At 45.4% G+C, this 72,089-nt stretch overlaps 1 long non-coding RNA gene across 1 annotated transcript; it reads right to left on the bottom strand.

The window, feature by feature from the left end:
* Positions 1 to 16,171: 16,171 nt before the first annotated feature.
* LOC120902043 lies at positions 16,172 to 56,559 on the bottom strand. Its single transcript, XR_005739368.1, has 4 exons — positions 56,361 to 56,559; positions 54,186 to 55,865; positions 41,420 to 41,490; positions 16,172 to 16,365 (listed from the first exon to the last, which is right to left on the bottom strand). It is a non-coding gene; the product is annotated as an uncharacterized LOC120902043 (long non-coding RNA).
* Between the last annotated feature and the right edge of the window lie 15,530 nt (positions 56,560 to 72,089).

The following is a 72,089-nucleotide window of genomic DNA, read 5'->3' on the forward strand; positions in this document are numbered from 1 at the left end:
GTCTAAACTTTTCCGTCTCGGCTGGTCACCGCGCGATCGTGCACTTTTCCTTTGTCTTTCGCTTTGCCATTGGATTGGATGGTGCTTCGAGGGGCAGCAGACACACTTTATCCGAGTAGGCGAGGAGAGCACGGTGCATCGTTGCATGTGCTTCCGGCAAACGCGTTAACAACACACGCTGAAGCGAGCTTTTCGTCGACGATGGAAATTCCTTTCTATTGACGGCTGTTTCGCAAGGAGGATCGTTTTCTCATTTTTTGTAACGCGAGCAGCCGATGTCGTTTGGCCGTTGCTTTTGTCATACAAATCGCGATTGGATTGCTCCTTGGGCGATAATCGAACTGAGCGGTATGGTGGCGTACCATTTGGCGAGGAAGATTGTTTTGTGCATCACCATTTGTGTTGGGTTTTATAGGGGTTTACAGGTACTTTTCAATAGAAATCAATGTCAATCTGTAAACCTTTTGTTTACACTTTGACACTAGCAATGCCTAGACACTCAATTGACATTTTCGAGCATAGAATATGGAAAATTCGAACAAAGTACCTTAAACATGCGCCTTAAACTTTCCTTAAACGGCATCAGTTTAGGCGAATTTTAAAACAGGTCCTTTAAAATCGATGGTGATGCGATTTTGCCGGCAAATGGCGTTTCCGATCGTTGTTTTTGATGATGTAGTTATTTTATACTTTAAAAAAACAACGAGTTTTCACAAAATAACGCCAAACACAATTTGCATTTGTTATTAAATACAGGGTTTCCCACGATTTATTGGTGGGTTCCCATATTTTTTCGGTGCGTTCCCACGATTTTTTGGCCGTTTCCCAGACTTTTGTGGTCCAATTGTATTGATATCCAATCGGAAAATACCAATGACTTATGGGAACGACCCAAAAATCTATGGGATACAATCAAAAATTCGTGGGAACGCACAAAAAAATCTTGGGAACTGACCAATAAATCGTGGAAAACCCTGTAAAAAACCAAAACAAATGAATGTAATTGTTCAAACTCGACGCCATCGTCAATCGATAGCAGAAGTTCTAATTTACAATACAATCACAACATTTTGGCACTTTCAGCACAGTTGATCACACAAAAATCCACAATTTCAGAATACCTTAACTTCAAATAACTCTTGGAAAGTGTTTCTACTATCCGTTGGATCAAAGGAGCGAAGAAAATCATATTGACGATAGTAACCAACTTCCAAAGAAAACGGAATATGTTAACTTCAACCTAAAAACCCCTGTAAATCCAATATGAACAACGCTTCATCATGCTGACAACGCTCCAACACGCTCAGCCCGTACGCCTACCGAGCTGACATTAACCAAAGTTTACATTATCCACTGTGTACTGCCGGCCCTCCCATTCGATTTTGACCCCTCAGTCTCGAAGTGAAGAAAGTTTGCTGTGTGCGTGAGTGTATCTAACCTCTCAGCACATCCATCGCCGCTCGCTCGCTTGTCTTGTCGGTTTTGCTTTGCGTCAAAATCCATCAGAGCATCACAGCACAGCAGGATCACTCTCGGCAGCGCCGAGCGCGGGTTTGCTTTTGATAAGTTCCCGCGCCTCCAGGCTCCCGCACATTACGACCAACCAACGGTATGACACAGGCACGAAGGTTATGCTGAATATTCGCCATCGCCGGCGGGCTGCTACATTGCAGATTCTCTGGCGCCAACAAAAAGCCGTCGAATGTGATGTGCAAGACCATGTGCTTTGCAGTGCTGTATTTTTTTCCCGCATTTTTTCCCCGTTTCTTATTTACAACACCACACGCATACACGGTTTTGTGTGCAGTATCTTTTTTGGGCATGCCGTTTTACGAGCCGAAAGGAGAGAAACGATCTTTTTTCTTCCCGTCCACGTCCGATTTTGTTCGTTTTAATTTAGCACCGAGAGCGTTCTGGTTTCCCCGAAACACTTCACGTTTTGGGACGTACAAGTCGGAGCAGATTCCAGCTGCACGGTGGCTCTCAGTAGTACAGCGATGGCCGACAACGCACACCAGCCAGACATTTGAACCATTTTATTCGATTTGTTTCGCCCACGGTGGTTTGCTATCCTAAACCCATTAAGCGTTTCTCTCCCGATCGTTTCTCGTTCGGTTATGGTTCGGCCCGGGGTGGCTCATCTTGCTGTACTGCCCAACCCAACTAAAGACACACACAAAGACAGTACGATCGTTAGAGAAGGTCCTCTCATTGGCCTCCACGCTTTGCTTCCGCCCTCCCCGGGGGACGCTGCATATGTCCCTCCGCTGTCACATCCAATTGAAGGCCATTTTTCATTCGCTCAAAACCAAGAAAAGCTGCTCCATTGCCTTGCGCTTGCTTCTCACGAAAAACCAATTCACACAGCACAGACACGAACACACGCCCAAAAAGGAAAAGGTTAAATAAAATGAAACTGAAACGAGCTTCCATTCTGTTCCATTCTGACGGGCAGCAGCAGCTGAATGGATTCACCGTTTTGATTGCACCAAAAAGCAAAAAAAAAAAGGAAAGCAAAACGGAAAAGCGTACTGCTACACACCCCACCGGCGAAACGCTTTCCGAATGCTGCAGCAGTCAGCCGTTTTACTTCGATCTGTATGCCCGATGGTTGCCGCAATAAAGTGAACACCGGAAGGCAACGCACATACACACAAACACACAGAGGCGCACACAGTGGCAGCAGCACAAGATCACAAATAGCGAATGAATTAAACATTCGAGCACACTGCGGGGCAGCCATCGGCAGTATAGAGGGGAAGCTTTGCTGAAGCTTCATTCTTTCTTCCTGGCTTTCTTCTCGGTGGCTGTTGGCTTCCTTTTATTTGCCCTTCCGGAGCACACTTTAGGCACGGAGTCGCCCAATCTCGGGGCAGCCCAATTTGTAGACTGTTTATGATTCCGATGACGATCCGATACGTTCGCTTTTTTCTGTCCTTTCTTTCCTCTCGCTTTCCGCCTGACTCGTTTGATAGCTCCGTTTTATTAGTGTCTAAATCGGGGTGAGGGCAAAAAAACCATGGAAGCATTGGGCGTGATAAAAGCAAGAAAACTAGTCGAAATTTGTGTGAGCGATTTCCCGATGGAAAACTCATGCACAGCAGCAGTGCAAAGGAGCGTAAGAAAGCAGCCGTTTGCCTTAGAGTCAATAATTTAGGCTCATCTCGTTCCGGCTCCGTTTGGCGGGGGCCACAGCGCTTTGAGCCCCACAACCGACCCACAGCGCACTAATCGTCACGACGGCCCAAAGGAGGGAACCGCTTTTATCGCCCGTTTGAGCAGAACTGGCAAGGCAGGCAAGTGCCACGGTTTGAAATAATCATCGAGAAATTGAGTGAAGGCAGTGCAGTGCGCACAGCCAGCGGCCGGTAACGAGCGACACGATCGCACCGTAAAACATAACGATCGGCTCCTCATCATGCCAATCGGAGATGAGATGCCTGCTGCCCCGGCAAGTGATCCACTGCGAGTGGATGGATGTGGAATGTATGATGAGCTTTCCTTTGCTCTCTTTCAATGCTGTTCTCAAAGAGCCCGAAAAAAGAAGACAGCAAGCTACCTTTTTTTATTCTTCTTTAAAGCCAGCAAAGTTACATAAAAGCGCAACTTTAGTGGTATTACACATCTTCCAGCCAAACTACTTCCATTTCTTGCCATTCCCGCCTCAATGCGAGGCCTTTCTTTAATGTATTGAAATAAAACAGAAACAGACAGTTGCCTTTTTTTGCGGATGAAAAACATTGAAATCGGTCTGCCGCCAACCAGCCAGCCAGCCAGTTTGCGATTGCTAATTTATGGCCCCCCATTTTTGCCGAAACACAAGCCTCCCAGAACGTTTCGCCAAATGTTCACCCCGCTCTTCTGCATCGATGAGTGTGTGCCAGCATTGCTGCGCTCGGCCGGTGTATTTTTTATGGTGCGGGAAAATTCATGGCAAATGCAGAGAAAACCCCATGCTCCCATGCACGCGCACATACAATTTGGAAAGAAAATAATAATATCGAATTACACACATGCAATACACACATACACAGAAGAGAACTGCAATCTGAAATGCAGAAATAAAATACTGTCACAAAATAAAAAGCCCCCGATTGGTGCGGCGGAATTGTTTTTTAATCGTTTATTACATCAACGACGGGGCGTTTTCATGTGTGTGTGTTTTTTTTTTGGTGTTATTCCATTCCTCTGATCCACACACACACAGTAGTAAAACATTAAATAAATGTGAGAAGGGAGGGAAAACACAGCGTAACAAAAGCACCTCCGAGGAGGTATAGAGAGAGAGAGAAGGAACTGGGAGGAAAGGCGAGGGCAATATTTTCACATTCCCTGCATTAATTTGCCATTTCACTGGGAAGCGCGCGGCAAACGGCCATCCGTAACAAATTCGGTTTTTATTGCGCCGCAGCGCCAGCGCCAAAATCGAGCGACCCGGTGGTGAGTGTTCCCCGGCAATCGTTTTCCACCGCTATGTCAACAAGCTCGGGCAAACACATACGCATGCCGTAGGTGCGCACCTTAGGCTCACTTTCATGAGTACACAAACGAACACACACACACACTGGAGCAGAGCGTGTACAAATATTGTTATGTTATTCATGTTTCCTGAATGTTTGTCTCACTGCCATCACCACCAGCCCCATGCACTCATGAATGTGCTAAGGATAATCCTTATCAAGCGGCACTTCTTACGTATTACCTTCCCGTGTTCCACGCTTGGGAGTAAGTGTATATGCTGCTTCATGGGTTGTAATATTTTATCATGTTTTTCCTCCTTCCTCTACCGGTACCGGCTGGCTTCACGAGTAGTACCGGTTTCCTACCTTTGCCACTGTCCCGTCCCCACTTAGGGTGTCATAATCTCTCCGAACCATGCAGGAAATGCTTGGGAATGTGTATCTTCTTGCGAGGTGTACCTCGCGTAGAAACATGACAGACAGCGCACACGTTAGAAGGAAGGGCACGGTTTAACAACGGGAGCTGCTTAAGTGTTTGCCAGCATTCAAGCGACTGCAAGCGACTGATCCGAAATATGATGATCGTGTTGCGTTGATGCTGCTGCTGTCGCCCTGATGATTATGCCAGGCGTGGGCAGGGGTGGTGGTGGTGTTGAGAACATCCTTCAACCAAAACCCCCCCAGCCCTCCGGCCAGTCGGGGTACGGAATAAAGGCAACGAGAAGGAACGGCTCAGCTCTTACAGCTCAGGTTTTATGGGGACGACTTCTTCCAACAAAACCGAATCGTACGGCACAGTCGTACCTTCGTATTTGCTCTGATAAATGGTTTTTCCCTTTGCGGAGGGCTCATTGAGGGAGGGTCTGCACGAGGCCAAACCATCTGGCAGGGGCTGGAAGAATTTAATTTGCGTTATAGTCCAGCCAAGGTTGCAGCAGCCACACTTGGGAGCGGCAGCGGAGCCATAAAACCGTCGCCGTCTGACGACTAACGACGGCACCACAGCTAGTCGGTTTTAAATCATAGCCCAATTTTCATTGCTTTTAAGATGCTGCAACATTAATTCTGAGCACTGACCCCCCCCCCAAAAACAAATACCTTTATGGGAGGTTTTTAGTATGATGAGTACGGGGAAAGCGGTCCGAGGGCAATTCAAAATATGATCCGTTTTGCTCGGGACACGGCAAAGCTCGAGCGTTTTAGGAACGAATTCTCTTGCAGTAGGAGCGAACCCCCCGAATCTTCCCTTTTCCAGGAACGCATTAGCAGGCGGCTAGTGGAAATGTGTTGGATTTAGCACGTAATCCCCACTCAGCATCACATGGCGGCAGGCAGCTATTCCTGGCAATGGCCGAGCTTAGCACGACTTCACTCAATCCTTTTTCCGAACGATATCACACACACACGGCAGATTATGTTTGATTGAGTTTTTGCCTTGTCATAACACATAACATACACTACACCAGCACTGAGAAACGGTGCGATGTGTTCCGGAGTGCAAAGATGGTCCCTCGGATCTCGGGAGATGTTTCAAAGCAACAGCGACCACATGACGATGGGATCGGATCAAGTCGACTGACAGGCAGGAATTCTTTGGAAAGCGATGAGGAGAACTGACTGGAATAAATCCTTATCACCGATGTAGCACATTCCAATCTAAATAAAGTTCTTGCAAAAATGGGAAATCAAACCAATAATATCAACAAAAAAAACAGGATCGTGAGGCAACTTTTGAGGTTAAGACGTAGAGCACATTGCTGAGGGATTCAACACTCCAAGCAATTTACGACAACTCGATAACTTCCCAAACTGTAGATTCCAAACAGGACATTCATCGCATCATACCACAAACACACAAGCGCGCGTAATACTAACATGAGTGCATCGTTCTGTATATTGAGGTTTTTCCAATTGCTACTCCACACACGAAAAATAGAAATAAATATAGAAAGAAACGAAAAACCCGAATCACAGTTACAACATTCGCAAGAAATCGAATGAGCAAAGTTTGTGGAAAAGATAACTTTGGTGCCATTTTCCTCCTCGAACCGGCAGACACTGTGTACGTGTACGTGAGCGTGTTTCGTTCCTCCAAAAGAGCAGAAGAACTTGCTTTAACGAAATTCCTGAAGGGTGCTAAAAGAGGGGGGAAAGTGGCACAACCCGAAAAGCCAATCACCAGGATCCATTCCGTCTGTTTCCGGCATCAGCACACACCGGTATGTAGCTCGAAAGCTGACAAATGGAAAAGTTTTACCCTTTTTTTTTGAGAGTGTGTACGCCCGCACCCACACACACACACACACTCACACACACACACACACACACACACATTCACACCCACGTGCACGGTGTCCGTTTCACACCGTTGCCGTTGTGTCATCGCAGGAAAGCAGGCAAATCGGAAATACGTCCGAAGGGGGATCGCTCACGTAATCCTTGTTAATCGTATCGACGTTGTTAACGCAGCCCTCGCGCCAAACCCCGTTGGGGTCTGCCAGCGTGGGCAGCCGATCACACATTATCCGTGGGTCACCAGCAGCAGCATCAGCAGTGTAAATGGCAGTAGATGTAGTAGTAGTTAGCCCCAGATAAAGCCATTGCAGCGGGGGTCTCGACATCGTTAACATCATCACCATTAAGTACCATTAACTATCAACGATCACACGACACCGGGTACAACCTTTCGGGGTGTGCAGTGAGGGAGTTTTTTGCTGCTGTTCTCTCCTTCGTCGTGCTTGCGTTGGCTTTGGTGGACGTCATTAAGGGATGAAGGAGTAAAATGAGATAGAGGCTAATTGAAGCTCTCAAACAAATCCGTCCATTTATGGGATGGTTACAGCGTTACAAAGGTTTCATCATTTGACTTTAGGCCTAACGTTTTTAACATGGATTTTTCAAGCAAAACGGGTACAATATGGCGTGATGAATGAACTCAGATCATTGAAGCTTTAAATAATGCTCGTATGCTGTGAATTTTGCATACCTGCAGGCGCTGAGAGAGCACTTTAAAATGAAGTGTTTTTGACTGTATTAAATTCACCTCGAAGTACCGCATATTTATAATATAAAAAATCAATTAAAGTAGAAACAAATTCCAGATTGCACAAACTGTATTTCAGCTTCTGCTTGATATTAAAATCTAACTCCAAGTATTCTGTTGCTCAGTCGGTTGGAAACAATACCTTGTTCATAATTAAAATATCAACTACTCCACTCCATCGAGACAGACAATGGTGGGCTAAGGTTGCATCAAAGCAACGTTTTCTTTCCCTGTGCTGTGGTTGTGGTTTACCACCGCAACCACATTTCCCGTACAAGCGCAAAAGTCACTTCTCCAACAGGAAAAGCTAACGTTGAGGACATATTCTAATCCGGTACTGAAAGGTTTCCTGTTCTATCCCGCATCCTAGTTTTTGCTTTTGGACACAATGTATCGACTGACTGGGCGAAGATTAGGAAGCTGGAATGGGTCAGTAGTAAAAAATAAGTAAGCACAAGCTAGCGTCCCATCACGTTGCTGTTGCTAGAAACTTACCACAAAACTTCATTCACCGACGCAGCATTTCCCCGTAAGCCCAACATTATTACACCAGACGCAAGAAGACTCCCGCCGGCACTTTCACAACTACCGCACACTACCAGGAAGCTTTTCCTGCAAGCGCGTGTTTACTCTTCCGGCCCGATTTCCGTTTATGAATATTCATCGTTACCCGCACACAATCGCCCACGCCATCGTCCGGGACTGCTGCTTGCTTGGGGAAGAAAAAGGGCCGAGGGCACGCGGGACAACGGCAAAAGGATCCATCTAATCGAGCACACAGATGGAAGGAAGGTACTGCGTAGCGCGATGATGCTGGACGTTGAAAATTCGAACCACCCATCAGCAAAGAAACTTCATTCATCCATTTGCGTCACCCTCGCCTAGTTTGCACCCACTCAAGGATGAAAGGTTAAACAGATCGAGCACCACACCTCGGGCGAGCGAGCAAATCGAGGGAGTGAAAATCTTGCGGGCAGGGATTTGCCAATAGCAAATGATAATGGTAATTGATATGGCATTTCCGTTGGCGTTTGCGGTTGCGGCCAAGGTGTTGGAAGGTTGGGTTGAAACTGGGCAAAGTAAGCATCATCAGCAGCCGCAGCAGCAGCAGCAGCAGTGTTGGCAACTGCTGAACCGATGGAACGGCTCAATCCCGTACGCACTCGTTCGTTCGGTCAGGCACCAAGGAGGCGCCTGAATGTAGGCAAACGCTAAGCAAAATTGGCTACGCGGTCGGGATTTGCGTACCGAATGGGAAATTAATTCCCTTTGTGCTTATCGTGGTCCTTCTGCGCCACGAACACAAGCTGCTCTTCTCATTTGCGTGACCATCGTTTGCCTTTTGCGGGCTCGCTGCTCTGTCACGCACGCTCTATCTCTCTTTCTCAGCGAACGCAACGCGGCGTCTTGCTGGCGGATATACGTGGATTAGAGGCATTTGGGCTAAGTTGCTGCTTACGATTTAATCTCGCCTCTTTTTTTGTTTCTCCCACTCCATCGTCACAGTAGTGTGTAATCGTGGTTCGTAAAATCTCCGCCACGGTTTCCTGCTAGTTTTGCTGCAGCAATCAGTTTAATCAGCCCGAAAAGCTGCCGGCCCCGAAAGCTTCAAATCAATCTCATTTTGTGCTGTTGACTGACACGCCGTACAGAGGCAGACAAAACAAGTGACAAGCAATCAATCGGAAAATGCGGAATACTTTTTTTTTGACTATACAATCCATCGCATGGTATGGTGTGTCGCAGACATATTCGGCTCAACTCACAGTTCCCACCGCTCATGCGGGTCCATAATTTACGAACGCACATGCGGAGACGCATATGCAGCGCACAAGCATTGGGAGAAGCACGCGGAAACGCTGAAGCGCATAGTAATTTTGCTGTCGGCTTGAATTACGAAATTTACAAAATGGCAAACGCAGACAAACACACACAGTGGGTTGATGTGTGGAGCCAATAATATATGTGTGCCGCCTTCCTGCTTCCGCAGTTTCGTTCCACTGTTCGTCTCCACTAAACTCGCAACGGTCGATGCAGCATCAGCAGCAGCAGTAATATGCCAAATTGAATTATACCAACCAATGAATAGATGCCGAGTGATCGGTAATAAATGGGGATTGCCGAGCGTTGGAACGATAATATCATTACCGATGCAGCATTTGAGACTGCCTTCGCACACACCGGGTGGGTCACACACATGGGCGGCTTTAGGCCTGGGATGCGGCAGATCGTTTGCTATCTGCCTGATACTATTTAGCAATTTATTTTACAAGCTTCCCGTACCCCATCCGCACAGAGCCCTTATCTACCGGTGGAACTTTCTGTGTGCGCCTGGAGAGTATGCAACGCGCACCATTGCGGACTGTTAACTAGGTTTAATACAATTATTAACAACATATTCATTCCACTGTGAATGTGACATAATTATCGTTCTAAAGAGCGAAAGCACACACCGGTGGAAGCGGCACGGGGAATTGCTGTCAACTTTCTGCCGCACGCAGTCAGCGTTTGTAGAAATAATAATGAAACTAGCAGAAAAAAACGGGTCACATGAAACGAAATTAGCCCACTGGGAGTGTCACACTGTTGTGGGGGAGAGGGGGGGGGGAAGGGCGTGGGCGCTTATGAAAAATTAAACCCAAACTTTAGGACGAACAAAAATAAAAGTCCTACAAGGCAGTGGAAGACGCGTGTGCCCGGCCCGGGGTTTAAGTTGAATGCAGATGGGGTGGCGTTGTCGTTGTTAAAATTGTTTCACCTCGTACACACACACACCTACAAACACCTTTGGGAATGGCGCACGCAAACATTAGTATGCGCTGCACGTAAGTGTAAGCCATTCGGGGGAAAAAACGCCAAAAAAAGGATATCTTTCTCTAGCGTTCTTAACGCCCGAATGTAGGCAATGTGAGACGTTTCAAGGAAATCCTTCCATTTTTTTTTATGAAAACCGCTACAAAAAACCCACACATCTCGACTTTATCTGTGGTGAGCAAGTATGTGTGTGTGTGTCTGTCTGTTTGTGTGCACACGTACACGAGCCCGTGCAAGAAGTGGCATTAGGTGAAAGTGTTGTGTTAACACGACACACCAACACTAAATCCTCGCTAAGCTCACGCACATGCCAGGGAGGTTGTGGTGGCCGGGGCTCCACTTCTCGTACCTGAGCCGAGCGGTATCTTTTTTCTTGCTTCTCTAACATTACAGCAAGCTTGGGAGCAAACAGTCAGAGAATCTGCCGTTAATGAGGAGCGAACGAAGATGGGGAGCATCCCATGGGAAAGCCGTGACGAGGCGTCACGTTAACTAGGAGGAAAATGAGAAAAAATAGAAACAGACCAGGAACCAAGAACGGTGAACGGGATTACACGAGTAAAATGCCCGGTAATCCTGTAATTCTCCAACATCCGGTGTTTTGCACCCTGTTTTTTATCAGAGGGGGCTTCCATTTGCTCTTCCATCTTGAGAAGGAAATGCACAATGAGCAATAGCACCAAACACACACCTTTATCACGACCTCTGTTCGCAATTTAGTGTGTGCTAGTGTGCAGGGATGAGATTAATGTTTGAAACCTTGGGAAATAGGGAAAACGAACACCTACTTTTTTATCCAAAATTCGTTTCATTTCTAGTGAAAAGCGTAAATGGATTTTCGTTTTACAAGGCTCAAAACAACTTCTCCCGGAACCGGAGCTGGGCCGTCCTGCGTTGCTGACCTAAAGAGGGACACCATGCGCGGAGCACAAACGTCCCCGCGTAAACGAATATGAATCACGACGAAGATTTCACATCGGCCTTCTTGAGCTCTCGTCGGAAAAGCCCATTTTTCATCCCCATTGTGTTGCATGCAAAGCACAAGGACACGCGCACAAGACGCACCCTGCCAAGATGATGTGTTGCTTTTTGGGGCGCGTTGTAATGTGAAGTTCCTCCGGTTTTGTACTTTGCGCCGTAGCGGTAACCCTTTCACAAGGGGATTGGGAAACGAAAAGAAAATCTGCCACCGTCACTTTGCTCCTGATCGTTATTCCTGCCCATCATCGACCGCCGCCAAAGCAAACAGGCAGAAAAGTAGAGCGAGAAAAAAAAAACCTGCAAAAACCTGCCGGCGGTCGTGAATATTAGAGATTTATATCGGAACCCCACACACACACACACACACACCCGCAGCTACCGCCAATGAATGTGATTTTAATTTCAGATAAAAGCTGCCACGAACGTCGCGAGGGGGCATAAAACGAAACAGCGGATATCCGGGTTACGGGCCCGAAAGGATCTAGTCAATATGATTTTTCAACAGCAACAACAGCACAAAAAAATGCACTCAAATCGTCTTCGGCAGGATGCTATGCTTCTGTCCGCGTGGGGCACAACGCGATCTATCGTGATGATAATCTAATATTGGGGCTATTTTTTCCTCCATCTCAAGTGGCTGGCACAGAAAGAAACGTGCGATCCGTTGCTGCTTCGCGCGTCGCGTTCGTGTGGTGTCAAATTTGCATGTATTATTTTTTTTGCGGAGCCCCCACACCTCACCACACTGGACATACCAAAATGAAGAAACACAAAAAGCCTGCAATTTTCCTTCCCTCTGTATTGTTGTTTTTGCCTGTGATGCATTGCAGATACACTCTGGGGCAGTAGTTGTGATGCTATCGCGCGTTCGGCATTCATAGGACCGCCATCTCTGTTTTGTTTTTTTTTTCCTTTCTCTCGATAACCGTAAATCGATACCCGTAACCCAGTCAATTGCTTCCCTGCCCGGGGAACAATAAACCACTTCCGAGCGGTATAGTGCATACGCATAACGATCTCGGTGTTATCATCTTCTGCTGCTGGAGCTGTAGATGCCGTCGATCTCGATTGGCACCAGATCGCCGTTGGGTTTCCCTCACAAGCTCTCTCTCTCTCTCTTTCTCTCTCTCTCTCTTGCTCTCTCTCTCTCTCCCTCTCTCTCTCTCTCTCTCTCTCTCTCTCTCTCTCTCTCTCTCTCTCTCTGTCTCTCTCTCTCTCGCTCTCTCTCTGCGATACCACTTAATCGAAGCCGTGTCGAAGCTTTACGATGAGCACGAGCTTTTCGCAGTTTTTCCCACGCTACGAATGCTTTTTATGCCATCGACAGATTCAGTGCTGCTGCTAGATTTATGATTTTTTGCATGTTTGCAAATAACTGAGATTTTTGTGCGGATGAAAACGAACAGGAAAAAAGACATTCCCCCATTCGCATCGGATAGTGATTGGAGAGGTGACGATGAATATAAGGCGAACCTTTTTCTTGACTCGATGCAATGCAATCAAAACTATCTGGCACAAAGCATCATACACACACACACTTTCCGACTTGAGAAACGCCACACCGATTGCCATATGGTGATTTTGATTGCTTTGGAATATTGCATCAAGGGATAAACTTTCATACGTGTTCGCCAGCCAGCCAGCCAGCCAGCCAGCCACCAACAATAAATACATATGAGCCCGGCGTACGCTGCAGCTGTGCAGTGGTTTTTCCATCCACTTGCCACACACGTTTTTTTTCCTTATGCAGTTCCGCACAATCCACAATAAACCAACTGTACGGGAGTCACATATAACACAATAACGCAGCCGGACAAATGGCCGGGTTGTGTGTTGTGGTGGCATTTTGTATGAATACTAGAGTAGGCCTTTGCCGGAAAGTGGACCGAGGTGGGTGGCTTAATTGACTTCTGGAATGTCGGCAAGGTCCAGGCCAGCGCGGCAGCTAGAAAGCTACCAAGAAGAGGAGGAAGAGGAAGAAGAAGAAAAACAATGCATGATGCAACACACGCAAGATGCCTGGCACATAACGCCAACCCCAAACACGGATCTGGTCCTTTGCAGCGCACTGCAACCACACTGCGGTACACCTCGGCACGGTAACAACAAGAGGAGATGAGTGTGTGTGTGTGTGTGTGTGTGTGCTCGCATGAATGCTGCTCTGTTCGCTTTCTTCGTCCTTTTTGCTCCGCGCTCCCTCCCCTCACTGGGCAAAAGCGGCGTTGCACAAAGGCGAAACAATGCAGCTTACATTATGCTTGCCACATTCCACCACAAAACGATGGGCATCATGCTGGTGACTTCCGTCCCGTGCTGGAGCGGGGTCGCCCGGGTCCGGCGGAGAAGATCATTCTGTTACAACAATATTTCATTATTGCACTCGGGAGGTAGTAGTGTGTGCGTTTGTGTGGAAAAGGTAATGGAAGGTGCAAAGAAAAGGCGAAGTGCACAGTGCACCGTTTAGCTTAGCAATGAAAAGGGGTTGTGCTTTTGCTGCAGAGGTTCATTTTTAGTATCACAAGCAGCAGCAAACCGTACCAGTAGCTTTTAGTGAGCAAGAAGGAAACCTTAAAATAAAACTGTTGAACAGGAATTGTAAGATAAAATTGTAGTGCTCAATGTAATTACTAGTTGTGCAATGAGATGAAAGGGCTTTCATGATTGAAAGTATAACATAGAAGCTTCTTATTGAAGAGACCTCGTCGCTGCTACTTGCCAATAAGTTAGCAGTGCTTGTCGTTAATGCAACAATTGTTGACAGTTTGTTAGTCAAAAGAGAACGTAGGTTTGTTGAAGTCCAAAATTCGATTCAAACTGCAAAAATTTCCAAGGCAAATTATCCAAAATTGATAGCTAACAAGCAAAACATCGCATGACCTGATTTAATGATACTTGTGTAAATAAATAATGGTAAATCTAGGATAAGCGAGCCTCCAATAAGGTAGAACATGATCAACAATCCATTTATAGGTAAAAAAGCTCATTAAAGAACAAGAAAGAAAATTGAAGAAGTAAGTATTTTTATCTGATCTGTTAGAGGATTTAATTTTTATGTTATTATTTGTAGTTCTGTACCCAGGAAACTTTTCAATGAAACTCCAAAATCTCTTAAGTTTTCATGCACCACGAATTACAAGAATTTAATTCTATGTAAATATAACAAAGATCCAAAAGATCGTTTAATCGATAAGTTATCCTAATAGACTACTTTCTGCAGAGCACATTTTTCGAACAAGAACCTATCTTCCACGGATCCTATGACTCCTGAAGGATGTTTTGTATTGTTTACTAACATTCCTCCCGAAGCACTGCCAACAAACTGCACACATTCTTTATGAGGTTTTGGAGTAGTTTCAGATTGGTAGAAACAACCGCGGAAGAACACATACAGCGAGTCCTTTATTTCTTACCAGCAATGTTTCCTTTGCTTTACAACGACGGAAACCGATAAACCTCCGTTTTGGGAATCGCAGCCATACACTCCTGTACGTACTGTATGTAGACACACACACTCTAAAGCCACCAAATCCCTATTTTCTCCTCGAGCCATGAGCTGTAAACGATGTAGCTGCAACGTAAATGTAAACTTACGCCCTGTTTGCTTGCCTTCCCTCGAACGTTACAATGCCCTTCACCTGAAGGCCACCCATTTCTTTTTTCCCGGATATAGAAAGCGACTCACAGCGTTAACACACGCTATGTTATCGTTGGTATAGTCGGTGGTCTGCTCACAAACACAAAAAGAGGAAAAAAACCCCCCTATTCCACTCTCGGGGTTGCAATGAGGTGGCCATCACCCGGCCCCGGCACAACCACACGCCGGGACCGTATCCGGCCACGAAGCAAAGAGTAAGGTTATTTTCTCATTTTAACCACCAAATGCCACAACAGGCCCGCCACTACACCAGCCAGCCAGTGTGCACACAATGCGGGATATCTCCTCCGTCCCCCCCCCCCCCCGTGCTTTCCGGTTGACGTGTTGTAACGTTGTGGTAGAATATGGGTCCCATCACTGCATCAAGCGAGTAACGTCCCTCGTTCAATGTTGCCATGCGTTGATGGGCATGCTATGGCAGACGATGATGGCGGCAGCGACGACGGCGTACGCTATGTTGCACTGAAAAGCAGAATTACGTTTCACCCTTTTTCCCATTCCCCAAGTGCAGCGGGCGGGTGCACCCGGCACGTATCCCGACGCCAGCAAAAATGTCACGTCAGGCGCGTGTGCATGATGCAAAAACTGCTAATCTCATCGGAAAATGTCTCTAGCGCGCGTGCGTTTGTGGGGCAGGGCTTTGCGCAGTCAATTGCAGGTCGTTAGAGGTTGACTGAGCTTTCGATCCTGTACCGCCCGCCCTGCAGCCCATTCAGCCTGCATTTGCATCTATATCCGATTAAGCGCGGGAACGTTTTAAACCCTTCGTCGCTCGATTTACATATCAATGGATCGGGAGATGACGTTTTTTTTTGCGATGCATCTACCCTTCGAAAAGTAACATCGAGGTGCACTGATTCCAATCAGGATCAAGGGTGACCAGCTTCCGGGGGTGCACAGAATTCGCGCAACTTGGTCAGCAGGACTAAAACATCGAGGCGGGAGCTCTCTCTCTCTCTCTTTTCGGAAGCAATTAACTGCACAACCTTTTATCCGTTCCGCCGCGCTGTATCTCGCTCGACTTAATTCCCCATCAACGCTACGCGACGCGGTAGTACAATAACTTGTTAAGCCTATCAGAACTTTTACATCTGGGTGGGCTGACGGCAGTGACGAAAAACGAACGAACAAAGACCACTTCTTTTACCCCCTTTTTGTTGTTTCCTTTAGTTAGTGGTGTATGGAAAGGCTGATGACAATTACATACCTGTGACATGGTCTGCTAAATTGCAGCTCCAAACTGCAGTCCAGGACGCGCGCTGCTCGGTTGATGAATTTAGAAAAGCAAGTGATGTGATTGCCCACAGCCACGCACGTAAACTGGTGGTGAGAGTGCACTGTGTACATGGCGCAGTGGCGATGTTGATTCTCCGAAATTACAGCTGACTTTTGGTCACCACCACAGTCCGTACCTGTTTGGAGAAGAGGGCAATAGAAAGAAAGAGAGAGATGAGAAATGAGGTGAAAATTTAAATACATGCACGCACGGGCTCTTGCACAAGCACAGAGTTCCGAAAACAACTGCTAGTTGTTGTTTGTGGTAAAGAAGGTAATACACGTAGAAGGAGTGTGCCTGACCAGACCAGGATGGTATGAAGTAAACCTTAGTTGGTAATGGTGCATTACACCGTGCTGTGTTGCAGACATGTAGCAAAGCATATACCGGTACCGGATTAGGCTACACTCTACAGGCGTCGAGTGGTCCTTCAGAGCCAATGGGTGACTTAATTGTACGTTATGGTTTATCGAGTGTTGCCAACGAGCCATGTAATTAACTAGTGACCGTAAGAAGGCAATGTGACTCTATCGTTCAGAAGTGCCAGCTCCACAACTACTGTGGACGTGGACTTGGTTGCTTGGAAGCGTTTGGATGCTTCAGTAAAGGTTGCACGGAAATTAGTCCTACAAGTCTTTAGACATTTGTGTGCCTTTGAAGAAGTGGTAGAAAAAAAAAATATTTATTCAATTTTATTATTTTAGTTGCTGCTGTAACTACAAAATTACAAAATTAATGTGCTTTATTCACAATTAGCTTCAAACAAAATTGATTATCAATAAAAACTCCTTATACAGTAAATTTAAATACTTGGTTAGGATTGTGAAACAGAGTGGCTCTAATCCGTTTCCCTTAGATAACAAATGATACTCTGTAACGACTGTAATGTTATCCATCTAATCAAAAATCTGCCTACAAAGATGTAGAGGGAGTTCAAATTATTCAAAAGAAATGCTTATAACAAAAGCTGTATGCTCCAATAATACATCGCAATGAAACAACTGTTTAAAATTCAAGCTACTATTCTCCAATGCATGTATTTAACATTGTACCGATAATGAGAACACATATACAATTATTCTCCTCTGCATCACCAAAACCGAGACGAAAAAGAAATGTTTAATTGAAGGAAAATTGCATTAAGAAAATGGCCGAACCCCGTTCACCCCGGGATAGGATAGGAAAGCAAAGGCCGAGCAAATTATGCTTAACGCTCACTTCGCTTCGTCTTATCATTATCGCACGGTTGTGTGTCGCAGTGGCAAATTAAAAGCAATCACAACCCTGCAATGCAGACGAGAGATTCCCGTTCTTTGGCTGCACTTTCCGCTCCGAAGCTGTCCTTTAAGCTTGCAACAAAAAAAAAGGAACTGTTGAAACAGTGCTGGATATTCGCTTTTCCACCTAATCTCTAATTTGAATAGCTCCAGAGAATAACCACCGACTGCGCCGAACAAAAGCAAACATTCGTTGTTTTTTTTTAAACCACATCGTCGCGAATAGCTCCAAAATAGACTGCGACGACAGTGCGAAAGACTCACAATCTCAAATCCCCTTCCTAAATCCTCCTCTTCCTCCTGCGAATTCTACTTTGTTTGTTTGAAAAAATAAATTTCACCATTTTCGCTTCGGTTATGTGTGTGTGTTCATTTTGTTTTCCACTTTCAAACAGTTCGCGTTCGGTTTCGTGACCGCGTGCGGTGTGCCACAGAGACCACGACGGTGCCTTCTTCATCTACTACTAGCTCCCACTCACTCCTTTCCTGCCCCACAATTTGGTAATATTTATTTGGCCTCGTCACTCGACCGTGCCGAGTTTTTCACGCTTTTCCAGCTAACCTGACGGTGACTACCGCCACTACTGCGCTACCTCTACCTCTTCTTCGTTCTCCGGTCGAGGTCGACACGCCATAGGAAGAGCGCACCGACGAACAAGGATATTCTTTTATTTTCATTCACCATCTCTCTGTCTCTCTCTCTCTCTCATCATCCCCGAGCGTAGGTCACGCAGAACATTATAGTCTGTGCACACACACACCCTACTAGTCCGAGACCGATCACGGTTATTTCATTTTTGTCATAATGACGTTTTTTTTTTTCTTCTATTTTTATTTTCCCCTTCGGTCACACTCCCCGGAGCAATGCGCTTGAGAGGAGGGGGGGGGGGGGCAGAACGACGACTTGGTTCCTTAGCCGGTTCCTTCTAATTTAGAGCATGATTTTCCAGCTCACCTCCTTCGGTGTGGCGTGTAGCAATGGAGGGAGGGCTGGCTATAGTTTCACTGCGGCTGTTTTCTATGCTTTGCTACATAATCACGTAATTCCTTCCGCTTGGGCCAGTAAACAACATTAGCGTAATGAGAATTGTTAGCGAAAGCGGACGGTGCCACCGTCCGTATTGTGCTTTCTTTTCAACATTAACCGGTGCCGTGGGTTTTATTTTTCTCCTTTTTTTTGTTTCGTTTCGTTTTTGGTTAGCTGCTGAAGTGAAAATTTCGGAGTAATTGGTGGTGGTGGTCTAGGAAAATTAACTTCGCTAACAGCACACCAAGACCCCGGGTTGCTCGAGGTGGTCGAGTAGAGTACATTGACCATTAAAGAAGCACAAAAGCAGTACTCCAGTATTTTGTGGCGTGGAAGAAATGCACAACAACAACAACGAAAACACATCGTCTCTAGAGGCGTCAGCGTCATCACTGGACACTCTCGGGCACTCTTTCATTCCCGAAAGTGTTGCCGAATGCTACCCCACGTAAGCCAACCACGCGGTTAGGGAGTCAACTTCTTTTCCCGCTCATCGTCATCACCGTTTCTTCGTTTTCCAAGCACCCAAGCACAGAGCGCGCACTGGATCTCTTTAATTAATTGCTTCTCAATTAAATTTAATTTCACACCGGAACGCGGACCCGGTGTCAACTAATAGAGAGGTGGAAGGGCGGACTATCGCACCTCGCAGAGCAGCAGGACGAACTCCGAACATCGTCCGGTACGACCACTGGCAGCAGCAAAGGAGCAAGCGAGTGCTCCAAAGTGAAATTATACGGTTATTGAGATCGAAAGTTCAGTGCCGAGCACCGTCGGTCTGGTAGTTCGTACACTCACCGTGTAGGCACGTTTGGCGAACACCGTCGAACATAATAATTCTACCAGCCATTGCAGAAGGGAAATGGCGTGCGGTTTGTACAGGTGCTCGTAGAAAAAAGGGAGGGTTTTCTTTTCACGACGAGACGAGGCCCGTTTTCTCAGCAACGGGCACGATTACGGGCACGATGGTGCAGCAAATTGCAGCATCGACTGCTCTCTTATCCGTATCCTTGGCGCTTGCCAAGTGCTGCCGTCTGCCACAAAACCGCAAAACGGTAATGCAGGGGATGCCCATAACGAGCCGCACTGTATATATCACTAAATCAACAATCACATACTCCTTCCGAAAATTGCGAGCTGCACTCTAATGTATGAGCAGGTACGGATCCGATGTACTCCGAAACAGAAATGAAATGGCAAAGGGCGTGCCAATTTCAGAACGTGCCAACGCAAAACCCCATTCTCGTTTTGCACACTCCTGTGCCGTCTGCCGAATCGAACGAAAAGGGACGTCGTCGTCGTCGTCTGAGTTCGCACACTAGCTGCAGGCTGTCAATATGTCAAGAAGGATCCCCCCCCCCACTGCCACAAACCGCTCAACCCAGCGCTCAATCGACAAATGATGGCGTCTCTGCAGTTCGAGCGCCGGCAGGCTCGCCTCTGCCGGTGATTAATCATTTATTCAACGAAAGATCACTTCCGAAAATTATCCACCACGCGACGCTTTTGGATGCAAAACAAGGGCACCTGAGGGCGGTGGCGTGTCCAGGGAACAAGTGATTACTAATGGCCAGCGCAGGCAGGCAGGCTGGCTGGCTGGCTAGATGCAGGACCGAACTTCACCTGGTGCACAGATAGCCTTGGTGGTGGTGATGGTGTTATTCCTAGTTCGGTTGTTTGTCATTCATTCTGACACGCCCGGACACACCGGTAGCTCGAGCTCGCCGAGCGCCTCTGACAATCGCTTTCCACGTTTCCACGGCAATCGAACTGATGAGAGTAGAACATGAACATGGTTTCGTTGTTTGGTTTTGGATAGGACGTCCTGTTGGAATGCGCCACAATCATAATTCATTTTCTCGCTGGTCACTTTCGCAAATTAGTTTGCAACTCAGATCATGTTAATTAGCTCTTCGCTTTGTCTCTTGTGGCTCATACAACTCTTTCTCAACTTTAGCATGGATTGGTGCTGGCAACTGGGCCAACCCTTGTCCCTTAAGTCAACTGTCAATTGCATCCCGGACGAGATGATGATAAATTTAAAAGTGTGTGTATTTTTTTAGAAACTATGCTTTGCTATAGAAAAAAAAACTTTATAACGCTTTAGCAGCAGAATCTGCCATCCAACTTCAGAGTGACAGGGTGCGCCATCCTGAGCTGGCAGCCTTTCTTCTGCGGACACTCTACTACTGCTGCCGCCGCCGCCGCAGCAGTTTCATTTTCACGTGTCAACGAACAAACTCATCAACCGGACCGACCCGGGTCGACTCCCTGTTTTTTCGCTTCTACCTACTCTACTGCTGGCGCTTTGTTTTTGTTTCCCCAGCCCCACAACTCGACACGATGACGGCTACGGCCATGCCGTTGTGGTTGGTTTTTTGGGCGGCTCTGTGTGAGTGTGCGCTTTCGCGTTCCATTAATTTCGATTCAAATGAAAGACAAATTATGTAGCTCGGCTTCATGGCAGTGACACTATCGCCACCACCACCACCTCTACGAACTCGGTTGAATCACATAACAACAAAATACCACAACAACGACAAACGGCTCTCCAACGTATGGAGAGGAAGGTGTCTTGGGCTGCTGCTGTCACGCACCATAACAGCAAGCGCCACTAACTCCCGAAAAAGCTCGGAACAGCAAATGGCAAAACCACACAAACACACAGACACCCACTCCGTACTGGTGATAAATAGTGAATCACTTCAGCAATTTTGGAAAAGGGAGTGGAAGAGAAAATGCGTCTAGAAAGTTGCACAAGACACAAACAAAAGGGCTGTGCAGTTGTGTGGCGTTTCACGAGTTTAGAAGTCTCTTTACCGAGCGAGCGTCTTCGCTTAGTTCTCTTACCACAAAATCTAGCCGAGCGGGAGGCCCGCTCTTTCCAATGGGACAACTTGGACCACCTTACTCCTCGCCCCAAGTGTTTGGGCACTGTAATTGAGCCACGATACTTGTTCTGCTCCGGTCGGACATGCTATGCTGCCTTCCTTAAAAGACACACCACAAGAGGGCACTCTGCCTGTGTGAGTGCTTCTCGTGACGATCCATTTACTCAAACCTGGGAAGCGAATTAGTGAGTTCGTCGCCTGAGCACAGGGAACCACACTTTTTTGTTGTGCGCTATTGCGCTATCTCTGCTCTCTATGGCGGTGCGTGCTCAAGATGATTCTAACAAGATTTCCTACTTGCGACCGGTTTCTTTTGCAGATCGACAGGAGGAAAACTTCTCGCTTGCCTCTGATAGTCAACACGAGGACGTTCACGAGTACGTCCAGGGACAGGTTGCGTACATCACTATCTGATTAGAACGTACGGCTGCAACGTCTCGGAAGCTGTGCGTCCAGCTGGATGCGTATTTGTGTGTTTGCTTTGCCGACGAGACCGTGGATAAGAACCGGAGAGCATAATTGTGTTTGCCAAAGTTGATTCCTAGACAAATGCGTGCACAACACACGCACATACCGTACCCAACAGGTCGATTGGAGCTACTCAGACGACGCACGAACGACGACGAAGTGATACGCTTCTTGAGGTGGTTTGTCTTCATCAAATGCTATCACGTACAGCGTGCGGTGCCGTATCCTTTGGATGATTAAATTAGATGCGGATAGTTGTAATCTCCCAAGCGTACCCCGGAGCAGTAGTTAATTAAGCTCAATAATATGCATACAAGTGTATGTATGAATGCTGTAGGCACACCCCAGGGCGTATACTCGGTCTAGCGTTATACTAATTTCAAACATGATCTGCTCCATTTTCTGGGACGGAATAGCGTAAAATTATATTTAAATTTAAACTCTCCTGAGAAGAAAAAAAAAACTGGAGCTCTTTCAATTCACCTTAAGCACCGACATTGAAGTCTTCCAAGAGTGTGCCAAAAAAACGCCTTTTTTACACCAACATTTATTTCCATAATCTCAAAGTACGCCTGTTACCGCCATTTATCACGTGACAGAGCCAGCATTCAATGGCCCGTAAAAAAGCTCCAACTCCACCCCTGCACGAGTGCGTTCAGCACCACCACATCCACATATTCGCACATTGCGCTGTTGAATATTTTGCCGATAAAATTCGCTTTGCCCTTTTCCCTTCCACACCCGTCTCGATTGCGTCTTTCGCGGGGAGTTTGTTCGATCATTTGAAGCGAGATGCAAATTGTGGGAATTTATTCTCGTACAGGATAAATTATCCATTTCATTGCAAATGGCACCGTGCAGCAATCAAGCGAGCGGCAAGACACAGTTGGACGCAGGCGATGGTACAGGACACGCAAAACGAAAGGAACATCTTACACTGCTTCAACGCTTCTCCACATCAAAGGAAGTTTTGGAGTAAGACATACATATAACTAGAGAGAGAGAGAGAGAAAGATAGTGAAAGAGTCAGATAAGTTGGGTGCTATCCTTCACAGCTCTCTGAAATCGCTTAAATATCAATCCATATCCGCTCGAGCGTGGTTAGTGCGATGGAAAAACAAACAGACAGCACAGCAACCGCTATCTCGATCTATCTGTTTGCCTTTGCACGGTGAGATTGCCCTGATTGATACTGTGATCAAATCAGTTTGCATTTAATTAAAAACGCGCTGCGGACAACTAACTAACCAACCACATCAGGAATGGGGGAAAAAAGGGTCCAATTCAAAATTGGCTCAATCGATACTTTGTCGGCATTGATGACAGGGATTTATGACAAAAAAATGGGACATATTATTTGTATACATTTTTTCTTTGCTTTGCTGACGTGGATGGTCAAATAAACAACCTCCACTCCACGTTGCTGTGCTAAAAAAAAAACTGGCCAATCTATTTTGCCGATAATGTTGCTACTGCTCTTTTGGCACCCGACCACTGCTGCTGCTGCATTCGATCGTGATTTGAATTCGCAATCCGTTCGACGCAGGCCGGGCTCTCCCGCAATTCATTATCGTCGGTGCTCAAAATCAACATAAACTAACCGGTCCCGCAGTACTCGCAGTTGGCAAACGGCGTACACACACAATGCGTTAAGCGCAAAATCTCGGCTGATGTTTGATGAAAGGGCTCTTCCATCCCCAGTGCAGGACTTATATCCTCACGGCTTCGGGGGAGCTAGGAGCACGAGAAAAAAGCGTCACGCCCCACAGTACTCCCGGGAAATCGGGCGTGATTTGATGAGCAGCGGGACGGTACGTGATGAACGTGATATGAAAAATGTATATCACTAGCGTTAAACTAGCTTAGCAGGGCGAGAGCCAGCCAACACACGGTTTGTGTACGGTAGGCAGAAACCCCAACACTGCCGGGGATGGATTAAACATAAGCATTAAAATCGATTGTACCTCGCATTGATAGCAAAGGAGTGAGTCGATGGATGGAAAAATGACTTTTAAGCTGATTGCTGAAGCTAATATTGGGATGGTATGTAGTTATTTTGCTGGAGAATAGAGACTGTCCGACTTTCATTGAACTGGAGCAGCGTTCGGCAAAGTGCGGCTCGCGAGCCTCTTTGATTTTGAGAAGGAGGCTCTTAGTCGTTTATATATTTCATAGAAATTTCACACATTTTTATTCTTGGATTATCTCTTTGTTTCTTCACATAGAACTCTACATTTTTGTAGAATTTGGTAGCAAAGTTTGCCTACCCCAGAACTAGAGAAATTTCACGCCTTTTTGGCATTAACACATAGTTTTCTGAGTTTTTTAAAGATATCGGTCTGTTTTTTTTGTAGAAAAATGGCATTTTTTCAAATAAGTGGAAGTGGAAGTCTAAGGAACTGTCCAGAAAGCCTCCAAGTCACATGATAGGTAAAAATTTGAGGTATTCAACTTTTGTTGACTGCATATGATCTACTGCATATGATACTTGATCTAGTTAATCTTTAAACATAACATGATCTCAGGAAATCAATGCACAATACAAATAAAAGAAACGGAAAAATATACCCAACAATGAAAAAATAGCAAACAAAGAATAAACAATAAGAAATGTGCTCTTAAGTTTAGAGCTGAAACAAGAAATAGTAGCAATATTACCATTCTATAGGTTATGCTCTCTCTTTCTCTCTCACTAATCTTTTTAAAATTCGTTTACTACTACAATCCACCAGATCCTGTCTTCCTCTTCTGTTGTAATTTGAAGGCTCTACATTCTTTGGAGGATGCTTTCAATATCAAACGAAAATCATTCCAATGCCATCAAATTAGATAAAGATGATGGTGAGCGTTAACCTGCCAGAAACAGAAGCCGGCAAAGCGCGGAAAAGCCGCCCTCCGGAAAGCTCGCGCAGCAGCATTTTCTCATTACACTAAAAACCTGCCCGGCGCTAAATCGCCATGCCTTCAAGAAAGTGAAATGTAAACAGAGCACCGGGAACAGATCGAACGAACTTTGCAAAGCAAAACCGAGAATGAGATGAGAGTGACAGTTTTCCACCGGTCCGGGGAAAAACTTTTACACATTTTCCAGCATACCAGCGGCACACGCCACTGTGTGCGGCACTCCTTCCACGCGAACACTCATCAAACGCTCGGGTCGCTTTTCCCAAGGAGGCTAGGAAAATGGGCTAATTTTAACGATTGAAAATTGAAAACTCGAGCCACAATCAGCGGGAGAGCGAAATTACTTACTTGCCACCCTGTCAGCCCCGCAGCGTCACACCCATCAGCGATTTAGGGAGAATTCCCATCACACCCATCTTACCCCTGCTGCCCACTCTCTTTCACCCCTTTTCCATCCGCCCTTTTCATCCACAGCCTACTAAAGCTCGATTATTTGAAATGACGCGTTTGAAGACGCGCGTTTTCCCGTTCGGTTCGGTAGGGAAAACGAGGCAGCGGGAAGTGGGTCGGTTTTTGGCCAACGAAAGCGAAACCCAATTGCTTCGTTTCAATGTTATGCAAACAAGAGAGCAGTTTAAGTAGTAGTAGAAAACAGTGGGCGGCTTTGTTGGTTGCGTTTTCTTTGCGCCCAGCGCTTTACGCCTCCTGCTGGTCAAATGGATTTCCGTTTTGGCCCGCAGCAACAGCACAGCGTCGAAGGTTTTTGTGTTTTAAGAAATGAAGGTACCGTTTTTGTGTTACTTTCTTTGTGCTGATGCTTTTTTTTTGCCGCTTGGTTCTTGCGCTCAAAAGGATTTAATAAACCGGCGGAGGGAAACGAATTATTCCCCGCGCTTTCTGGAGCTATTCGTGGACACAACGTTAGGATTACGTCGTAGCGCCTGTCGGTAGCAATTTATCGTTGGAACCTGTGTCCTCGACCCGTCCCAGCGATGGTTTGGAAAGGATTGCAAATTTACGCTAACAGAATCAAGCGGGCTCGATTTAAAGTGGAAAAACAAACAATGGAAAGCGATTCTATCCAATCAGCAGTTTAGTGCCGAGTGGTCCCAAAGTGCTAGGAAAAAATAATGCTGACCTAGGCGGGGCATATTCGTGTCACGAAATATCAATCAGATAAGTGAAGGCGAGTAAACTGTTTTTGGATCTTTATTTTATACAGGAATTTAAAATCAAACGGAAATAAATACCGAACTTATTTGTAGTATAGATGAGTTAGTACAAAATATACCTTCTATAGTAAACCTACTAGACATACACATTGCATTAAATCATATTAGTCTATATCATTAAATCATATAAGATAACGCAAAGCGTGAGTTGTTACGTGAAAGGGATAATGGTAGTATATTAAATGCAGGAACAGAAAACAAACCAACAAAGCCCCACCGAATGATAATCCCACAATAATCAAGCTCTGACCTTTATCATAAATCTTTCCCGTGACCCTCGACAGCAAATACCTTCGCTATGCCGGACTGGTGGGGGCAAGAGCCCACGGCGCATACCTGTGCACACACAACTAACTCGGCTGCAACTCCGAAAGTAATGTGAAGGAAACCAAGTCTTTTTCCTTTTGGCTCACAGAGTAAGAGCAATTTGGAGCAAGCCCCCATCATTCCCGGCACAGAGCTGGGCGCCGGCATTTTTGCGCGTGTATTAATCCACCATTTGGCAAGATTTATTGAAATGTCCTGCAGCCTTTTCCGGTTCCCATTTTTCGGGTACCACGACCGTGACCGGAACTCTATTACCGGTAGAGTGAACAACAACAACAAAAAAACGCACGATAAAATGGTGTGGATAAAATGGAGTACCGAAATTTCAACAATGTTGGTAGTTCTTTTCCTTTTGGTACACACACACTAAGGGTTCGCTGAGGATATAAACCAACACACACACCATTTCGCAACATTCATCTCTTAATAAATAGATTGCAAGACCTTTGTTGCTGTTGCTGCTGTAAGCATGTTTAAATTCGGAAACTTTAAAACTACGCTTAACTTGTCGACACGTCGCTCCAGAGCTTGCGAAACTGCCGAGCGAAGATAATGCGAAACCAAGCAGCAACAAAGGCGTGGAAAACTTCAATCAGCTGTCTTGCAAACCAGCAAGACAACATCTTACCACTGTTGTTGCTGAACGTTTCGACACGGTGGTAAGCATAAAATTTACATTTTACAACACCCAATGCCGTCCTAATGGCTGTGTTCTAGCGTTCCTTTTTCCTAGCGGAGATTCCCGTGCACGATATGGCTCCTAGAAATTGTTCTTATCATAACCGGAACATGACAGCTTCGCAAAAGCTACATGCAAAACACGCGACGCCCAAGGAAAACTTTCGAGCCACGAGCCACTTTGCGAAAGCTTCAAAGAAACACGAGACTTGACTCTCGCTCAGCTCAAACCGGCAAACGGATTATGGGAAAGGTTGTACACAACAACGCACATTTTACCAAGATGTATCGCTGGTATGTTGTACTTTTCTTCTAGTTTTTTTTTTTTTGAGAGCACTAAAAATGAATATCTTCCATCAACAAACACGTGAGCAATGTCAAATAACAAGCCGCCCACCAGGAGTACCAAACAGGAAAGTGTTTCCAAAAAACATTCCCATCGTCACATGGAGGTGGTATTGATGTGGTGTTCGTTATTTCATTGCGTATTTGACTTTTCCACAAAATTCTTAGTCTTGTTAGGAAAATAATTCACCTACGGAAGGTTCAAACATCATGCCCACGAATGAGCGCAACACACCGATGTACAGAGATTGCGTAAAATGATGTAAAAGTTTAATGTCGTCAGTTACGAGGTACTCACCGAAGCGTAACTTTGGTTGTTCTTGGAAATCCCTCGTGGTGTATTTCACTCCCTTTTTTTTTGCTTACTGAAAGGTGTTTATGGGATCAATTCCGATAAGAACGAAACGGCTCGAACTTACCCCCCCACACACACCCTGGGATTGCTAAAAATCCTTCTCCGCTCGTCGGATGCGTCGGTTGATTCGGTTGGCATGACCATCAAGAACACCGCTCCTTCCCCAAGCCGTCATTCTAAAACTTCAACAACTTGCTTTTATCTCCGACGCTGACGCACCGCATCTCACACACTTCGTGGAAGAACAGTTACTCAATCTTTTAAATTCCACCTTCAACTGAAACCTAAGCCACCGGAACCGTTCTTGCGAAAAGGTGAAAAGTGCTCGAAACCGGCCCGGACTTGCTTTCCCGGGGCCAGCCCACAACAGCGAAAGAGGCCCGCTCTTATCATCTTTCCGATGCCCGAGGGGAGCGCGCGCGCGCGAATCGTGGCGATAAATTCATTAAACCAAGCTCACCCACTCACTCTCGACGCTACGTTCTGCATGGATCATCGGGCTGTGTTGATGATGGCAAAAAGGGCGCGCAAAAGACCTGGCTCTATGTACCAGCTGCTCGTTCTAAGCCGCGAGGGACTTTTGACGGGCGCCATCGACAGGTTTCGACGCGCGCTGTTGCTTCTGGTGCGGTGGAAAAGTGTTTTAAATTTACGATTTTCAATTTACCCGTGGCAGCCGCGCCGCGGACCTTTCGGGCGTAACGACGACGGTCACCTCCCACCCCGGGCTGGAGGGAGTGCAAATTAAAAAATAAACCGAACTTTAGATGAGCTGACGGTTTTATCCCTTGGAATTATCCTTGGCAGCGTGTGATCTTTGCTTCGGGAAGGTTAGCTTTCTTGTTGTGTGGCGTTGCTGGATGAGTGGTTGCATATTAAACCCAAGAAAGTACATGACAGCATAGACCGTTCAATGTTTGTGTACTGAGTTTTGGAAAAAGCAAACTTTTTGTTCATGATATTTGACCGTATTTCATCGAAATACCAAATCCCCATACTGCATCGGAACCGCATTAGTCTAATATAATTTATGCAACCCGCTGTGGTCCATTTTTGTCCCATCGTGACAACCCCGTGGTGGCGCAGATGCTCCCAATCGATTAAATCATGGCTGTCTATCGGTACCGATCGGTCGCCGGCGGGACGGACACCAACAACGCCGCTGGGAGTGTTGTCCCGCCCTGCAGCATACCGACAGCGTCCATATTCAACAGCACCGATAAGGTCCAACCGGCAGCACAACCCCCGGGGCATGACGACAGCATAATGCGGTAAATATGTGACCGCAGCATCCTCGCCACTCACCACCTTGTCCACCCAATATCACCTCCCCAAAAACAGGGCAAAAGCACAAGCAGTGACATGCTGTGTGTCCGAGTCAAAGCGAAACCTAGCATCGGTACACAGGCAAAGCCATCGGGGAACGCCCTTGCTATTTTGCTCACCACATTCTCCCCCCCCCCCCCCAACGGGGAACACACGACAAGAGCCGTTGAAATAAAAACTCCTGACCAACCGACCGAGAGCGACCTAAAGCTCCGATGTCAACACACATGTTGACCGAACCGAAAATCGAACGCTGCGGTTCCCGTACTGTGGACAAGAACACGAAGAAGCGATAACCAAACGAAGTTGAGCCACTCTACGCAGAGACACGGAACAAAAAATCTAGAACCTACACTTCGCACACACACCGAGAATGAACCACCGAGGGGAATAGGGCAGGCCAAAAAAGTCGTCAGCTAATTTATTGCCCCAAAAATTTGACCACCGGGCCACGAGAGTCCGGGCTATGTCGAAAGCAGGCTCCACCTTACCTCAAACCACTCTCGATGTGGGTGGACAAGATTTGCCCACTTTTCCTTTGAAAGTCTGTACCGACTCTCGTATTGACATTTCTGATCTCGAGCCAATCGTTTGCCGTTCGAGACGGTATCTATCGTTCGATAGCTATCGAAGCCGGTTTTGCTGCCATTTCCGGTTGGCACTCGGTGGTTGGCAAAACCCTTCAACGTGCTGTGGTGCTGGCTTGTGTGCCGGGCGGAAGAAGAATGCAAAAGGATGCTCTTGCACGAACTTTCTGCAATTTCATCGGGACCTGGAGAGCAGTGAGGAGGTTTAAAAGCTCTTTCCCGCAGTTGCGGTGGTGTCCGGGATAGTGGATCTAGAAGTTGGCTATATAGCATTGGCTAGGTCGTCAGGAGTACGGTTTTGGTGCAAAGAAAGGACACAGTGGTCAACAGAACGCTTTTTGCTACTGTAAACATGGCAACCTGCCGCTTTTGGAGGGAAGCTATTCATTCCTGCCAAAGCGTGCTCACTTCAGACATGTCTAGAACAGCTTTCCAAACGGACTTTGGAGGTTCGGAGTTAGAGTGCAAGCTGGAGATGGAGCTAGAGCATGCACAGGCATATTCACGCTGGTCACTTTTGTTCGAGATTATGATTTATTCGACCTTTTCCCTTTAAGATTTAAAGCACGATAGCATTAAAGAATAACTCTTATCGATGTGGAATGGTTAAAGATCTATTGAATATGTGGTCATCCACAAGAAGTACATTTCAAGTAAATTTTAAAGTTTCATCCCTTTTCCCTCATTCACCCTTGTCGCTAACCATGCGTGATGCGTCTGACACAGAAAAGGCATTCCATGGTGGAAAAGCGATAGCACTGGCATAACGTTTGCTCAGCAAACACAGTTATCCCCCCCTCCCAACCCCCGTCCCACCTGTTTTGCGACATTTTCCCGCAGCACTTGTAACAAATCGGTCCCGATGGGGCGACTTCCGGTATGAGAGAAACATGCTCCACCGAGGCACTCCGGCACAACCCTCTCCCCTTAGACACGCATGTAGCACAACGGGGCCCACAACTGTTTCTAAATTGTTTGTGACTACATCAAACAAAACGTGAGAAAGTATAAGTCAGCACGGATTTACACGATTGCCATCTCTGAGTGTGTGAGGTGAGGTTTCTTCTGCAGTAGGTTGCTGCAGAATGCCGCCGTCGGAACATTTACTTCCGGAAAATAATTTAAATTGATCGTAATTTCCTCACGTACACACAGGCGCGGGATGCGGAGTCGTGGAGGCTTCTCCTGTTCGCACAAATTGGCACACGGGCGAAAAGTTGTAGGCCAAACTTTTCCCATTCAGCACCCGGAATCGAAATCGTTTTAACGTGCGGTGAAGAAGCCGGGTGGACGCAGGAGTTGCAACCCTGTGCCCGTTGCAAGTTTGCTACACACACATTCACACTAAATGGCAATTTCTTGAGACAGGCAAAAGGGGTTTTGGATGCCGGTTCTTCCTAATGTTTGTCTTCTATTTGGGATAATTAAAGACACTTTACCGAGAGAGCAGATAACACACGTATCGCCCAAACTCCTCGCTGCCAGTGGGATATTTTGAGGGTGGATATAGGGGGCATGCAGTGGTACAGATCCTGGAATGGTTTGCTGTCGGAGGTTGGTGAATGTTTCTCGGAAGGCTGCCCTACATTTGACTCTCTCACACTACACTTTGTGCCCACATCAATCTGTGTGAGCTACTGGCAAATTACCTTTCAACTTCTACGGCTTACCAGCCGTCTTGAAGACGACAGCAAGCATCTTGAGCTGCCATAAATAATCCGGAGTAGATGTCCGGATGGTACGCTTGGTCCAGAAGAGCTGATGCATCAACATTTTTCGCCCGTTCGGTTCCTAATGGTGTGAAAGCAATAACTTGTTTTGATAACAACTGCCGACTTCTGAGGAAACTAATATTGTAGCATCATAGCTTCTTGGAAATGAATAAGTACACGTTCGTCAAGCGAATGAGATGTTGTTTACTTCTAAAGTTTTTAGTGCCTGTCACTCTCATTCCTATTGCTTTCAATAACATTGTAGCTACTAAGTAATCTTGCATTTCTTTTTTTCCACTTACTTGAACTCAGGCTGCAGGAGGTCCGACAAGACATGATGCGAAGCAGAAGTGCTTCACTTTACTTCACCCAACCACACCAAACACCTGTCCCATAACACAAACACACAGGCACAAAAGTCATCGCTTCGAAAGTTAATCCACTTCTCTAGCCAAAAGCGATAACGATGACTGAGCTACCGGATAGGTGGTACCGTTCTTAATCCAGGTGACACTTTCACGATTCCTCAAGGATTTTCCCATTTTCAGCATCGGGCACCGGCTAAGCCTTCGCCATCATCCTATTTTCATCGTTTTTTCTTTCTCTCTCCTTGTATCGTCCCGAAATAGAAACCATTTCCAAGGGGAAAGAAGAAAAAAAACAAGCGTGCGAAAAAGTTGCGGTTCCTTTCCCCCCCGGGGCCATTGGGAGCACTGATCGCAAGTTAAGCCTTGTGCGAGACGTTGCGTGAAAGAAAAACAATGACAGCACAACCCACTGCGGCACTGCAGGTCGAGCAGGTGTCGGAAGGAAAACGTCCACTTAGAGCCGTGGGAGGTGAGATCAGACCTCGGCAAAAAGGGGTGAAGAGATGCAGGGGAAAATTCCATTATTCTTCAATTTCATTGATGGCTTCCGGGTAAAGATGGCCCCAGAAGGGACGTCAAACGAATCTTTTGCTCTCCTTCCGCACGGTTTTTTTGGGTACGATATGTGCCTAACTTTTGGCAGTTTTGTACGGTGGAATGACGGTTTGGGATGAGAAGTATTTAGTGGTACTCTTGACGGTACGAGTCGAGTGTCGTATGTCGAACTGTGTCAACAAGTACCCGGCTGGATGGTTTTAATTCAACGTGTTTGTTTAGGCCTTTTTGGAAGCATCAGGAAAAACTTCATACGAACATTTTCGAAAAAGGTAATTTTAATTAACATTATCAGTACACATCAAACAAGAGATGATGCCCCACACATGATCAACATGAATGAGCAGCGTTAACATGGTTGGGTGAGCTTTCAAAATATAGTGCCGGTGATGAAATATTACATTCCGAGTTCGAACATCGATTCGTCCAAACTGTAAATATTCAAACAAACCCTTAATTTATTTAGTTATGCAAAAAAACAGCTCTTCAATAACACACTTCTGCATCCCAACTCCTCGCAAGAAACTCCCCCTGCAATGCTCTCACAAATCTGACTCATATAAGACACACCCGAACGCTAACCTTCAGCCGATCCCGCCTGTGCGAAGGAAGTTTATCATAATAATTCATTTATTCATTGAATAGTAAATAAGCTTCGTCAGCCGGCGTGCCGTAACATTGCACCGCAAGTGACATGCAAAACGATAGCTTCGGGAAAATGTGACCAATCCCAATTTCCAACGCCCTCCGCCGTTCCTCCACCGCCGCAATACCTAATTTGAATCTCATTCTCCCCTTGGTACGGTTGAGGAACGTCGTACCTCAAAGATCCTGAACTACCAACTAACCGTTCGCCTTCTTGATCCTATCATGCATTCCGGCAAAAGGCGTATGGGGCACACTTGCGTTGTTTTTCGTACCCGCACCCGTCGTTCCCGCGCGCCCCTCGGCCCAAACACCAAGTGTTGGTAAAATCATACCACATGCCCTCTCACAGAATTGGTTTCCAGAAATTGGGTTAGCCCCGGGGGCACACATCCAACCAACTCTTTTGGCTCCTTCAGAAGCAGAGCACTGCGTACCGTCGTTCCTTCTGACAGGGAAAATGTTTGCGTCCTCCTTCAATCGGAAGGATGTGGATGAGAACGGGTGTTGTTGGTAGGGTTGAATGCAAACTGTCCCCCCCCCTCGGCTTCTATTCTCACCCAGAACAAACTGGCAAATAACGAGCGGCCTGGTTCGCAACAACACACAAGCACACACACAGACACTGCCCTGGAAAGGCACGAAGCACACGTTGAGGAGTTGAGAAAGTTTTTCAATAGAGAAAATAGTTCAACATATGTTGCCGGTTGGGTTTTATCGGGGCCAACTCCCACCCACCCGGCCGGCACACATACAAAAACAGCCCTGCATTTATCCGACCACGAGGTGACAGCTCGTAAATGGACATGATGGTAAACGAACCAGGTATTGGCTGATCTTTTAGCTGATTCGGTTCTCAACTTCCGGGGTGCGGTCGGTCGTCTTTTCATGCAGACGCAGACGCTAAGCCACAATGGGGAGCTTCTAATATCGCCTTCATGCTGATCGGGGCTGTTTTTAGCAAGGGGAAAGTTTTTTTTTGCCATGCCATGACATTAGAATGGTGAGTCGTTCTTCTTAATTTCTTCATTGGTTTATTAATGAATCAACACCATAAAACATGAAGGAATTTTAAACAGCTTTAAAGAGATAGGAATTAAAAATATCTATTTCTTTGAGCACTTTCTTGGTGCTCTCAAGGACTGTTTGAAGTTCATGGGATTTTACCTAAGGATGAAATAAAATAAAAATCCTATCAAGTGCAGGCGTCTGAGCAGTACACTTAATGACTTTACCGGTATTTCCAAGCATTGTACAACTAAAAAAAGGCAATAGAAAAGACACTCATCAACAGCTTCCTCTTTTTTTTCATTTTTCAGCATGTTTCCATCTCATCTTCTTCCCTCCACCGAAGCTAATCACAAAGCGAGGTCCCTCGTAAACGCGCTCTTATCGCAACGGTTCTCCGTTGCCCGAAACGGAGTGCCGCATGGAAACGGAAACGACTTCTAATTAGCTACGGGAAGTGGCTATTAAACGTCACAACGCTTGATGGCGCGCGAGTTTGAGATGATCTTGAGATGACGGCCAAGCCGGGACACCAAAACGACGCACAATGATAACGATGAGCCCATGGGATGGTGGACATAAATCATCGCGCGCGAGCGCACGGCGTGCCGAATCGTGCTCGAGAGAGACCCCGAAATTCCAGCAACGGAGGGGCTATCGGGTGGCACAGCAGCTGATAAAAATCGTTCCAAAATCCACTTCAACACGTCCACTCCACCGGTGGGCCATTGTGAAGTTGACGTCGATTGAGAGGTTTGCTGGAATGGACGCTCACGCTTCTGCTGGAGGTCGTGTCGAGAAGGTCGAAAGGAAAGGCGCCCCGAGGAAAGGTTTACGGGCGGATTTGTACTGATAAGCGTGGCAAAACGATGAACTTTTAGGTTTGTGGGTTTAGGAGGTGCTTTGAATAGCTCTCACCAAATGCGATGGATGATATAGCATCACTAAGTAATTGTTTGCGCAGAAACCCTTTAACAAAATTCGATGCCTTAGCTCCCTTTGGCTAGCAAACAAAGTGACACAAGCAGTTTCGCATTGAACAGGAGAACGCATTTTTATTTATCAATTCGATTGTTGACAACACAACACAAGATAACAGTTATAAATAAATTCAATTCTATTTTAAATTCTCTCCATACACGACAAGCTACGCGTAGTGGGCGAAATATTGACCATGCATGCGACTGTCCCCGATTCATGCTCTTCCCACGGCTAATCAAATATTCCAACATCGAGTACCAAGCACATTCGCTCGACTAGATTCAATTTTATTTACAGCACACACACAGACACACTCACGACACTGCAAAGGTACACAATAAATCACCCACGTGGGAATGAATTTCGGCGTCCAAAGCTTAACAGTGTGTGCGGGAAAAAAGGCTGACTTTAACGAATTTGTTCGCTACTGAGAATGGAGAAAACATTCACACACACACCCAAACAAAAAAGGAGCCAAACCGAACGATAATTTAATAACAGAACGTAGCAGTCAAACAATCCTGTCGCAGGCAACACAAAACAAGCTAAAACCGTTCTGCAACTTGACCGTTTGGCGCGAGCGAAACATAAATGGAAGTAAAACAAAAGGATGCAATCGAACACGTGTTCGCTTGATTCCGTGCGCTGCCGTATAACGGTTGCGACCAACACCGAACGCAACCGAAGACGCATTCCCACCCCTGAAACGGAGTCAAATCGAGAGCAAAATAAAGTCCCCCGACCACCCGTCTCAGTGCCGGCAGAACAAAACACTAAAATCCACCATTGTCGCACCGCTATGCGCAATAGAGCAAATGCACACAGACACACATACAGGCACACAAACACCCAAACTATTTCCATAATCGTCGCTGCATTTGTAGTCCAAAATGGGAGCCAGCACACACAAAAAGAAACAAACGAAAAGCAACACCCTCCAATTAGAAGGGCAAGGGGGACACACCACGGGGATGGGATGCAATGGTGCAGTTGCAACGCTGCAGCACCGGCGTGACAAGTGCAACCCCACCACAAGGGTTACACCCCGCCCGGAGCCACCACCTCGGGAGCCCCTCGAGGCACAATTTAAAGCACCGATCTCTCGCTCTTGAGCGAAATTCTGAATTGGATCTTTTCCGCAAATATCAGCGGGTGATAAGGGGGGGCGGGATGGGTACAACTGGTTCACTGCAAAAAGGAAATGCACTCCAGTGCAGTAGAGCCACACACACACACACACCGCCGACCGACCCGAACACACCGTCGGCGAGAGTATATGGTGCACATGTTTTACATTTCTGCAGTTGCACTTTTCGAAATCGAATGGAATATCGTTCGTGGCCATCCACCACCGTCGAGTGAAAGAGGGGGAAGGGAGGAGGGTTTACCCCCTCCCCCCCTTTTTGCCACTAGCGGTCCGCTACCACCACACGCGCAAACAAAGCACCCGCAAATGCGTTTTGGCGAAAACGGAATGCAAAGCGACCCGCCGCGTGCAACCGATTTTCACCTTTTTCCACCACCACGGCGTGCTCGAGGGCCATCGTGCCGAGTGTGGGTATGAGTGGAAGAATCAGAAAGGGAAGTTTGCAGTTGCTTGCCCTGAGCCACACACACACACACACACACACACCTACGGGGGGTCTTATTTTTTCGAACTAAAAACAAGGGAGCAAATGAAAAACGGCACAGAACTGTAGTTTACCAGCAGCCTTTCCATTCCATTGCCGCCCGCCTTGTTCGGTTGAACAAAAAGTTGAACCAGTTGCGGTAGGAACAAGTAGAAGGAAAATGCTGGCCTACTGCTACTACTACCCGTCATTTCTTTCTTTTGCAGGACAGCACCACAAATGGTACTAGCCGATTTTCACACACGAGAAAGAGAGAATGCTTCTCTGCGTGGAAAAATCTCCCTCTCGATGGGCATTTAAAAACGTCCCCGGCGTGGCCAGCTGGTTGGGGACGGACGCATGGGGCGGGTTTTATTTGCATGCATGGAATAAAATTTATTGCAAGCAGCAGCAGCAGACAGAAAAAGATGTAGACCGAACGTTTGTGTGTGTATGGTGCAAACGGTAGTACACATTGCTGCATCCTTGCAATAGTTTTACCTCTTTGCGTGTATTGTTTAAGCGTGTCGTTGCGTGTGATGGTGAGTAAGGATGGAAAAGAGTTTTGTAGCTTTGTTTTTGTTTTGAGTGCTTTATTTTTGAAAATATTTAGACTCTATAAAGGACATGATGTTGATTAAAATGAAAGTAAAGAGAAGTCGTACTTTGCTTTTATACGCCTGGAAGATATATTTATGATCGTGAGTTGGATCAAGTACATATGTAAATATTCTAAACTTGGATATTAGAATTATTTACCATCAACGGCTATGGAGGATGAATGGGTCGATCGCTGCTACAGCCAAAGTTTGATTTTATTATCATAATTATCAATGGATTGGCTACATTGGACTTATTATGGACTAAATAATCTTAGCCGAAACATGATCTGTACTGGAATATTTCCTGGTGTCTTGGAGAACCGCATCACATAGGCCCATAAGTTCTCCCAAATATGATTCCAATAGGATTGATTGCATGTATGAAAAAACCTATGGTTATGAATTTTGAATCTTGCACAGTATAAAAATTAAATGAAATGCTTTACAAGAAACAAATTTTTGAGCATTTCTGTACATAAATTCAGAGAAAAGAGCATTTTAAACTCAATGTTGTGTTGAATTCAGTTTGAAAGACTTGTATATGCTAATGTGTTTTCATGTTTCAAGGATAATTTTTATATAACAAAATGACAAAAGGAATTTTCATACAACACAACCCATGAAATTATCAGCGAGTGTCTCCAAAGCTTGGCAAGATGGCGTGGAGGCGTCCGCCATTAGGGCCGGGATAATGGACTGGCAGACGAAGGCGCGAGACCGTGAGCGGTTTCGGACACTCCTGAGGCAGGCCAAGACCGCAAAGCGGTTGTAGCACCCGATAAGTAAGTAAGTAGGTTTCCAAAGCTAGCTGCGCTTTATCATCACATGTTCAGCTGAAGCTTCAAGCTTCAGGTTTAAAATTCCCGATGGTGATCTATAGGAGATGATAAATTACAAGAAACAGTAAACTAATATATTATCCAGCTGATCAAATCCTGGATTCAAAATTGTCTTATATACTAACAAAATAAACTATAAACTAAATAACTTATATACTAACAGATGGCAACCAATTGGAAACGATTACTTTCAAGATCCCATCATCGATATGTCTGTTTCGATAAGGGTAGAATAACAATATTTCCTTTCCATACGCCTAACGAAACTACTACGGTATCGCTTATTTGCAGTGCGTAGGAAGTTGTCAATACAATGTACAGACCTATTCCAGACGACAAATAAACGATTGTTTACTTTATGAGCAAGCTTTACCAACACACACACATAGATCCAGAATCAAACAAAACAAACGCAAACAGCGCCTAGAGCCTAAAAAAACTTCCACCCATAAACGAAGACATTGTCAATTGCAATAAATAAACAATTACTAAGCGCCCTTGCCCTCGGAGGATGCCTACGTCATGCCGAACCCCACGCCACCCACTGCTGCGGGAGAACAATGAACCAACAAAAGCTTCGCCCGGAAGGAGGCGTCTGCTACTCGATTCGGCTAATTTGATGCAATCTTCTTCGAAATTTGCTCGACAATCGTAGGAAATAAAATAAAATAAATACGATCGAAGGACCGTGGGGCCAGTAGTGCCGCGCCGTGCAAGAATAGCACTGTTCGTGTGTCGGTGTGTGTGCAGGCAGGGATGATGGTATCGTACCGGTGTTGTGATGTCCGCCTCTCACGATGCTGTCAGAGATTTTCCGATCTGATGTGGTGAATTGAATCAATAAAGCGAACGAAATCGTGTGGCCACTTCAGCGCGACGGTTGTGAAATGGACTTAGGACATAGCCCAAGCGCACAGCAAAACAAAAGAGGCAGAAGAGGCAGGCGAAAAACTGCTGCGCCAAACAGAAAATCGCTGCTCCAAGACGGAAAAGGTTCAGTTGTTCGCTCGATCGGTCTTCAGGCATGGTGGTTCTTCCCCCTGTTCCCCTCCCTTGCGACAAATGTACTCCCACGCGCTGGCAGGCGATTTCGGTAGAACCTTTCTGGGGTAGAGCCGGTTGGAGTCTCTGTGGAGTCCGCAGTAGCGACAACGGCCGAAAGAAAAATTGTTGCTGTCTATTGAAATGTAACGATTCGATTCCGGTTATGGGATACTGTTATTGTTCGACCGAAAGCCTGCCCATCCCCCCTCCGCACCTCTCGGTTTTGCGCGCCATCATGAATGGAATCTCCGCGCTCCGTGTGTGAGGATGAAAAGCAAATTCCAATGGAAAAATGGCAGGGAAGGGGAAACTGTTGGAGAGCATTGCTTCTTCATCGGTCCCCGTCCATTCCCCTTTTCATATGCTTCTCCAATACATTCTTGCGCCGGCTGTGGGGGTGGAAAGGATAACGCGCTCGGGATGATTGTGGGAAAATTGTGGGCTTTTCCAACGAAACGAACGCACACAGCTCTGTGTCCACAATTGGGCGCTCGCTTTAGTCCCGATGTGTTTGCTTCCTTCCGGCCCATCGCCCCACACACAAGCACATACACACACACAACCGGAAGCCTCTCATCATCACGCCCCAGAAATAATCTCCTTCCTATCGCTTTTTCTCTGCATCTCTTTTTTTTTGTTAGGCCATTTCCCCACCATTGATTGTGGTGATTTTCCTCCCTCCCTTTTTTCCCGTTCGCTTCCCATTCGCTTGTCTGTCTGGTCGGCACCGGGTACCGATGGAATGGACGGAAAACGGTCGTTTGCTTCGCGTTCCACCACAAAACCATCAGCATTATGCAGCAGCAGACAAAGAAAAAAAGAGGACGGCGAGCTTTCGGGCGAAAAAACCCTTTAGCAAAAACATAGCTGGAACCATCCGGACCAGCACTCGCACACACACGCTCACACAAACACAGCTACTCTTTCCGCATGGAGAAATGTGGAAAATATGGTACCGCTCGCGACACGGTCTGAGTTAGGCGGGTAGGCACGCGAAAGGATCGACGGCAAAAGCAGCCTTCTAAGGTTCGTAGTCGCTGCTCGTAGTCTTCCCTCCCTGGCTCCGTTCGCTATCAAAAGAGTGTAACGGCAACATAACGGCAAACAAAAAAGAAAGAAAGAAAGAAAAAGGAACACAACACAACCTCCAATGCTGGCGATTGACTGGCAGGCTGGATGGCTTCAATAAGGATCGAATTTGGACTCGAACCAACCCCCCCCCCCCCCCAGCAGGAGCACAAAATGCCCATTTCCGGACGCCATTTTCACCCACTACACATCCGGCACATCAGGGCGGCACGGAGCTTTTGGGAGCAGTGAACGACGGCGGCTTTGAAAGGCTAGACATTCCCGAAGGCACACGCAAAAACCCCTTGGTATGAGATTTCCAATCAGTGCGGTTCGGAGCGGGCGGGTGCTGTGTGTGTGTGTGTGCTGTGTTTTTTTACGGCAAACTTTTACCAGCGATCGGAATTTTGCGTTGCTTTTTTTTGTCTTTTCCTTTTTATGGTCGGGCGAACGCCTCATGTACCTTTGGGTACCTTTGGGCGTCCTTTAACTTCTATCGGCCTACGAATTTTTACGGGACGCATTTACCGGACGGACGCACTTGGTACGATGTTGCAGACGGATCGCAGGTTGTTTTTTTATTTGGTGGTTGCAAAAACTAAAACCAAGCCCCAAGTGTCTTACCCGAAGGCATAAAACTGCAACACCATCCCAAAGGTATGGAGTGGAGAGAGAAAAACTCTCTCACACACACCCAACATGTTACTTTGCCACTTCCGACACAGTCGGTAGTTTCGGCCGGGATGAAATAATAAAATCAGAACCAAGTGGCTTTTATGCGTTTTATGGCGCATTATCGAAAGAAGCACGCTCTTTCCTCGGGGTGAAAGTAGTATCATCAAACACAGAAACGCCGGTCCCCCTACCACCACCACCACCATTTATGACCGCTTCATCGATAGGGCAAACGCGTCTTCTCGCTTAGGCGAGGAGGAGTGTTAAAAACAAGACGTCACGCATTCGCGATCGGAACAGATACACTAACGCTCAAACTTTTGGGCCGATGGGTTAACAACAACACATGGCCACGGATGGGAAGGGAGCAAGTAAAACAAACGATGAGCGTGAAATGTGCCATCAAATGTTGATGGTAGGCACGGTGGGTGGGTTGGAGTGTATCGATAGAACCCACCTTTCCCTGTACGTACACCATTACCGGATGGTTTGGGAATGGTAGCATGTTGGAAATGGTAGATTTTGATTTACGGCCAGTTGTGAGGTGAAAAATGGGCAAACAGACAGCTGCAAGTGCTCGTGCAGCATGAGAGCACGGGGAACTGTTTCGAATCGATAATATTTGCTTTCTTCACACACATACGCTTAACGGGAACACCCACTTACCAAGAGGACGTTTCTAATCGGGAGCCTGGTGCGGTTGGGTTGGGCCGATGGGGAAAGTGAATTACTAGCATCTGGAAGAATAAAGAGACAAATAATAGTAATGATCGGTTAGATTGGTAAACGCTGGTACGTGTTTGTTTTTCAGGGTAGTTAGATATTGAATTCGATTCTCAACATCTTCATTATATACAGTTAATGCAGCTATTTAATGAACCTTTGAAAAACACTGTTGAATGGACTGTTAAAATAGCAATAATCATTATCATCAGATTCAAACTTTTGCAAACCAAACCAAAGACCTACATAAATGTATATCGTTTTGTAATACTGGGGCCTTTCACGATGCTAGCCAGCTTGTTTATATGGAGTTTGACAGTTGACGACTGAAATCATGTCAACGCTCCATACAAATCGACACACAAAACAAGTGTACGATTATCAACCTAGATTATTTCAGCCTCAAAGCTAGAATTGGATTCGAGTACCTGCTTGAAGAAATGTCAAAACAAGTCGTTTTTTTTATTCACCACAAGGTGCATTAAAGAGATCAGGTGGTGGAATCTAGAATTAAAGTGTATGTAGAGCAGGTAGTCTCGTCCCATATAGTTTGACAACTATTTACAGAATCGAAAAAAGCACCATTTGACAGCACATACGCAGCAAACATTAGTCTCCTCATTGAAGATATTGAATCGAAACAAAAATGGAGATTAAGTCGTTCAGATTTGATTTAGCTTATTAGCGGTATTTTGCACGCGTTTGAAGAAGTTTTAGTGTATAAAATGAAGATTTTAAGAGAGTAATGTGTAGCCGTCAAGTTACCAGAAAGCCTGTTAGAGCAAAAACTTTCACCCGTCCTGTCAAAAAGTGACGTTCAAATTTGGTTATAACAAACATGCTCTGAGACCACCTGGTCTACATACACTTTGAAAATTAGTATGCAGGGATTAACAGACGTCTCCCACAATGTCGCCCAGCAGAAGCGATAAAAATCAATCATACATATACCTTGGGATAAGCCCACCAGTATATTATACTCACTTTGATAACTGCTCGAAAACTGCTATACAAGCTGACAGGCTGAAATTACAGCCGACGATTTTAAAAAGGAAAAGGGCCCAATGTTATAATATGCACAAACCGTCAGATGACTGTTGGCCAGGAAAAAAACATTGAAAATTCCGAAGTCTAATGTTTTTCTTAAACCTGACTAAAAACATAGGATAAATTTCCGTTAATAAAGAACCTTTCCTTTTATAACATATCCGTAGCGTTTAGCACTTATTTTTTGGAAAGAAGCAAATGTTCGGGTTTTAGTATCAAATTACTATCATTTTCTTTGCGATAAACTTCTCGTACACTAACAAGAATTTCACAAAACTGGAAAAAACATCCTAACACACAGTCCGTTCTTTCAATGAAACATCCTCGAGACACAAAGCTACACCAAAGATACTATTTATTCAAAGAAATAAACACTGCTGCTAAGCTTAGTAATTGGCTTTTCTTTTCAAAATAGCCTTTCCTACCTTACTGTAGGCCCTTTTACTTCACAAAGCAACTTTCCTCCAAACAGCACCTCTCCCTCCATCGCACACAAACGGGCCCGTTAGGGCTTTGTGCGGGACGACCGTGCGGACTATACTATCCCGATCAGGCTTATTTACGAGACATTACACCACGATCGGATAACACTTGGCTACCGAGGTCCGCTAAGGTCGACCAAGAAGCACAACCCATAAAAGCACAACGGGCTGGTGGTGTTCGGGGTATGTAGAAAGAAAGAAGCTCCACGATACGGTCCAACGATTGCCACTTCCAACAGCCAAAACCCCCCCGGGGCAGGTCGCCGGCCGGCTACCCGAATCTGGGCCATAAAATTCATTGCACCATTGTAGCGGAGAGGGGTCGGTCGCGAAACGATTCGGGTTAAAAAATTCGAGCTACCAGATGACCGCCGAATATCGGCCCCATGTGATAACAATGCCCGGCGCGGGCCCACTCGTTCGCTCGCCCATTTCTGGCCCAATGGCCAGTGAGGCTTAACGTTAATCAGCATTACGTTGGCGTCTAATTGGAGCCTCGGAGTTTATATTTGCGGTTAGGCTCAAGTGTTGCTGCGCTCGGGCAATAATCGGGGTGCCAACCCTCCAAATTGCGCCTCCCTCCACCACAACACTATAAATGTGCGCTTCACCAAACACCACCCGGCTCAGTACTTGCCCGGTTTGCCAATTTGTTCACCGAAAAAAAAGGGTTTTTTTGTTATAATTTCGGAAGCGCGCGACCGGGTGCAATAGAAACTTCATCGCATCCGGAGCACACCCCGAACCACCGGACAAACTGGGGTAGCTGCAAAACGCACGGAACCATCCTACACACACGCCACAAATCAACAACACTTGCCAGCAGCAGCAGAAACAATCATCCGCGCGGAAAGTGTTAATTAAAAAGCCATGTGAACACGTCTGTTTTTCGCGGCTGGAATCGGTAACGGTTCAGTTTGCAGGAAGTTTTACACAACTTTATCCCCTTCGGAGCGCCAAAGGGGTGGTGTGAAAGGGGAAGGTGATGGGGTAGATACAGTGAAAGAGAGAGAATGTGGCGTGTGTGTGGGAAATTGGCACATGTTTTGTTTAGTACTGGTACACAGTTTATTTTCGCCGCTGTCCACCCCACCGTCCGCCACGCGCCAGCCATGTGCAATCAAACGCAGCGAAACTTTAATTGTTTTAATGAAAATTCGAACCTATCATTCGCATTTTTCGCCAAACTTTTGATTGGTTTGGAGCGCGCTCTGTTGTTGGGCCGGCTGGGTGTGGGTCGCGCCACAAACCTAATACACCAACCCGTTCCCTACCCCGCCGGGTGGAGTTAATCCGTATAACTGATCATAAATTAATTGCCACGCTTCCACTAACCACTAAACAACCTGTTATTGTTAACGGGCCAGTGATTTCCCAACAGCGGAGAGCAGGGTGGTAGATTTTGGTGGAAGTTTTCCTAAACAAAAAACCCCCCCTAGTGACCATAGTTTTGGTTGCTGGCTGCGTTGGTCGCAAGCGCAAGTCGTGCGTAAACTTTTGGACGACCGGCGCAAACCCACCGGCAAACTAACCTAACCTCCACTCGCTCCCCCACCGGTCAATCATACGCACACCACGGTCTAGCGTCCTACCTTATAATGCGTGCACCTGCGTGCGCTGATGAGGTGACGGCGGTATGGGTTCTTACCTCAGCTATTTTCCAATTCCGATCCGATCCGTCCTCCGCCGGAGCGATCGGTCAAATTGGCTGCTGAACTTAATTGGCTCACATTTCGAACGCACTTTATGACCCTGGGCAACAGCAGCAGAAGAGACCGGGTCTCCGCCGGGTCCTAGGGTCGTTGCCGTTGTCGTTGGTGTGATTAGAGAGGAAACAGAAGGGGGATTTATACTGTTTATGATTGTTTTTTGGGGCGTTGTTTTTTGCAATATCGGGCGTAACGGTCACTGAATCGACATCAAGATAGGTAGTAAGGAAATTGGGATGGGTTGGGCAGACATAAGCAGACGGCGATTAGAGCTCAAGCAGAAATTTGGTTGACCTAGGCAGGTTTGTACCCAGTTTGCTATGGGAAGGCGGTGCAAGATGGTAATTCTGATGTTTTATTTCTGAGTTTTGTGGACGGCGGCGTGTGAGCGTCTCTGTGAATAATTTAACAAAAAATACCCCTTTCACATTTAAACATGGAAATATCAGTCTGTGTATTTTTGGCTATTTATGTTATTTTCATGTAGCACAACAGACAAACAACTAATAATGTTTCCTTGTTATTCTTTACACTAGATTAACCGTATGAGTCATTTGGATTGGTTGAATAGATTTCGAGCGTTACATTCGTTGCAGCTTTTAGATCTTCTTTGTAAACAAACATACAGTGTGAGCGATGATTATATGATTCGTTTTTCTGTTCAATAAGTTGTTTAATAATAATTTTAAATACATGAAAAAATATGTAAAAACGTTAAATTTCCAACAAGTTATACTAACATTTAATCCATTTCTACTTTAAAATTACTGTCTACACACATAATTATGGTTCTGGCTGTACTTTTCGATTTATCTCGACGAACGATATCGTATTAGTATTACATTGCATCGAAGTTTATACATTTATGATGCGTAGCGTTGTCCACTTTAAAATCAATACCATCTGATTGCTCGTTTAGCACAACTGCTTGCCTACAAAGCACACGCACCAACAAGCGAAACCGCTTGATTTTCAATATCTATTTTTTGCATTGAAAAAACATTAAACGACGAACCCGCTCTTTTCAGCTGGCATGACTATTCCAAATTTCTCACGCTCAACCAACATCAAGCGCTGGTTTTCGCATAACATTCCACGCACCACGCATCCACCAGGACCGCATGCTCGCTGCTTTCAAAAATAACATATGCCCGGCTCACCCAATGCCGAGCCGCAGATAAATATTTTCACTGTATGACTTTTAACGAACCTCTTTTGGGTAGTACGGAGGTAACGCCGGTAACGCCATCACGGTGGGAGTGGTGGCGGTTCGCAACCGGCTACATGATTATTGCTCCTTTTGCGGCTACGAAAATTCGTCATTTTGACATCAAAAACTCGCGCTCGCGGGAAGCTCATTCGTCGCCTATCATCACTCAATCAAATGGCATATATTTTCCTTTGCCCTCGAGACGCGCAAACAATTTCCTTCCACAATCCTTCCCGGGCTGTCCCACCCGCGGGCCGTCCTGGCCGTCAAGTATTTACCACAACAGGCGGTGCAAGGAGTGGTTTTTGTTCGGAACACTACCGCGAAGTCATTCACATCATCATCATCATCAGTCATACAGTCGTTCTGATGGGCCGTTGGGAAATGAGGGAGGAGGCGGGGTTGATGATCGTTCTCGTTCCGTTTACGGTTAATATTGCCGGTGAAATTCGTTCCTCAAGGGTGTTTCCTTCATTTGTGTGTGTATGTGTTTGTGCATTTCCTTTCAGTACACCGGAAAACAGCGAGCTTGTGGGTTTATGACGAGAAATGAATAATGAAAAATAGACAAAATGTTATTTTCTTGCTTTCTACTTTCTATTTTAAAGCTCTTAAACGCCAAAGAATGCCATTCTTCGAACGAAAATGAATAAAACTGTAACTAAATCATCGTCCATCATCTTTTATAAGAGCAACAATGGAAGGTTTTATCTCAACCATGTTACTTCTTTTGCAGCTTATTGAATAATATCACTGAACTGGTAATTGATTTTGAACTGGTTGTTCCTCCTCGCTAATATCCATCAATAATGCCGATAAAAAGCTGCAATGAACCCTTAGTAATTGCAAATTGAAAAGAAGAAAACCGCAATGCACTAATGCGCTATGCCACCGCCATCGCATTCTATTTATAAATAGCTACATTATTGCAAAACAGATATTAACTCTGCAGCAAACAATAGCAAGTTCCATCGTAGTTCCTGCACTCTGGGGAAACGATTTTTTTTTTTGCTCAACCCACTGTCATGTCGTGGTGGATAGAATTTTCTGTGTTTTATGCCATTCAACTGACATTACACGAAAACTCCCAAAGACATTCGCGTGCGGCAACGAATTTGACTACATCCCAGGTGATCGGTGTTCGGTGCAGAGGTTGCAGAAGCCATTGGCAATTGAATCCATTGGTGTAGAAAATAAAGATGTCCTGCTTATCACAGGCCGGCAGTAGAATAACAGCAAGCACGCCACGAGGATGGGTTTTAAAGTTTGTAAAGCCGTACACGTTCCGCCCTTTGGCTTGTTTGGTGGTCGTATTCTAGGCTCTTTTTTTGTGGGGGGCTGATACCACAAAAGTTGCTCCAAAAACTTTCGAGCCGTCCGTAGGTTCGTGGGTTTCTGCCAGCAATGGAGTAGATAGTCAGGTAGACAAGTCATGCCATATCCTTTCTCCCCGCAGCTGTTTCGGGGGTGTGTGCGTGTGTGGGAAAGAGCATGGCTAATAATTTTGCACAAAACTTTTGGCCCAGAAAATGCAGCATACACACACACACAGACATTCCGTAAAGTAATTTTGAGCAAATGGCTGGACGACTCCTCTGCTGGCTGCCATTGTCACAACGGCTCCACCACCACAACGGCTTCTGTCTGATTCAGGGGTGCCAGCCAGTTGGCAAAAGTTCATCGTTTGCGTATATACCGTTTGAGTCCTCGACCCTCTCTCTCTTCCTCTCCCTTTCCACGTTGTATTTTTGACATTAACTGCCGTGTCCCCTCTGCATCATCTCACCTGAGCAAAAAGGCAGAAAGTTCGTTCTGTGCACGCCATCAGCCACAGCGCGGCATAATGCAGAACAGGTTGGCAGCGAACAAAACAGAACAAAAAAAAACTGCAGAAAACTGCTACCAAACACAGGAACACAGGACTACCAACCAAGGCTATTATCGAGCGAAAGCTTCAAACGCGCTACAACACTCCGCATCATGATTATGATGTTCATGCTCATGCCGAACAGCCGAAAATGGCACTTTCGGCCGTTTTATGTTGAACAGAGGGAGGAAAGGGACTGGAAAGACCGTCTAAAACTATTATTTGTTACTACACTCGGCCTCGGTCAGGAAAACTTTAGCATGGTACCACATCGTAGACTTGCAACCGTGTTCGAACTGAGCTTCTGTAGCAGTTGTATAAGAAAAGGCAGGTGGATGTGGAGCAGATGAAAGGAAAATAGGCATGAAACATGTGACCAAACATTCCCAAAGCCAGGGCCTGGGAACTGGGGTGGACTGGGCAGACAAGAAAGGAAGGGGAGAGTTTGTCTTCTAACGATCGGACCACCTCCTCCACACAGGGCACGTGGATAAAATCAACAGAGTCGAGAACCGTTCGGTGGAAATTTTCCAATACATGCGCGCACCGAGAAGCCGCCCACCTGTCATCCTACTAGGAGGAGAAAATATACACTCAGAATTCCATTTTTAAATATCAGCTCCCCTTCAAGTCACCTACCGTTGGGCTGACTGAACGATCATATTCCAAACATACAGAGGCAAATTCTAAGGTAAGAAAAAACTGTTTCAAAATGCGCTGTGTTTCTCCACTGTCAGAGTAAAATTACACCATTTTTGGTCACCGGTGTGACTAAATTAATATTGTTATGCAGCCATTCGCCTCTTGGGAGCGTTGTCCGACAGCACACAGAGGTGGAAAGACATAAAAATATCGCAACAAAAAAAATAAATAAAGCACAACTAGCGCAAGTACACTTTACGCTTCCCCATGGCAAGCCGATGAAGACTGTATGCTTTTTATTAAAGCACCTCGCAAAATGTAGACCGAGATAACGAGAAACGACAGTATTCTGAGGAAGTTACAACAAAGACACGGGCCCAACAACAGCAACAACAAAAAAACACTGCAAGTAAGAGTACAGATAGCGACCACGGCTGACGGGCGAAGTTCGGCGAGTTTGTTATGGAGCTTTCATTTTCATTTTCATTTTCAAGCTCAACAGCTCTCGAGACGTTCTTGCTTGCTTGCCACTACTGCTAGCTGCCACTTTTCACTGCTAACGTTTCCATTACGATTATCATCGTCGCATAATGCCTGGAAGGAAGTGGAAGGAGCACCGCAGTACGGGGCAGTCTTGTAACATTCTCACTGATGGGGCCGTGCACACTCCAACGCCAGCTCGATAGGCGTATCATCATCGTGCCTTGCGATCATCGTGCAAAAAAGCCTCTTGGAAGATTCGTTTCTTTATCTTCTTCTGCCATAATCGAGCACACTCGTTAGATTTAATTTGTACGACCTGCTCAACATCAGGCGTGCTTTGGTCCCTGATGTAAAATAAAACCCGGAACTTTCACTCATGACTGGAAACTTCTTCTTACGCGTGACTGAAGAAACTGAAGTGGCTTAGCACTGCTAAAAAAAGGGCTCTACAAAGCTTTACGTTTTCAAAGAACATACTTTCACACACTTTTTCTTACGGGTTTTAATGAAAATTTGAGAGCATTATTACGCTTGTTGAAGGTTGATATACAGACGAGATCATTCCTTGTCAGTGTGTCTTTGTTACGACCTAAAATCTGGAAGGGCGCGATGATGAACTTTCAATCTTCATCTGCACGGTCGGCTTTCATCTATCTGGCTTTTCCCTTTCCCCACGAGGACGGTGGCAAAACGATTCCAAAAATAGGTAAACACGCACCACTGTATGCTAATTTCCATTTATCTCGTCCTATATCAAAGACGTCCTCTTACCTAGATATTTGGCAATAGGGAAATTCATCCGCATTACGTATGTGTCGTCGAATGTGTCGTGTGAAAAAGCTTCCCAAATCAAGGATGAAAGGATCTTCATTTCGGTCCTGAAATGCCGCCACCCCGAATTTGGGACAGGCTACACAGCAAAATCTCGTAACTCCCGTGACTTTTCGTTTGATTCTTCACGACATTTCAAAATGTGTCGGAGTGAGACCTAGCTAAATACATTAAATATTCAACCTGCCCACGTCCCCTCTGTCATTTAGCATGTCTTTAGAGCTCATCAAAATTGGAATAATGCTGGCGGGGAGGGATGGGTTTTTGCAAACATTTTACTCCTGTTTGAGGTTAATGATATTGGACAGTTGAAGTTTCTCAGAAGTCTGCCCGAATTGATGAATATTTACTAGCATTCCGGGAGGACGGTGGCATCTATCACTTAATTATTGAATGACCTGCGAGGCACGTTTGAGTTTTGATCCGTAGCATTTACAGCGGATTATGTCCAGGATTATCAGGACGCTAACGAACCACTGCCAACCAAAGCCCGATTAATGACGCAAGTGGCATTCATTAGATTGCTAATGGCACTTGTGATTCCTTGAAGATGAGACATCTGAGTGTCTATTCTGGAGACAGTACTGTGTTAATTGCTGATCAAACAAACTCTGCTACTACTTTCCTGGAGATGTTGTGCATTAATCCATTGTACCAGTGTTGTCTGAAAAGCTTGGACGTTTCGATGAATTTTGAAATATTCTCCAAGCACGAAACCTAACCATACGGCGCAAGCCGTCACTACCATCGCCCCAACTGACTTGTTCTTCAAACATGCGCAATACTCCTAAAACTAAGACACGCAATAGATAGAGCCATGACCAACCCACCATCAGTTTTGGGGGCCATTCTTCAGATGCTTAGAGGAAGGGATGAAGCGTTAGGAGGCAGCGCTACTACGACGGAAGCTGAGAGTGGAAGAATCAGTGCTATTTGGTTACAGCAGAACGGGCGAGCACAATCTAACCCTTGTGTGTGTGTGTACTACCGCCACAAAAAAGGGGGACAACGGTGGTCCGAATAAGCAAAGAAGCCGAGTAAACCAAGACGAAGCGACACGAAAGATAGTGAGTGGGGTGCAAACCAAGTAAAAAAAAAAAAGATTGCCAAATTTTGTGCGTCCATCTGTGAGTGTGTGTGTGTGTTCTGTTCTGTTGGTTGCTGATTTTTTTTTGTTTTGCTTCTACCGCTTTTAAAGACCACAATTCGCAAATGGAAGCTTCAGAAGCGTGAGCGCTCGCAAGACAAAAAAAAAACAACACGTTGGCGGTTTGGAAGCGGGACGGATTCAGGGTCCAGCCCAGAAGATGTTGCCGAAAAGAAGGGTGGCGCGCAACAACGCCAGGCAGTCCACCGGCAGGGCAAAGTGTTGCAAAGAACTAGAAACTTCCTTCGTGCCAAGGTCACATTCGCTAAACTTTGCGCGAACTGGCCTCATCGCGCGCGCGCGCGCGCGCTCACATTCGCTCGCTCGTTCTCTCTCCCTTAAACCTCCGTACCTGCTGCACGGGGCACTTCGGCTGCCAGCGCCTCCCGCTGCCACTCGAATGAATGCGTAAAATTCGCATAAATACATACGCAAACCGCGAAACGGTGCGCGCGTATATGTTTTAGACCCCTTTCCCTGCCGCACCCCCGGCCTGTCTAAGCTTCTGCGCTTGTCGGACAGTCGGAGAGGCAGTGGTGGTGGTGGTGGTGCCGGTAGCACAGTGTGGTTTGCAAGGGTGAGCGGAAAATTTGGAACGCGGGTTGAACGGCAGGGCCACAACAATTCGGCTCTTTGTGCTGGTTGAAGAGTCCGTGTGTGTGTGTATGTGTATGTAAGCGCGCGCCCGCATGTGTGTGTGTTTAAAGACACATTGGCGGGCCTTCTGGTTCTTGGAGGGCGGCGGTACATGGTGTACGGAGAGTGCGTCAGGGGTAACGCATAACCTTTTGGCTGTCTATTTCGCGATGTTCGGTCCCGCACGGCGACGACCGTGGCCGCGGACGACGGTGGTAGCGGGGTCTTTAGATTAGGCGATATGCGTCGGAACAAACGGCGAATGACATCAGCCGAAGCCGTGGCCGGATTGGAATGGCCTGGGTGTGTGTTTGTGTTTGGTGAACGATTTTGAACTTCTGAATGTCTTTAGAATTTTTGGACAATATACGCTTAACGGGCCCCAAAAAGCCCTTTTTAAAGGATTTATGACTGGAGATGCGCTCCAGAAAGATTATTTGATCAATTGTAAAATAGCAAACTTTTAACATCTTCCAAGAGAACGTTATTGGATCTGGTTTCTCATAATTTGAGTACCTGTAGCAGTTTACAAGTTAACCCATATTATGGACATGGTGTGAGGACTTAAACTGCCTCTTCATTAAGAGTGAAGTCATTCCAGAGTGCAAATTGAGTTCTAGTTTCCTGTACTATGATCTAATACTATTTATCCACATAAATAAATGATAGTTCGCAGTTATATGTTAATCTTCTGTCAAGGCTATATTCAAACCCTTGATTTCTTCAATAGTTCATCGCATTAAGTTCGTTTTTACAAGATATCTTCCTAAGCTTTAGATTCCCTTGAAGTTTACCTAATGGAGCAGTCTCCAGTGAGTTCAACGACAGTTTATTAACGTCTGAAAGCATTTTGTCACCTATAACACCTAAAAACTCCCAAACCCAAGTTATCAGGTTGTCTAATTTGCAAATTGTTATAATGTTGATGCCTGGACGCCATTCTCAAGAAGACCCTGGTAACTGAAGAAGAGATCTTCAAATAGAAATTGGAATGATGTTTTGGAATTTTGAAATAGGTCTTCAAAGAAAAATTACTTCTGATTCTGTCCAAGTTTCTCTTTGTTCAGCATCGTAATGACTCACAAAAAGACATTTTAGAGTATACATGAGAAATATAAACAATCAGGATCGTCTTCAACCAATTTGAACAGCTTCATACACATTTTGATGCACACCACAGTTTGCTTCAAACTGAAGTACGATTTTTTCCTTAAACCATGAAGTTTAGAACCCTCTCCGCTCAGTATTTCTCTTTCAGACCTTCCCCTTGATCACTGCTGCTAGGGGTTATTGATCTCGTTACTGGTTCCTTCTCCCCCCCCTCACCCCCCCCCCCCCTTCGCCCGCAGCCACGCATGATCGGTTTGATTATTCCAATTGCTGCTGGAGGCCACCCAACGCCACCCGGAAAGCGACTCTTCCCCGCTCAGCGCCATCCAAATTTGCCAACAATCTCGACGTCTCGCGTTCAAAAAGCATCCACTGATATGCTTCTTCTTGCTTTTGTTTGCCCTTTATGTGGCGCGTTCTGCCGCCAGTTCCCCGGCAAATCCCGGTACCGTGGATCGAGCAACTTGAAACCGCTGCGCCAAAAGAAAAGGGAAAGCACAGCCCGGCCGCGGGAGCGGAAATGTGAACCGGAAATGAACGAACGGAACCCCAACGCTGCAGAGGGAAACCGAAACCCCCCTTACTTCGTGGATGGAAACGCATAGATCAGTGCTACCAGAGGGAAATCGGGGAGATAAGTCTGCGGTACGGCAAGCAAAGAACAAATGTTTGCTTTCCGTTTGGGATTGCAATATTGCGAAAAAAAACAGACACACATGAATCGCTTTGTCCGTTGGTGCGCCGTTGGTGGTCAGAGGATGGTTGCTACTTCCGGCGGTGGCGAATGAGTGTGTGTGTGTGTGTGTGGGTCTATGTGCGTATGTGATTTGAACACTATCAATAACGTCAGTAATGGTCAGTGGAACGGAAAGCTCGAACAGATGACGCTAATATATTCGATTGACACATTATGGCTGGACGGGAGCCACTAACGGGAGGAAATTCAGTTTCTTAAGAAATTGAAGCTCGGATTAGGACAGAGGAGCAATAAAAAGCGAACCCCATCAAGATGTGGGCAATGAAGGGACATTTTACCTCTGATTCAATTTGAAAGCATTCGACTGGATCGTTCTGCGAGCAAAACAAGTTTCTTGGGAAAGTTTCTATCACCCTCAGTGACACATGCTCAAATATTACTCATTTTTGCATGCTTATGTGCCTCTTTTTTGCTATTACTTGTCTTCGTATTGAAATCGTATAGTATGAAGTCATTCTTCCTGCCAGACTGTTTCTTGCGCGTACAAACAAGATCGTACTGAAGGATTATTTTTTTCTCCCGCGACTGACATCGACGTCAAACATTGCACACGTCCGGTTGCCCACACACGATTGACAGCATTGACATCACTTATCTCGGCTGCTTTTGCTGCTAAGTGAGTTGCTCACCAGATGCCGGACAGCTTGGCAGACTTGGCGTGAGGACGGGCGATAGATTGCTAACGCTTTTACGGCCATACGAACACACATTGAAGGTTTAGAAACTTTGAGATGTTGGAAAACATTTTTACAGAATTTAGAAAAACTAGTTAAAATGTCATAGTTTACCTTTTTTATAACAGCAGCAGCAGCAGCTTTCTTGCAAACACTCAGCGTTGTATTCAAACAGAAAATTAACAAAAAATGCACTGCAAGCAGCACTCTTGTGTGTACACGGCGGCAACTAAACATCGGCAGCGTTGATTTGAAGGAAGTGTCAATCGTTTCAATTCCACAATACACTTGCAAAACAGAAACCAACCAAGCAAAAACCGATGAAACACAAAGCGACTCAAACGAATGCACTCAGCTGGCCGAAAAATTGCAACTCAAAACTGCACTCAACGATGGCATAGGAAGTAAAGCACGCACATCCATTACTGCAAACACTGGAAAGTTTAGCGACCGGTTTCATTATTTAAAAAAATCACTCAAAACACAAACTTCTAAACTACTTCTAAAATACTAGTTCTCGATCCGATTCCACAAAACTTCGATGCATGTAGCTCACACTTATAACACTGCAAACTAAGATAGTTGCTAAGGATACGGCTACGGCTGCTGCTGCTGATGATGTTGTTGGTTCAGCATTCGAAAGGACATTGCACCCCAAACCGGACGGCGAAAGGACCACCACACGACCCGGGTGGAGAAAGCGTACTGTACGGGACGACGACGGTAAACGGGCACTACTACTAGCGGCACTAACCACTGTCCAGGATCCCTTCACAAGGAAAAGTGACGGCCAGCCGCGAACGCAAAAGCGCCATCACCCCGTGTGTATGTGCACACACACACACACACATACACATACACAGGAACACACTCGGACACACATACACACTGGGGAGCAGCGGAGGCACGACCGAGCTGCCAGCCAGTGCACGAGAGGCTGTACTACCCCGATCCGAACGCTGCCCAAATTCAAACTTCAATAAAACCGGAGGCATCCGATCGGTTGCCCTGAACGCTGAACATCCCCCCACGAGCCAGGGCGCGTTTCGCTCTCGCGCCGAAGGAGAGGGTTTTTCGGTAGTTTTCTCTCACGAAACGCTCGCGCTCGATCTCACCCCTACCCCCGATCGCCGCACGATAGGGGTTGCGTTTTTGACATAAACGGGGGTTGCGGTACTTCCGGGTTTTTTCTGTTTTTTTTTGTTTGCTGTTGTATCTCTCGCTTCAGGTTGCTCTGATGCCTCTCGCTTTCGCTCAAGAATACATTCCGCTGTACGTACGCGCTCTCTTCATCCTTCTTTTTAACCCCTCTTATGTGAGCTCTCTCCTTCTCTCGGTTTCGTTCGCGAAGTTTAGCGCACTCATGAATTTCTGCTCTCTCTCTCTCTCTCTCCCCGTCTCAAAATGGACACACACGCACACGCACTGGTGAATTCTCACTAATTCTCCCCTATTCGAACAATTTTTGGGGTGCGTTTTTCGTTTCGGGGCAGGGTTTGGCAGCTTCAAACACACGCAATGACGACGCTCCGACGAAAATTTGCGTAGGGGAGCAGCACAGCTTACTATGGGAGAGTAATGAAACACGCACACACACACACGCGCTCTATACCCCTTCTTCCTCTCTCGTGGTGGTTCATTTTGCGTGCTGCAGTGTTCGCGACGTTCTCGTGCAAATTTCTTCGTTTTTGTTAGATCTTGCCTCCGGTTTCGTAATCTTCTAACATTCAAAAAAAAAAGGGCAACGACGACGTAGCGGTTCATCTGACGATTCAGGCGGCTCCCGATGATAGTCTGCAGAAAGAAAGCGTACAACAAAAGCAGAAAAAAAGGCATGAATTCCAAGACAAAAAGATCGTTAGATCGCGCGCGGAAATGAAACAGACAAAACCCGTCCCCGAGTTTCGCTCGCTGTGTCTGTTTGCGTCTGTATGTAGTAACTTTAAGCCCGGTGCAAGTCTGGAAGAGCTGGCACGACCGTGTTTGGACAGCTCTCGTGCATGCCGGAATGTGTCGCTGTGTTTACCGTCCCGCGTAACCCACGCTCTATCGCCGAAACGCGGGAGACCAAGTAAATTTAATTTTCAAATTTCATGCAACCGAATACCGCCGCAAAGCTATGCGACACGTAACGCTCGAAAGCGGACGAAGGGCACACGCATTCGTGCGGACAGGACTAAACGTGTTCCTAATGCGAGACACGCGCACCAGACACATGGCAGCAAACCGGCACCGAGGGAATGGTAATGTGGCGAGCGAGAGCACACAAGGGCACAGTGAAATACTAACCTTCTTGTAGGATTAACTGGAAATGGTTAGATTCTGACGAATTCTATGATATGTATTCACGGTGATACTACTAATACCAAAACACATACAAGATCCTTTCAAGTATCCTAACATCAGGTAACAGGACTCAACTGTCTAGAAGACATCACTGAAACATCACAAAAGGCATATGTCACACAGCACAAGAATCAAAGATTGTTCCAATGTATTCTTCACCACACTTCAGACACACACCACAACAGCCCACAACAGGCCAGACCAGAGCCTACCAAAGTGCAGTCAAGTGTCGCGCCACACTGCGCTAGCCGAAACCCCGTGCGAGAGAGCGTGCGACTGTACCGTTTCACCGATGGAATGCGATTGCGAATCGGTTCGTCCGTTTGGCCGTGAGGTAGCAGTTGGGCCCATGGGCTCCAGTCGCCTGTGTGCGCTCTGGCCAACACGTGGCGCGACTGCGTGCGCCGACAGTTTGGGCGCACGAACGAAACACACGCGAAAACCGCCCGAAAACTGCACGCAAAAAGGAGCAACCGAGGTAGCCGAGCTACGAGCGAGAATGGATGTGAAGAGGAGCGAGAAAGCGAGCGACCGAATCCAAAAAATGGCAAGGCGAGAAACGCGCTACCGGAAAGCCATAAATCAAGCCGATAAATAAGTCTCTCTCTCTCCCCGTACTCCTTTCCATTCGGTGCGGCTTCTTTTTTTTGCGTAAGAGGTCCGCGCGCTGGCTGGCTGGCTAGGACGACAGTTCAAGCATTTCAAAAACGTGCATTATGTACAGACACGGGTCCGAGGACATGCGGAGAGGACCGTTCGCGGCTGGAAGCAAAAGGAGCAAACCCCCGTGAGACAAAGTTTTCCTGCCCTACGGTTGAGAATACGACCGGTTGCCGAACGATCCTTTCATGGGAGAGGAGCAAATTCTTTATTAGAGAGAAGGTTTCTTTTTCTCGGGGCTGGCAGGGGAAATTCGTTATACCTGGGGAAAGTATAAACCGAGCGAGACCGATTCCCCTTAGTTATGGGTAGATCGAAAAGGATACGTTTAAGTATACGGTAAATGAATTCTAAACATGTTATGGTCAATAAACCAACACCAAGACCAACAGGGGTCTAATTGTGTTCCTTATTTTGAATCAACACAATTGCAATCGGATGTAAAGATTCATACAATGAATAAATCTATTGCACGTTTCAAACGCAAAACCATAAACCCCGTACCATGGAGACAATGTTATACAATACAGCAATTCTTCACTCGAGCACTGGTAGACAGATTACACAATCATCTGACAGCTGTGTACCGCAAAAAAAAAAACGAGCTGTAACTGCTGCAGACAGAAGCTGCTAACCGCTATCTAATGCAACGAAACAGAGCTGAACAACCGATTAGATAACGATAATACACGACCTTGACCGTAATTCGCAACACTTTTGCAGCGCACCAACATTTTTGATAACAATACGTTGATGATAAAGGAACGTGAGCATGTGGGAGTTGTAATGTATTTATACTGCTTGCAATTACCTGCTTTATGTTCAAAGAATGATAGAACAGAGTGTTTTTTCTCCCACTTCTTTTTTGATAGTTTTATGATGTTTTTTTTACAATTTTTATTACTGTACGTTTTAATCTAAAAACTGTATAATCTAAAACATAGCTTTATATTTACACTCTTTCAGGTTTGTTCCCAGGTTTTACACATTTTTGTTTGTTTTTTTTTTTTACAGTTTAACTTGAATAAAAATTGAATTATCCCGAGAAAGGATTAAAAAAAAACTCTTCACGAATTCTTGAGAAACGTTAAATCGTCATAAATTTCAAACTAAAATCATGAAATTAGCCATTTTTAACATTTTTTCAATACATTCCCAATCATTCTTTTTTTATTAATGAAAGAAAATGTGCAGTACTAACGATAACAAAGAAATGTACAAAAATCTGGTTATTCGAAATCAAGCTAAATACGATAATACTTTAAAAAAGCACAGGTAGTTGCTGCTTCTTGTGAAAAACAATTTAATAGTAATCTAATGTGATACCAACAAAATAAGGTAAAACAACTAAAAATATTAAGAAAAAACCAAAACAAAATAAACAGATATAAATGAATATCAAACAAACTCAAAAAAATATATGAGTAGTCAAACTTACAACAAGACTAAAGAAAATGTAAAAACAAAGTTAACAAAATCTAAATAAAAACCAAATTGAAACAAAAAGCACCTAAAACAAGTGCAAAGTATGAATGATTCGCCTTAAATGTTCATCTGATGAGATAAATTTCACTCCAATTTTTCCCCTCATTTGAGTGTCCCTTTAGTGAACCCCTCCCTACTACACCAAAACGAATGCAAACTGACCAGCAAAGGTGCGTTTGTATGCGTTCGGCCGATACACGATGTTCAGGGATAAGCGCTTCCCGCCCCGAGCATTGTGTCCGAAAGCGGAACCAAAATTTCGCCCGAGGCACTGCCCAGTTCCAAGCATCTTTTGCCGATATGTTAGCTGTTTTTTTTTTGCTGTTGGCTTTGCTGCAAACTCTCCAAACCTCTCTGCGAGCGGAGGGATGACGACGACACGGCAGCCTGAAACGACGGAGATGGCAAAAAAAAACTGGAATCGAAAGGATAGAACACACGAGAGGAATGAAATCATGCCGCTTGCTAACGGGATTTTACGGGGCCAACCCGCCGCCAGCACCGCCACTGGAATGTGTGTGTGCCATGCTGTCGGGACATATTTGCATCCCGTTCTTGCCGCTTGCCTTGACACATAAACCCGGCGGCTCCGTCTGGGCAAGGGGGAGATTAGTGGTGGATGAGAAGATTGGTTCCTTCGGCCGAATAACACCTTCGAGAAGCTTGGAAGCTTCAGCGCTCGAGATTCGATCCTCAGCAATCTCCTGATCGGCTGTTCTCTCGCCCTTTTTATTGGTACGGGCTCTCTCACTCTCTCTCCCTCTCTCGTTCTTTCGCGCTTTTTGCTTTATCAATGAACGATCAGTTTGAAAGTTTCGTGCGGAATTTCAAGAATTCGTTCAACTTTCTTTCATCTCTTCAGCCAGTCAGTCCTTTCCATTTTGCCACTCCGCGAATGCGGAACAAGTTTTGTGCTAGAAAGATTCGGCAGGTAGGTAGCTGGTTGGCTCGTGTGAACTGAATTTCCATTTCGAACTAATTTTTGAATTAGACAAAAAAAGGAAGATCATGCCTTTTGAATTGTAAACAACATTCCACTCAAATGATTGAATCTCATTTTACAGCGTTGTGTGTTTGTTTTGTTGTGGAAAACAACGTTTAACACACAAAACTTCTGCTTTTAATTAAATTATTAAATTCTATGTTTATCGACCCGTTTCAGCTTCTCCGCTCAAACCACTCTAATTTCGCCATTACTTTGTTATCGCAAACACATTATGGGGCCCTGTCGTGCGGCCCGAGCCGTAGCCGTACACCATCTGCCTGCCCTCTGCTGCGCGACGCCAGTCACGAGCAAAACGCAAAACGCGAATGATAAATGATAATTAATGTGCGCAATAGTTTATGTTTTCTTCTGCCATATCCATTTTAAACGTGCCGGGGGAGGGTGGGGGAAGGGGAGGACGAGTTCATGCCCTCTTTGACCCCTTTAGTTTTTATTCTTCTACTCATTACATTGCCTTTTCTTTTTTTCTTGCTAGTGTGTTTTTTTTTAGCTCCACAATGTCTAAATGATTGGCGTGAGCAAACTTGATAAACACGACAAATGGGTCATATTTTGGTGCAGGCGAGCGAAAGATATTAAATTCCAGCGAATTTTGGTCCTCCTGTTTTCCCGCTCCACCTTGATCGATCCGATTCCACCTGATCCGTGACGTGTGGCGCTGTCACACACAAAAAGAGCTGTTTCAAATTTCAGTTTTATTTCGATAGCGGATTGCACTGTAAACATAAAAACAAGTAATTAGCACCGCTGCAGCACCTTTACCACCATTTGCACAATCTGATCGACAACTCATTTCTGTTCTTTTTTTTTTTTTTTTTCAAGCCCCCAAGTGGCAAAAACGTCGAATCATTCCACATTTAATTGAGCAAATTTAAGACATCGAATAAATTTCAAAAACGTAACCGCAACCAGACGTTACACCCTGCAGTGCCGAATTGCAGCAATTGCATTTCAAATTTACTGCATATTACATTTTCAAGCTGCATTTTGAGTGGCGTTTCGGGAGCGTTTTTTCACTTTTTTTTCTCCAAACAAAACGACTTGCTTTTCTATACTTCAAAACGAGTTAATAAACTCCGAACCTTCATTTTAATGAGCCCCTGCACAGCTGTACCCCCATTTTCTGATGCACCCGAGTAAGTAAGAATGCGGTTTTCGGAATGTTTTGTTACCATTTCTTTTTTATTATTTTTGTTTGTCCTTACTAACATCGCGTGCATCGCCCGCAACGGGAGCAGCAGTTGCGCATCAAACACAAACACACACACAAACAGCGTTCGTTTTGTTGCTCCACCAATCAAACCCTTCAAAAGAAGCGAGAATGGGCAAGAAATCATAACGTTCGTTTAGGGTTGTCGTAGTACCGCGGAGCAGCAAGGAGCTTCGGCATAAAGCTCCATCGCACACAAATTAATGAACCATGAAACGTCAAACACGGTCCAGGGCTATCCCACTCACATCACCACCACCACTGCATCGGTGCATCGGTGAACACTTCCGTTTGGGGGCAATAAATGGAGCAAAGGAACTCAGAGAATAAGAAATCCATTCCCTGTCTGCCAGCGTGAAGATACCGCTTCTTGCCTTTTGCCACTGCACCGGGCTGTTAAACGATACTTTTATTCTATTTTCCAATCTCAAAGAGCTATATTTGCATTCGTCCTTTTTTTGTATGTTGCCCTCACTTTTCCTTGCCACTCCACGCACGCCGTGAATAGAATCATCGGCCTGGGTGGTGCAGCAGTGCGACCGCAACTTTGTGTGTTAAAGTTAGACTTTTATGAATGATTTATGCTGCGGTATGCGATAAAGTTTATTTTTTCCTTCCCATTTCCCCACCACTTCCCTCATTCGCTCCCTCTCTTACCTATTTTTAAATTATCTCTTTTGCACCTCTCTGGAAGGCAACTGTGGGGGGGGGGGGGGGGAATGAGAAATGGCACCACTAGCAGGATTGAGGCGTGACAGAAAAAAGCTTCACAGCATAATGGAGCAGTGTCAGCAGTGTCACCCCGCTTTCCTCCATTGGGTGATATGACAGTTTGTGACCACTTCCCCCTGTGACAACATCAGTGAGCGAGAACATCTTCTCTTCCCTCTGACCGACAGACACACCGATCGCGTTTATCTCGTGGTCCCGGTGTGCAGCCAGCCCAAACTTGTTGACAGCAAAACTGACAGCTTGCATCGGTACGGTGTGCGCGAGAGCTGCGAGCCGGCGATAAGAAGAGGTGGGAATGCTGCACGATGTCAGCCGCCTGGCAAATCGAATGCAGATAATTAGCCGCAGCCTGGGGATTGGCGAACCTAAGGCACCGGATGGGAACGCTAACGAGTGCATTAGTGCGCAGTGCTAAAGGTGAGCGGCGGGGTCGTGCCGAGGCGAGAGAATAATTTGGTTAACAATTAGTGCACAGGAGTCGGCATGCCGTTGATGAGGTTTGATGAACCTTTTTTTTATGTGTTTTTTGTGATGAAGTTTTAGCTTTCGCTTTAGTATGTGTGTCTCCTACAAATAAACAAAAAATGATGGATAGATGTAGGTTTGTGACATTTACTAATATGCTTTTTTAATTCAATATTTTATAACAACAAGGGCCCTTGATAACCTCATTTCAAGGATGGTAAAGTAGAAAAAAGTATTTTACAAAAAAAAAAAACAAATGAAAACATAGAGAGTTAGTTATTCTAACTATAGTTGCGTATTTTTAGCAAACAATTCTACAATACTACAATATTGCACATGGTTTAGAGCAGCCCGTGGAGGATTCCCTCCCAAGTGGGGTAATATTACTTTCCAAAGGGGAACTACTTTGGGGGAGGATTTTTGGTTCAGTTTTTGGTAAATACCATGGAGTGCCAAGCTCTACCCCTGCTCATGAGCTTGTGAGTGGGAAATGAAATCCTACATGCACCCTACATGAGCTTTAGAGCTTTAGAGCTACCCGATCTAGTTCTGAACTGAGTTATTAAGGTTACCCAGTAGACAATAACTGTAATCAGTGTCAGGCCTCGGAAAAGTGGCCAGTACCAGGGAAATTTTGAGAGAAACCTTTGGATATAAATTGAGCCAAGGTAACGGAACTGAAACCAATCTATTTTTTCCAGCAAAACAGCAAAAGTAATAAAATAGGGACTAAAATCCAACAAGGAACTATAGAATCTTCTTCTTCTCATTCTTCTCCTTCTTTTGGCGCGACAACCGTAGTCGATAAAGACCTGCCTGTACCACTAATGGACTGGGCCATCAGTGACTTCTTGATTACTTATAGCAGGATAGTCAGTCCTACGTATGGAGGACACGATCCATACGGGGCTTGAAGCCATGATGGACATGTTATTAAGTCGTGTGAATTGTTCTCAGGACCTCGGGACCTCGAGACTGGAATATAGAATAATACTTTGAAACAGCAAGTCAGGGACGAACACAGGAATATAATGTGAAATAGACCAAACAGGAAGAATTAATAAATTACCACAAATTCACAGATTCCACAGAACATATTCTCGAGCCTAAAACGCCCTGAAAAAGATATTGACATATCGAAAAAGAGTATTACAGTGGAGGATTTTACTCAAAATGAATCAAAAAAGTTTTCTGCGCTCTTGGGATGAATCACAAAAGATTGTAATAATCTAGAATAACAAGCCCTACTCTCCCTCCCCTTCTTCTGATGTTGTCTGTAGAGATGTTCAAGCGTCGCAGCTTAATATAAAGTTACTCTGAACAAGTCATATGTCAGATTTATTGTCATTTCCTGTAGTGTGTAACACTATGTGACGGAACAACCTCATCAACTTGATACTTTCGTTAAGACATCCAACAAATCCCTCGTACAGCACGAATAAGCTGCGAATGTTCAGTTCATCATTACAATTGAAATACCCGTATGTCGGTGTCTTTTAAACAAAGTTTAAACATTGTGGACTCAGGAAAACGATGGGAGAGCCACTATATACACAAAATCCAACCAAGCACATACAACAAATCCAGCAGTTCATTGTAACATTCATTGTCAAAAATGGGGAAAAAGATGTGCTTCATATGATCACAATAGATTGATTGTACATAAAATAATTCAGTCACCTTTAATTAAGACTAAATTGATATTGGCTTTCATAAAGCAAACTCCGAGCGGATAATGAACTGCGAAAACTTCCCCGTACACCGTCTGCCTAGCACATATATCCCTCCCCAAAAACACTCCACAGGTTGCACAATTGCATCACTCCAGACACTTTCTATCAAATTACACTTCAGCGGAAAACTTTTCCCAGGTAATGGCTGGAACTTGGTGAATCCCACCACCGGCAGCAGCAGCAGCAGCACAGTTAATTACAAGCACAGAATCGGGCAAGTTTTGCGCTCTGCTTCAGGTTTTACTGGGTCACTGCACGATTACAGCCCCGTACCGTAGCCACCTGTTGGTAGTCCCGATTACATTTCCACCCACGTGGCTACTGGGTCGAGCCACTGTGCGGCAGATTAGATCAACAAAGTTAGCCCAAAAGTTTGACCAAACTACCAAGCACATCACACGCCCGGCCCGGCTATCCCGGGAGCAAACAACACCGGCAGCAGGATTGGAATGAGTGAAAACGGGGAGCGAATTTCCCTTCGCTTTCCCCCGCGCTTCTGTCGACGTCAATAAACGATTAAATTACAACCCTCTCAAAGGCACGTCTCGTTACCTGTACCGCTTCAGTAGCTTCAGCAAATTGTGGCATTTTGCACCTTTCGCAATCGACCTGACCGGATCGAAATTACTCGTTTCACGCGTTGCCCTGAGATTGGCAACAGTGAACAGGGACGGCGGCACACCAGTCGGAAATCGGCAAACATCGTCATCATCATGATCATCATCATCATGTTGCTCTGAGTATTTTCAAGGGTATTATTTTCTCTTTAGCGAATAATAGACCGGACAGTGCCGAATAGTTTCCCACACTCAAAATTAGGAGTGAGAAAAAACAACGCAAATTCGATAAGGATACATAAGATATTCCTCACAGTTTTCGGCATTAATTCGACCTAAATCAGTTTGAAAAATATCTATAATTATAGGATTGTTTACAAGAAAATAGCACAACCGGCTAACAAAGATGCAAAACACATCCAAAGCTATGTCATTTGCAAAAATCAATGAGCTCTTTCCTTGCCTGTTCGAAACGCTAGACAGCAACAAAAAAAGAAACGACACAAAGATGTCCATCAGAGATTTGCTGGGCGGCAAGATTTCTACTTACACTCGTTTACCCCATCCTTGCCGCACTGCCAACCAAACCTTAATCATGCCCTCTATATATCAATACGATCGCGTAATTTGCAACCCAAAACCCAAGCCCACCCCCACCACCACCACCGCCCTCTGTCCCTCTTAACGATCGTGTACCGCAATCCGATCTAGCCGGCAACGATTCCAATGAGACAACGGATCGCAGGTTTCGCGAAAACGCAGATCCCCCGACACAACATCAAACAACCTTTACGAGAGCAACGGCCCACCGAAACAGCGACACGGGGCAGAAAAATGAACGATTTGCGAAATCGTTTCCATTTCGGCGCCTCTCCCCACCAAATTGAGGCCATCTGGTTTTTCGGCATTTCGGCGAGCAAGCGGGGAAGCGAAACTGCCGTTTGTCGTCGTCTGCCGGTGTGCCGGTGGGATCTCGTTCGTTCGTTCGCTTCCTACTGACATATTTGCGCGTCCCGTGTCCCGGGGCCGTTGCGGTCCTAAATCACCGTTTTTACTCCTCTCCCCTCCGGTGCCGCCAGTGGGGATAGACTCGTAGGTCTCGTTCCGCTACGCGATTGGAGCTACCGCACGGGGAGGTTGTTTTGCGTCCGCGAGCGCGCTTAGCAGATTTATTTACGCTCGCAGCCCACCTTGCGATTTATCCGCACAGGGTACAGGCAGGCTTTGCGACACAAATCATAAGACGGATCTGAAGCGTGGAAAGCGTTATTTACGTTAAGGCAAATGATTAGAGTTGAGGAGGAGTATATGGTAGAGGTAGAGCAGTGCAGCAAAGTGCAGGTTGAAAAAAGGAAAATTATTTTAATTTTTTTTAAGGATTTTTTTCATAAGGAGTCTTGGTGACTGCTGCTGGCAGAAGCATAAACCTAAATAAAAATAAAATTAATTTGAAAAAAATTATATCTAAGTTCCAGAAAGAATTCCAGGATTGGTAAGATCAGTTCTAGAAACGGTTAGGTTTTTCAATGAGTTCCATGACTGATAGCTGACTTGGCCCTGGATTTGCGTTGTCTATTAACAAAACCTTGGAGTTATTATAGTGTTTAAGACCATAAAAGTTGTTTCGGCAAAGACTGACAAAGGACCACAAGACCCTTACCCTTACCCACAATACCACAAAACCCTTATCAGTAGACAGTTCACTGTTTGGTAACTAAGCAAAGACATTGCGGCGATAAACGAAGAAAAAAGCTAAATCATTGTAATCCCATCATCGGAACGCTATACTGGAAAATATGACAATTCTGCCCCGCTACATAGTTACACAAACTGACCCATATATTTAACATCTAATCATCTTCCACTTCACATGTAAAGCGATTACACAATTCTGTAGATTATTAGGATGGAAAGGGTGGAATAGAATTTTCATGAGCATGTATTTTTCATCAGGCCCGCTTTACCGATCAATAATGCTATTCTGTGGCGAAACGGTTCATCCATACGGTTTGATACAAAAAAGACGAGGTAGATGGATCTTCAAGGTAAAAAAAAAATAAAAATAAAATTACAAAATCATGTACAAATTAATATACATAAATTACGAGAGGATTAATTAACAATAAATACTATCGAAACAACTAAATATTCAGATAATCCTTCTCCCACAAGTAAAATGTTTGGTTCACAGACCAGTTCCAACAACAACAACAAAAAAACATTCACCGGACACTTTTCGTACTACCACCGAATAAACGTATGCAGCCAACCCGCCCGGCTAGCAATGTCAACTAAAGACAATCAAAACATGAAATTCAATCAATCGTAGCCAACGGACGCGTGAACGCGACCTGCACCAGCAGCACCACGGAACCTACGGCAGGCGACTGGAAGAAGGTGAATCCTGACCTCATGCCATCCCGTGAAGGAGTGAAACTAGCGGCAGCCCCAGGCCCACCTATTCTACCCGGTAAGTGAATTCCGCTCTTGTTTTGCATTTCCAATCGGATTGGAGATGCGACCAGAAGAAGAAAAAAAACCGCCCGGCTGGCATGGCTGGATGGATAAATCCACACATCAGGATGAGGATTTCACCTTTGTCGCTGTGTTTTGTTACTATTTTTGTACCGCTTTTCCTCTCGCCGATTGTCAGCATACCAAGGGCAACGGTGATTCGATTGAACTTCAGCCAGTGCGTGATAGAACTTGTGTGGCTCGGGCAGGGGTCACTTATTGAAGAGGGGAGGAAAAGTGTGAAGAGGAACTGGTAGAACTATGTAATCAGATTTTGCATGGAATTTTATAATAAACAAACTAATAAATAAATAAATAAAACAGCATATTGTTTGCGGTTTGCGGAAGACATAGAGTTCCAATGATGTTGTCACTATTGGAACCAAAATCCCATCAGTGTCCTTGCAACAAGAAAAAACAAAATGAAAAGATTGAAACAAGAAAAATGCGTTAGAAATTGAAAATGTTCCGCCAAACTTCAAGACAGCTACTGAAAAATTAATTTACCAGCAAAAGCTACCAAGCCAAAGCAAAACAAAACAGAAACAACAGCCAAAAAAATAGTTCCAAAAAAAAACAAATGCATCAAAAAAACGCAGAGAGCTAACACACGTCACACAGCAAAACATTACCGGGCATGAGATGGCAGAGCAAAGAAACCATATCCACAAACTTTGCGAAACCGGGTAGGAGCAAGAAAACGGCTAAGAACCAAGAAACAAGTACCAAAAAATCCCAGAACCCCAGAAAACCACGCGCTCAACCTCAGTTTCTGGTTCGCCAGCTCTGACCGACACCAGTGCTCCAGTCACGACCCGTGGTGCCAGCAAGGGCCACGTCCCCCGGGGCAATGCTGAACGGACTGCTGCTGCTGCTGCTGCTGCCACCGGTGGAAGATGGAATGGAACGCAATGGCCGGGCAGTTGGCGCTCGTTCAAACGCAATGAATGTAGCCCGGGAGTCTCTTCCTGGGAGGATAAGATTTACATCGTACCAAGAAAACACTGTGGGATATTGAATAGAAAAGGTATTGCTTGGGTGGTCAAAATAGTTCACGTAGACGAGGATGCCTTTTTGAAGTTCTTTTTGGAGGATCAAGTCCATCAGGGACAAGTTTAAGCTAGTTATTATGAGCTGACCTTTCTGAGAGCCCTTCATAAATGAACTAATGAGGACAGTTGTTCAAAGTTATAGTCCAACATGTTTCTTTGACCAAAATCCAAACACCGACACCTACTATGCCTTTTACCACTCAGATAAACACTCCTGCTGCAAGTGATCCGCCATCGAGCGGCGGTGCGAGCAAGGTCTCACTTTAAGTCTTAATTCTTTTCTAACTCGATTTGGATCTTGCCCATCGTCATATAGCAAGAATGGGCTCCACAAACATACACACGAAATTTCCCAATACTTCTTGGGAACTCGCTGCAACTCTCGTCCACCATCGCGCACGTGTCCCCGAGAACAAAACAGTCGAGGGGGAGAAGCGTGATGGTCGGGAAAGCTGCTGCTGCTGCTGCTGCTGCTGCTGCAAAAAGCACCCATAAATCATGCTCCTTTTGGCCACGTCCGGAGCCACTCTCTTCTTCGGTTTCGGGCGCTCCGGTTTGTTTTGTAGGTTTTGCGCCTTTCGCCTCATGAACGTTTAATGGCTTTCTGCTTCGCTTGATGGTGGTGGTGATGGTGGCGCGCGTTCGAAGTTTTCTGTCTGTCGACCCACCTGGCCCCAAACCTTCACCGCCCCTCGCCTGCTTGAAAGGGGGGAGAAGCTTTCCAGCTGCTTGAATTTCTTGAGCCATCCCGGAGGCGCTGCTGCGCGCCCGAAAGGACACTGAGGTTGCTTTCGGTTCGGTTCGGTTCGGTTCATTAATTGTTACCATTTCACCCGGCAAAGGTTGAACGTTTTGCACAGCTTCTTTGATTGTTTTTTTGCGCTCTAGGGTAGGTTTTTGTGTGTTGCTGATGTACCATTGCGCTGTGTGACAGGTGATTCATTCAGTATGTCGATTGTCACGTTTGTCATTTGCACCTCGGCCGTTGGCGACAAACATGGACGTGAATAACAGTCCCATCAAAAAGTGGTTTATTATCAGGTTTGGGTTCAACATTTCCTAGGAACTATTGTTTGTGTCGGCTTTTTTTGTGTTTGGATGAAAAATATGGTAACGATTCTGCCGATGATCTGTGCAAAACTGACATCGAAGATCTACTCTTAATTTTTTAATAGTTTTTTCTTAATCATATGGAAAAGTACAATCAAATTTGTTTCACCTCATATAATTTTTTTTCGAATTTTTTAAATGTAAAACTGATAAAATATAATATAGTTATGCGTACTATAAATAATGTTTTGATTTTATTAAAACTTTAAGAATTAGGAAAAAGGGATGATATTGCTCTAAATTAACTATAAAGAAAAAAAAGTAAATTAAAACGAAAGCAAAAAATATATTGCTTTAAATTAAAATGAAATGAGAATAAAAGATATCAATGAAATGTGTTTAAATATCCCAACAATTCGGCAAAAACTTTTCAAATTTATATTATTTTTTAATATACATATTTTGCATCTTGCATGAAGGTTACATTAGTTTCAAATAGTTATTGGAATATATACATTTGAATGCATAACCTAAGTAGAACTTTAAGTGTTTTAGGTATGTTGTTTTGAGGTTACTTTAAGCAGTTATTTTAAGCCAATAATATAAACACTTTTCCGAACCACTGTCGAACGCTTTGAGCCTATTATACAAAAAGCAACCCAACAGTACCGTTTTGATCTAATTCCGCATTAGTAGCTGCTATTTGAATATGTATTTCTCCCCATGCCGGCACATCCCCAGAAAGGTCCCTCCTAGAGGGACATACACACAAACAAAAAAAAACGCCTAAGATACCATCACCTAGCAATTTCATTTTTTGCCAAACCGATGCGATCACCGAAAAAATCGCAAACGACCGAACCGATCGAGAAACTAATTTGGCCTTGAATGGCAATGCTTTTTAAATCTACTCCCATCCCCACTCGGGGAGGGGGTTGAAACGTTGTGGGTGCTTCTAGCGCTTTTAGCTTAGGTTAGGTCTATGCGATGCAGGGGAAGGAGAGCAAAACTCGCTAGCTGGCGATAGGCAACAGCGGCAGCAGTAGCAGCACCAGCCCGAAACCGAAATGATTATTCGGATACCGTTTTGCACTGGTGTTGGTGGTGGTGCTGCTGCTGAAACGATGCGAGTTGATGGTGCGGGACGGTTTCTTAATTTGCAAAGAACGACCGCTGTGGAGGCCATGCGTAAAGGCCAACCAAAAGCAAAAGAGGAGGAAGAAGAAGAAAAAAAAAACATTAGCGAAACATCCGCGATCTACCCCTCACGTTTCCGTTCACAGCCGTCTCGTGTCTGTGTGTGAGTTAGCGATCACGTTGAAAATTGCAAACGGAGATTGGGATTGATGGGCAAAGTTGTGCGCGAAATTCGGCTGCGTTGGCCGTGGCTAGGCCTCCGAATGGTTTATTTGGTCAGATGTTTCCGATCATGAGCGAGCGAGCCGGATTTCGCGGTTTGACCTTAAGCAATCGCGGATGGATGGAGAGGGCGTAAATGGTGGAAGGGGAATAGAAAAACGCGACCCGATCGTGATTCGATCATCTGTAACGACGATTTGCACCCTCCATTTTAACTATTTCTGTTCATTCTTGATATTTACATTCACATTTTTTTCGAGTTGATTCTATATGATGATACAAAAGTACCTCCGCTTCATAAGCAATTTATGTTCGGGATTAGCGAGTATGGGATACTATTTAAAAACTAGACTGAAAATTCATAGAACATTCGTCAGTTTACCCATCTTGCTGTCTTACACTCAATTAAGGCGATGCCGCTAAATTTTAAGTCTGAGGAATGCATTGTTGGGGTAGTGGGCATCCATTTTTAACTCTAATGCACTTATTTCTATGTGAATACAATCAGTTTTTATTCTCATGATCAATTTACAAGGTATTTGAGCAGACTTATGATAACAGCAATTTTATATCTCAATAACGTTATAAAAATCGTATAATCTGATTGTTTTTAGTGAGAATAACTACTTTAGTGCGAATTAACTACGTAACTAAGATTACTGGAACACAACGTTCCCATCCCAAGTTCCAAAGTTCCTAATATCTTAGGATGAATTTTAGGATTATGATTCTCAAACGAATACAGTCACATGCTGGTTATAAATGTTTGATGCAAGTTGTAGCTGTAAAAAGCACATTATATTCTTGAAATTGAGATATTTGAACTCCGAGCTTAAGGATTTTCGTTTGACAAAGCTCACTTTGGGGTTCATTTTCGCGATCCGAATGCAGTCGAAATCAGAATACAAAACGCTTGATTATCGATACAGTCTCGTGAAATGACAAGCTTATTTCGAATAAAGAAGAAGAAGAAGACGGTTAACAATATAAAATACAGTACATCACACGAATCTACCCTAAATTACATTAAACAGCCCTGCTTAACGCTACTATTTGCCAAAAAGAAGTAAACTGGGTCACTGTTCGCTGGGAGATAGAAAATGAGAAACCTTCCGGTAGCGTATAATAGCAGCAAATCACACTTATCATTCCGACGTGCGTTCTCCCGGGCTCCAGCCGAAAATCCCGGAAAAATGACCCAATAAAAACACACACATAAACACCTTGCAACCTTGCCCGACCGATGGTGTTGCGTATACGTATACGCATCCCTCCCCGTACGCCTCGCTGTGGTGACGACGCTTTAGACCCCCAAAATGCGGTCAAACGCGCTTCCAAACGCACTTTCGGTGTGCGAAAACGTGCCATTGCGTGGACGAGCGATCAAAGCGACCAAAGGGGTTTGGTCGTTCTCGGTGGCAAGTGGTCCGAGGTGCGCCATTCACTTCCACTACCTTCTGCTAACGCTTGTCTAATGCCGCCAGTGTTAGACACACACTCAGTTAGGTGCGACGCACGCAGTTCAATGGCCGTCCTTGAACGAATCTACGCGTCGGTGGTATGTGCTAGATGTTTGTGTAGATTTTTTATTATTATTTTTTCTATCTCGTCCAACCAGAATCGGTAGGGAGCGTTAGTAGCTCCAATGCTGTAGTGGTGAAGCGTGTTTGGCCGTGCGTCGTAATTTGTGTGCGCGGTTCGTCGCTTCACCACCACCATCAACGTGCGCATCGTACACAAATTGGCTGCCAAAATTAAAAATCGCGCTCTCGCACACACATTCTTACGCACCACAAAACATCTGTGAAACCTTGAAAATTTGCACTGACGGTGGGAGAAGAAAAAACAC

The sequence above is a fragment of the Anopheles arabiensis genome, chromosome 3, assembly GCF_016920715.1.
Source record: "Anopheles arabiensis isolate DONGOLA chromosome 3, AaraD3, whole genome shotgun sequence".
Lineage (NCBI taxonomy): Eukaryota > Metazoa > Arthropoda > Insecta > Diptera > Culicidae > Anopheles > Anopheles arabiensis.